General features: G+C 41.8%; 1 pseudogene; it reads left to right on the top strand.

The window, feature by feature from the left end:
* The first annotated feature begins 40,028 nt into the window (after positions 1–40,028).
* Positions 40,029–55,140, top strand: LOC101835515 (annotated as a pseudogene).
* Positions 55,141–72,089: the final 16,949 nt, after the last annotated feature.

Below are 72,089 nucleotides of genomic sequence, written 5' to 3'. Positions count from 1 at the left end.
TTATGGGTGAGTTAAGGCCATTAATGTTGAGGGATATTAATGACCATTGATTGTTCATTCTTCTTTGATTTGGAGTGGTTGTTGTTGTTGGAATTATATGTGGAATTTCACCCCTTTGTTCTTTTGGCTGTTGGTAGAGAGGGATTCTCTAATGCCTATGTTTTTCTGGTTGTAGTTAACTTCCTTGGGTTGGAATTTTTCTTCCAAAACTTTCTGGAGGGCTGGGTTAGTGGATTCGTATTGCTTGAATCTAGTTTTGTCATGGAATATCTTGTTTTCTCCATCTAGAGTGATTGAGAGCTTTGCCAGCTATAGTAGTCTGGGCTGGCATCCATGGTCTCTTAGTGTTGGTAGAATACCTATCCAGGACTGTCTGGCTTTCAGAGTTTCCATGGAGAAGTCAGGTGTAATTCTGATAGGTCTGCCTTTCTATGTTACTTGGCATTTTTCCTGAGCTGCTCTTAATATTCTTTCTTTATTCTATATATTTGGGGTCTTGATTATTATGTGGCAAGGGTACTTTTTTGTGATCCACTCTATTTGGTGTTCTGTAAGCTTCTTGTACCTTCATTGGCATTTTTTTTTGGTTTTACAAGACAGGGTTTCTCTGTATTGTTTTGGAGGCTGTCAGGGCATGTCTTGCTTAAGATTGGGAAAGTTTTCTTCTATGATTTTGTTGAATATGTTTTCTGCCCCTTTGAGTTGGTTTTCTTCTCCTTCTTCTATACCTATTATTCTTAGGTTTGGTCTTTTCATGGTGTACCATATTTCCTGGATGTTTTGTGTTAAGGATTTATTGGACTTAAGCTTTTCTTTGGTTGATGAATCCATTTCTCCTAGTGTATCCTTAACACCTGAGATTGTCTCTTCCATCTCTTGTATTCTGTTGGTAATGCTTGTATCGGTAGTACCTGACCATTTGCCCAGCTCTTCCATTTCCTCCTTTCTTTAAATTGTGTTTTTTATTGTCTCTATTTCAGTTTTCATCCCTTGCACTGTTTGCGTTGTTTCTTGCAATTTTCTGTTTATCTCTTCATCCATTTGTTGCCTTTTATGAATTTTTGGTTTGTTCTTTCTTCCATTTCTTGCAAGGGGAAGAGCAATAGCTTGTATTATTTTGGGGATCTCTTGGATGGACCTGACCAACAACCACAAAGCAAGTTTCTCATGCATGGTCCTGGGTTTTTTGTTAGGTAGTCTGTGGCTCTTGGAGTGAACATTATAACCAAAAAGGCACTGCTTCATTTAAAATATTTATATGTACTTTTAAGTAATCATAAAATAATGATTCCCTATGGTTTTTTAAAAATCCATAGAATTATTTATTCTTTCTTTTTCCTTCTACCTCTATAAGTCTCCCTTCTCCTGCCACATATTACCCACACCCCAGTTTTTCACATTTCCTCTATCGAAGCACCTGTTTGTGACTACCCTCCTCACCCAGTGTTCCTCCTTCATATCCATCCCTGTCATAACCCCTTTTACTTCCCTCGTTCCTGTAGTTATTTTGTGTTATATACTCACATGTAAAGATTCCAAGATAAGAATCAAAAATAAAAAAGATTTGGCTTTTATCTTTCTGGGTCTGAAACACCTCACTCAGCATAATATGTTTTAGTTTCACCTACTTTTCTGAAAGTTTCATAACTTTATTTTTCTTTATAGCTGAATAGAATTCTGTAATATGGACCACAGTCCATTATTCATTATCAGTTGAAAGATAATTAAGTAGTTTCCATTTCCTAGCTTCTGTGAATGGAGTGGCAGTGAACATGACCAAGCAGTTATCTGTGGTGTAGGCTGTTGGGTGATTTGGCCATTTGTGAGGAGTTGAATAGCTGGGACTCATGATTGAGCTGTGCTTAGCTTTCTGTGAATTCACCACACTGATTTTCAGAATGATGGAGTCGGTGGGTAATTCTCCACACATTGAATGGAGGTTCCACTTCTACCACATACTTTCCAGTATTTGTTGTTACTTGTTTTCTTTTTAAAAATTGCTTATGGGAGGATAGTGATGTGTGCCCAGAAACAGTGTCCTGAGAAAGAGATGGAGACTGTGAGTCTCAATCAGAATGTAACTCAGTCACAGCAGCTGCTTCAAAGAAACAGTCCCAGGTTTTGAAGGGAGGTGGCTGAGAAAATATCATGAAGATAGCAGAGGCTTTGTATAATATGTGTCAAAATTCAGGCTATTTTATGTTTTCACCCTTTCCACTTTGTCAGACACTTACCAGTTTTGTCTTTTCTAATCCTTGTTACACTACCTATTTAAAGAGAAAAAATTAAAGAACCAATTCTATAGACACCATTAGAGTTTTGTTTTAGAGTAAAACTATTTGAATAATTAGACTTTTATATTCTGAAAAAAAGGGTAACCATTTTTACCTTATTTTGGTCAGAAGCTCTACGTGGTACACAGTGTGAAATTTAACATTTTACTACTGATATTGTACACTGTTTTACTTAACATTTTGGAGAAGTAACTACCTCTGAAACCAGCTCAAGAAAACTTTTTTCTTGCTAATGTAATGTTTTGTAATTGTAGTCAGAAAACAAAGGAATGCTTTTTAATAAAAATGCTATTTGTCAGTTTGTTTTATGTGTATGGATATTTAGCCTGCATGCATATCCACGTGTCACATGTCTACCTGGTGCCTCTAGAGGTGTGAGGTTGTTGTTCAGTCTCCTAGAATTGGAGTCACAAAGGATTGTGTGCGACCACATGGGTAATGGGAATCAAACTCAGATCCTCTGGAAGAACAGATGGTGTTCTTAACTGCTAAGCCGTTTCTCCAGCCCCATCAATTGTTTTATTAATCTTAGTTATTCTGACTTAAGTAAGGTAAAATATCAAAGTAGTTTCAATTTACACTTTCCTAATTGCTAAGCATTTTAAATGCTTTAAAAATATTTTTATAGTTAAAAATATATTAACTGTTGTGTAACTATTTTAAGCTTCATTTTTCCCTCAATATAGGTTTTTATTTAAATTAGAAACATGAATATTTCACATGTCAATCCCAGCTCCCTCTCCCACCCCTCCTCCCCTGTCCCTCCACCAGCATCCCTCCAGCACCCCACCCAATCCCCACATCATTCCCCAGGGAGGGTGAAGCCCTCCTTGGGGGGATCTCCAGAGTCTGTCATTTCATCTAGGGCAGGAGCTAGACCCTTCCCCATGTGTCCAGGCTGAGAGAGCATCCCTCTTATTTGGAATGGGCTCCCAAAGTACATTCATTCGCCATGGTAAACACTGATCTACTACCCAAGGCCCCAGAGGTTTCTGAGGCCTCCTCACTGTCACTACATTCATGGAGTCTGGATCAGTCCCCTGTTGGCCTCTCAGCCATCAGTCTGGGATTCAAGAGCTGCCCCTTGTCCAGTCAGCTGTCTTTGTGGGTTTCACCAACATGGTCTTGACCCATTTGCTCATCACTCCTCCATCTATGTCATTGGGTTCCAGATGTTCAGTTCAGTGTTTAGCTCTGGATATCTGTCTCTGCTTCCATCAGTCACTGGATGAAGGTTCTAGGATAGCATATAAGGTAGTCATCAACCTTATCATCAAGTAGGGGCTACTAATGTAGTCTCTCCACTATTGCTTGGTGTTTCAGTTGGTGTTATCCTTGTAGATCTCTGGAGATCTCACTAGTGTCAGCTCTCTCCTCAAGCCTATAATGACTCCATCTATTATGATATCTCTCATCCTGCTCTCCTCTATTCTTACCTCGACTCAACCTTCCTGCTCCCTCATGCCTTCTTCTCCCCTCCTCTTCTCCCCCTCTCTTTTTCCTGGTTCCCTTTCCCCTCCCCCCATGTTTCCAATCTGCTCAGGAGATCTTGGCTTATTCCACTTCTCTGGGGTATCATGCCTGTCTCTTGGGAAACTCCCTGTTTCCCAGACTCACTGGCACTGGGATTGTAGGCTGAAACTCCCCTGATCCATATCTAAAATCTATGTATGAGTGAATACACACTATGTTTATCTTTTTGTGACTGAGTTACCTCACTCAGTATGGTTTCCAATAGTGCCATCCATTTGCCTGCAGATTTCAAGATTCCATTGTTTTTTTCCTGCTGATTAGTACTCCATTGTGTAAATATACCACATTTTCTCTATCCACTCTTCGGCTGAGGGACATCTATGTTGCTTCCAAGTTCTGGCTATTACAAATAATGCTGCTATGATCATAGTGGAACAGACATTCTTGTTGTATGAATGGGCATCTTTTGGGTATATGCCTAAGAGTAGAATTGCTGTGTCTTGTGGTAGACTGATTCAATTTTCCTGAGGAATCTCCATACTGATTTCCAAAGTGTGTATCCTATTTGGCACTACCACCAGCAATGGACGAGTGTTCCCCATTCTCCACATCCTCTCCAGCATAAGCTGCCATGGGTGTTTTTGATTTTAGCCATTCTGACAGGAGTAAGACGATATCTCAAAGTTGTTTTGATTTGCATTTCCCTAATGGCTAAGGATGTTGAGCACTTTCTATTTTTTCTAATCATTTTTTATTTTAATTTTAAATAGCTTGTTTTCCATGTCAATCCCAGTTCCCTCTCCCTCCCCTCCTCCCGCACTCCCCTTCCCCCCCACCCTCCCACCCTATTGCCAAATCCTTCCACATAGGGGATATCTAGAGTCTGTCATTTTACTCTGGGTAGGGTCCAGGCACTTCCCTAAGAGTCCAGGCTGAGAGAGCATCCCTCTTTGTGCTATAGGCACACGAAGACTGTTTGTATACCAGGGATAGACACTGATCCACAGCTCAGGGCCCCATAGGTTGCCCAGGCCTTCTCGCTGACACTCACATTTGGGGGGTCCAGATCAGTCCCATGCTGGCCTCCCCACTGTCAGTCTGGGGTCCAAGAGCTCTCCCCTGTTCAGATCAGCTGTCTCTGCTGGTTTTGCCAGCCCATTCTTTGCCAATTTGCTCATCACTCGTCTCTCTCTGTCACTGGGTTCCTTGGGTTCAGTTCAGTGATTAATTGTGTGTTTGCCTCTGCTTCCATCAGTCACAGGATGAAGGCTCCCGGATGGTTATAGACATCAAGTTCATTATCAGGAATGGGCATTCGAAGTGGTCTCTCCACTATTGCTTAGCTTGCCAGTTGGTGTTCTCCCTTTAGATCCCTCGAGGTCGCTCTGGTGCCTGATCTGTATTCGATCCTATGATTCCCTCTTCCCCCTATTCTACCCCCACCCCCTCAACTTCCTGTTCCCCCATGACCTACTCTCTTCCTCTTCACCCCCTTTCTTCTTCCCAGGTCCTACTCCCCCCCACCCCTCGCCGTGTTCCCCATCCATTCAGGGGATCTTGTCTCCATCCTCTTCTCTTGGGTACTATGCATATATGCCTATCTTTTAGGTTCTTTCCTGTTTCCCAGACTGTCTATCAGTGGAAGTGCAGACTGGCACTATCCTGATCCATGTCTAAAATCCATATATGAGTGAGTACATACCATGTTTGTCTTTTTGCGACTGGGTTACCTCACTCAGGATGGTTTCTTCCAGTGCTATCCATTTCCCTGTGAATTTCAAGATTCCCTTGTTTTTTTCTGCTGAGTAATACTCCATTGTGTAGATGTACCACATTTTCTCTATCCACTCTTCAGTTGAGGGGCATCTAGGTTGCTTCCAGGTTCTGGCTATTACAAATAATGCTGCTATGAACATAGTGGAGCAGATGCCCTTGTTGTATGAACTTGCCTCATTTGGATATATGCCTAAGAGTGGAATTGCTGTGTCTAGTGGTATATTAATTCCCATTTTCCTGAGGAATCTCCATACTGATTTCCAAAGAGGCTGTATGAGTCAGCACTCCCACCAGCAGTGGAGGAGTGTTCCTCTCTCTGCACATCCTCTCCAGCATAAATTGTCTTCGGTGTTTTTGATTTTAGCCATTCTGATAGGAGTAAGATGGTATCTCAGAGTTGTTTTGATTTGCATTTCCCTGATGGCTAAGGATGTTGAGCACTTTCTTAAGTGTCTCTTGGCCATTTTAGCCTCCTCTACTGAGAATTCTCTATTTAGCTCTGTACCCCACCTTTTAATTGGATCCTTTGGTGTTTTGGAGACTTGTTTCTTGAGTTCTTTGTAAATTTTGGAGATTAGCCCTCTGTCAGATGTAGGGTTAGTGAATATCTTTTCCCATTCTGTGGACTGCCTTTTTGTCTTTTTGACTGTGTCCTTTGCCTTACAGAAACTTTTTAGTTTCAGAAGGTCCCATTTGTTAATTGTCAATCTCAGTGCCTGTGCCACTGGTGTTATGTTTAGAAAGTGGTCTCCTGTACCAACTCGTTGAAGAGTATCTCCCACTTTCTCTTCTAAAAGTTTCACTTTCTTAAGTGTCTCTCAGCCATTTTATACTCCGCTAATGAGAATTCTCTATGAAGTTCAGTCCCCCACTTTTGAATAGGATCCTTTGGTGTTTTTGGAGGCTTGCTTCTTGAGTTCTTTGTAAATTTTGGAGGTCAGCCCTCTGCCAGATGTGGGGTTAGTGAATATCTTTTCCCAATCTGTGGGGTGCATTTTTGTCTTGCTGACTATGTCCATTGCCTTACAGAAGCTTCTCAGTTTCAGGAGGTCCCATTTATTGTCAATCTCAGTGTTTGTGCTACTGGTGTTATGTTCAGGAAGCTGTCTCCTGTACCAATTTGTTCAAGGGTACCTCCCACTTTGTCTTCTAAGAGACTCAGTGTGGCTGGATCTATGTTGAGGTCTTTGATCCATTTGAATTTTAGTTTTGCTCATGGTGCTAGACATGGATCTATCTGCAGTCTTCTACATGCCAATATCCAGTTATGCCAGCACCATTTGTTGAAGATGCTATCTTTTTTCAATTGCATAAGTTTAGCTTCTTTGTTGAAAATCAGCTGTTCATAGGTTTGTGGATTAATCTCAGAGTGTTTATTGATTCCATTGGTCTACCTGTCTATTTTTGTGCCAATATCAAGCTGTTTTCAGCATGACAGCTCTATAATAGAGTTTGAAGTCAGGGATGGTGATGCCTCCAGATGTTGCTTTATTGAGCAAGGCTGTTTTGGCTATACTGGGTCTGTTGTTTTGCCATATAAAGTTGAGAATTTTTCTTTCAAGGTCTGTGAAGAATTGTGCTGGAATTTTGATGGGGATTGCATTGAGTCTGTAGATTGCTTTTGGCAGGATTGCCATTTTTACTACATTGATCCTACCTATCCATGAGCATGGGAGATCTTTCTATTTTCTGGTGTCTTCTTTAATTTCTTTCTTTAAAGACTCAAAGTTCTTGATATACAAGTCTTTCACTTGTTTGGTTAGCTTTAGTCCAAGGTATTTTATGTTGTGTGTGGCAATTGTAAAGGGTGATGTTTCTCTGATTTCTTTCTCAGCCCTCTTATCATCTGTATATAGTATATAGTAGGGCTACTGATTTTCTTGAGTTGATCTTGTATCCTACCACTTTGTTGAAGATGTTAATCAGCTGTAAGAGTTCCCTGCTAGAGTTCTTTGGGTCACTTATGTAAATAGTGAAAGTTTGGTCTCTTCCTTTCCAATTTGTATACCCTTGATCTCCTTTTGTTGTCTTATTGCTCTAGCTAGAATTTTGAGTACAATATTGAAGAGGTATGGAGAGAGGGGACAGCCTTTTCTTGTTCATGATTGTAGCAGAGTTACCTTGAGTTTTTGTCTATTTAGTCTGATGTTGGATGTTGTTTTGCTATATATTGCTTTTATTATGTTTAGGTATCTTCCTTTTATCCGAGATCTCTCCAAGGCCTTTACCAGGAAGGGGTGTTGGATTTTTTTCACAGGGTTTTTCAGCATCTAGTGAGATGATCTTGTGATTTTTGTGTCTCAGCCTCTTTATATGGTGGATTACATTTGTAGGGTTTTGCATGTTGAACCATCCCTGCATTCCTGGAATGAAGCCTCCTTGACCACAGTGGATGATTTTTCTGATGTGTTCTTGGATCCGATTTGCCAGTTTTTTATTGAGTATTTTTGCATCAATATTCATGAAGGAAATTGATCTGAAGTTCTCTTTCTTAGTTGTGTCTTTGGGATCAAGGTTATTGAAGCCTCGTAAAAAGAGTTTGGCAAAGACCCTTCTGCTTGTGTTACATGGAATACTTTGATGAGAATTGGTATAAGCTGTTTTTTGAATTTCTGATAAAATTCTGCACTGGAGCCATCTAGCCCTGGGCTTTTTTTGGTTGGGAGACTTTTGATGACTGCTTCTATTTCCTTAGGAGTTATAGGTCTATTTAAATTGCTTATCTATTCTTGATTTAATTTTTGCAGGTGATACCTATCCAGAAATTCTTCCATTTCCTTTAAATTTTTGAATTTTGTGGAGTACAGGTTATCAAAGTATGACCTGATGATTCTCTGGATTTCCTCAGAGTCCCTTGTTATGTTCCCCCTTTTATTTCTGATTTTGTTAATTTGCATGTTCACATTCTGCCGTTTGGTGAGTTTGGATAAAGGTTTGTCTATCTTGTTGATTTTCTCAAAGAGCCAACTCTTTGTTACATTGATTCTTTGTATTGTTTTCCTAGTTTCTGCTTTATTGATTTCAGCCCTCAATTTGATTATTTCCTTTTGTCTACTCCTCCTGGGGGAGTTTGCTTCTTTGTGTTCTAGAGCTTTCAGGTGTGCTGTTAATTCTCTAGTATAAATATTCTCCAGTTTCTTCATGTGGGCACTTAGTGCTATGAACTTTACTCTTAGCACTGCTTTCAAAGTGTCCCATAAGTTTGGATATGTTGTGTATTCATTATCATTGAATTCTAGGAAGTCTTTACTTTCTTTTTTTATTTCTTCTTTGACCCAGGCAGGAGTGGTGTAATAGCGCATTATTCAATTTTCATGAGTTTGTATGGTTCCTATAGTTTGTGTTGTTGTTGAACTCTAACTTAAAGCATGGTGGTCTGATAAGATACATGGAGTTATTCGAATGTTTTTGTACCTGTTGAGGTTTGCTATGTTGCCAAGTAAGTGGTCAATTTTTGAAAAGGATCCATGTGGTGCTGAGAAGAATGTATATTCTTTTGTGGTTGGATGGGATATTCTATAGATGTCTGTCAAACCCAATTGGGTCATAACTTCTATTAGCTCCTTTATTTCTTTGTTAAGTTTCTGTCTTGTAGTCCTGTACAGTGGTGACAGTAGGGTATTGAAGTCTCCCATTATAAGTGTGTGAGGTTTTATGTGTGGTTTGAGTTTTAGTAATGTTTCTTTTACAAATGTGTATGCCTTTGTATTTGGGGCATAGATGGTCAGAATCGAGACTTCATCTTGGTGGATTTTTCCTATGATGAATATGAAATGACCTCCTTTATCTCTTTTCAAAGATTTCAGTTTAAAGTCTAGTTTGTTAGATATTAGGATTGCTACCCCTGCTCGTTTATTGGAACCATTTGATTGGAAAATCTTTTCCCAACCCTTAACTCTGAGGTAATGTCTGTCTTTGAGACTGAGGTGTGTTTCTTTTCTTTTTTTATTTTTCAGTTTAAATTTACATTAGAAACAAGGTTGCTTCACAAGTCAGTTCCAGGTCCCTCTCCCTTACCCTCCCCTCTTCCCATACCCTACCCCCAATACCCCCATTATCCCCTCACTTCCCCAGGGAGGGTGAGGCCCTTCATGGGGGTGTCCATAGTCTGTCATTTCATCCAGGGCAGGGCCTAGACCCTCCCCCAAGAGTTCAGGGTGAGAGTGCATCTCACATTGTTGGATGGGAGTCCAAAGTCCATGTGTATAATCGGGATGAGTATTGATCTGCTGCCCAAGGCTCAATAGATTACCTAGGCCTCCTCACTTACACCCACATTCAGGGGGTCTTGATCAGACCTATGCTGGATTCCCAGGCTGATGCCTGGGATTCAAGAGTTAACCTTTGTCAGGTCAGCTGTTTCTGGGGGTTAAACCAGCCCAGTCTTAATCCCTTTGGTCATCAGTCCTCCCTTTCTATTACTGGCTTTCTTGAATTCAGCTCAGTACTTAACCATGGGAGTCTGCCTCTTCTTCCATCAGCCACTAAATGAAGTTTCTGTTTCCCAGACTCTCTGGCCATGGGATTGTAGGTGGCCCTCCCCAGATCTATGTCTGAAATCCATATATGAGAGAGTATATGCCATGTTTCTCTTTTTGTGACTGGGTTACCTCACTCAGGATGGTTTCTTCTAGTGTCATCCATTTGCCTGCGAATCTCAGGATTCCATTGTTTTTTTTCTGCTGAATAGTACTCCATTGTGTAAATGTACCACATTTTCTCTATCCACTCTTCGGTTTAGGGACATCTATGTTGCTTCCAAGTTCTGGCTATTACAAATAATGCTGCTATGAACTTAGTGGAACAGAGGTCCTTGTTGTATGAATGGGCATCTTTTGGATATATGCCTAAGAGTGGAGTTGCTGGGTCTTGTGGTAGGTTTATTCCCATTTTTCTGAGGAATCTCCATACTGATTTCCAAAGTGGCTGAACCAGTTGGCACTCCCACCAGCAATGGAGAAGTGTTCCCCTTTCACCACATCCTCTCCAGCATAAATTGTCCTTGGTGTTTTTATGTGAGGTTTTATGTGTGATTTGAGTTTTAATAATGTTTCTTTTACAAACGTGCATGCCTTTTTATATGGGGCATAGATGTTCAGGATTGAGACTTGATCTTGGTGGATTTCTGCTCTGGTGAATATAAAATGACCTCCTTCATCTCTTTTGATTGATTTTAGTTTAAAGTCTAATTTGTTAGATATTAGGATTGCTATCCCTGCTTGTTTCTTGGGTCCATTTGATTGGAAATGTTTTCCCAACCCTTAACTCTGAGTTACCGTCTGTCTTTGAAGTTGAGGTGTGTTACTTGTGCAACAGAAGGATGGATTCTGTCTTCATGTCCGTTCTGTTAGCCTGTGTCTTTTTATAGGTGAGGTAAGATCATTAATATTGAGGGACATTAATGACCTTTGATTGCTCATTCTTGTTTGTTTTGTATTTGTTGGTGGTGGTGGTATTTTTCTTTTGGCTGCTAGTAAAATGGAATTATCTATTCCCTATGTTTTTTGGTTGTAGTTAACTTCCTAAAAGGTTGGAGTTTTCCTTCCAGAACTTTCTGTAGGGCTGGATTAGTGGTTTTGTCATGGGATATCTTGTTTTCTTTGCTGGTTATAGTAGTCTGGGCTGGCATCTGTGGTCTTTTAGTGTTGGTAGAATATCTATCCAGGACCTGGCTTTCAAGAGTTTCCATGGAGAAGTCAGGTATAATTCTGATAGGTTTGCTTTTATATGTTACTTGGCCTGTTTCCTTAGCTGCTGTTATTATTTTTTCTTTTTCTGTATGTTTGGGATTTTGATTATCATGTGGCAAGGGAACTTTTTTGTGATCCATTCTACTTAGTGTTCTGTAACCTTCTTGTACTTTCATTGGCATGTCTTTCTTTAGGTTGGGAACATTTTCTTCCATGCTTTTGTTGAATATGTTTTCTACCCCTTTGAGGTGGATTTCTTAGGGTTAGTGTTTTCATGGTGTTCCATATTTCCTGGATATTTTGTGTTAGGGATTTGTTGGACTCAAGATTTTATTTGGTTGATGAATCTATTTCTACTAGTGTGTCTTCAATGCCTGATAATATCTCTTTCATGTCTTGTATTCTATTGGTTATGTTTTCATATGTATTTCCTGATCATTTACTCAGCTTTTCTATTTCCAGTATTCCCTCAGTTTGTGTTTTCTTTATTGTCTCTATTTCAGTTTTCAGGTCTTGAATGGTTTCCTTCATCTGTTTGTTTTTTCTTGTGTTTCTTTAAGAGATTTGCTTATTTCTTGGTTTGTTTTTTCTTTAATTTCTTTAAGAGATTTTATCATATCCTCTTTTTTAAAAGTTGTTTTTAAGGTCATTCTCTTCTGCTTCATCTTTGTTGGGATGTTCAGGTCATGCTGGTGTAGAGTCCCTAGACTCTGGTGGTGTCGTATTGGTTTTTCTATTGTTGAATATGTTTTTATATTGTCTTCTTCCCATTCCTTGTTCCAGTGGATGCAGGAGGAGTCTCTTCCTCTCCTGGTAGGTATGGGTCCAACGTTCCCTTCTGGTGGGTGCAAGCAGGTTCGATACTCCAATGATTCTCCTCTTCCCATTGGGTGGAGGTGGGACTAGTACTGGAGCCTTGGCAGTCTCTGGGTGGGTTGGACTGCTGGGATGGTTTCCCCAGTGCACAGTCCCCAGGCCTCAGGGGGCTCAGAGCAGGACACTGGGCAAGATTCCATATCTTAATCCATTCAGTAAATATTTTTCTTTTATTTGGGGAGTTGAGTCCATTGATATTTAAAGTTGTTATTGTAAGGGGTGTCTTGATTTTATTCTCTCTCTCTCTCTCTCTCTCTCTCTCTCCTCTGTGTGTTTATATTCTTAGTACTATTTTATGTTTTAGCAATTTATAGTTTCATTTATTCTCTTTCTTTAGTCTCTTGGATATGTTTATTCCTCTTTTCAGTCAAAAGTATTTCTTATGGTATTCTGTGTAGGACTGGTTTGATTTTAGCTTGTCTATGCCATGGAAAAAATTTCTTTCTCCTTCAACTCTTACAGGTAATTTTACTGGATACAGGAGTCTGGGTTTACAATGTTGACTCTCTTACTCTTGATTCTTCTTACTTTTAAAATTTCCAGTGAGCAATTCAATGACATTCTGGTGTGTTTTATGTGATGTGTGGTTTTGCTTTTGCAGTTTTCAATACTCTTTGTATATTTAGTATTTCAACTATAATATGAGGAGTCTCTCTTCTGCCCATGTCTACTTGATGTTCTGTGTGCTTCTTGTATCTGTGTGGGTATGTTTTTCCTTGATTTAGGGGAAGCTTTCTTATGTCATGGTTTTGAAAATATGTTCTATGCTATCGACCTGTGACTCTACTTCATCTATGTCTGTAATTGAAATATTTTGTCTATTTATGGCATCCCACAGTTCCTTCATGTTCTTTTCAGATATTTAATCTCTTTGCATTCCCTGCTGTGTGATCTAATTCCTGTACTTCAAATATGGATAGTCTACTGCCTTCTACTTAATCCATTCTACTTGTGTGTCTCCCCACACCCCTAAGTTTTCTAATAGAGTTCTTGAGTTTTCAATTACATTTGCAATCCAACTTGAGTTCTTGTCAATATTTCTGTCTTTTACTGAATTAAGACTTCAAATCCTGGATTTTCATCTTCAATTCATTTTTTAAAAGATTTATTTATTTATTATGCATAGTGTTACTCCTGCATGTATCCCTGCATGTCAGAAGGGGTCGCCAGATGGTTGTGAGCCACATGTGGTTGCTGGGAATTAAACTCAGGTCCTTTGGAAGATCAGCAGTGCTCTTAACTTCTGAGCCATCTCTCCGGCCCTCATTATTGTTTTTATGGTTGTTGTTGTGTTCGTTGGCATCATTCAGGTGTTTATTTATGTTATCACTAAATTTATTGAGCTGTTGTCCATGTTTTCCTTAAACTCCTAGAAGTATTTGATGAAGTCTATGATTATTCTTTTAAGTCCTTTGTCCTGAGGCCTATTTAGGTAATTCTCATTGGTGAACATTTTCGTAGGAATAGAGTTTGAAGGAGCTATACCATTTTGGTCTTTCATGTTTTTTATGCTTTTCTGATGAGACATGGGGGATGTGGACTTATTTTATTTGTTGTATGTCTAATGTAAGATTCTAGGTTGCCTCTGTTGAATAGAATTTTTTTAATTGCCCAATCTTGGTTGATTTCAAATCAGGTATGAGTTGGCTGGTCAGTTTTTCAGATACTCAGTGTTGGTTTTGGATTTGAGAAATAGTGATTCCAGTTTAGTGGTGAGCAAGAGAACACATGAATGGGAAAAAGATAGGGGCTGCTTGGACTGGTTTGCAAGCTGAGTGACCTGAACTGTGCCTGAAGTTGTGAGTATGGCATGAGTGGAATGGGATAATGGATACTCACCAGGCTAGACTAGTGTATAGGCTGTGTGGCCAATGCAAGACCCTCTGAGGTTGGGGATGGTGCCAGCAGGTAAACTTCTCATCACCTGCTAGTCTGGATCTGGGTACCAATGTGCATCCTGGGTTAAGCCTGTATAGTGCAGTAAGGCCAGCTCCAAGGAGCTGTATGTGAGCAAAGCTTGGAGGTTGATGTGGCATGGGCAGGGTAGAGCTAGTTTGGTTGACCAGATTGGTCTGGTGCACAGGATGTGCAACTAGGGGTGATCCTGGAGGGGTGAGAATCACAAAGATGGTACTCATCAGATTCAAGAAAAATGTTTTAAAATGTAAGATTCAATTTAAATGTTTCTACTTTTATATTTCAGTACTCTAAATTTCTCCAGTTTATAATCCCATTATCTGTAGAGATCTATAATATTTACTAGAGGACATAGGAGATTTCCCAAAGTTTAAAATACTCAGTGCTTAAAAAAATGAATAAAATGCTCAATGCTGATCTAGGTCTCTGGTGCACACCTGAAACCTGTACAGAAGGGTAACAGAGTGCAAGTCAGGAGCTTGAGTTCAGAGCTTCTGATTTACTCTATGATATTGCAAGTACCATCTGGGGTTTTTTTTTGTTTTGTTTTTTAAACCAGGAAAGGAGACATGGCTCAGCAGTTAAAAGTACATGCTGTTCTTTTGCAAAGGACCTGAATTCAGACTCCAGCTCCTACCTCAGGTGGCTCACAGCCTCTATAATTCTCATTTTATTGAGCTGATGCCTTTGATCTTTGTGGGCATCTTTATTCACTGTCACAACTACACATGTGTGCATAATTAAAATAATTATTTAAATTATAAGATAAAAGGTAAACTAAATTTAATTGGTAGGGCATTAGGTAAATTCACACTCTGTGTTTGAAATGTGTTCCACACCATTTTATGTACCACTTAAACTAGTAGTGTTAGTCGGTCTAGTATCTGATCTGTAACAAGAAAATAGTATGTAATGTTATACAATGGGCAGTAATTTGCTCACCAAACTTACTCACTCATACAAATGTCTTACCTCCTGTTCCATTTTATTTAATCTTTATTATTTTCCTTTTTGGAGCTGGTTTCAAAAGCAGTGTACCTCACATGATAAGCACACACTCTACAAGTAACCTGCTCCTTCCTACTCTCATTTATTTATCTTAGAATAAATGAGAACAAGTGAACAAAACATTTAAATAGCAACACATGCCAAATATCAACACAAGAATGCTATAGTTCCAGTACTGGGGGGTGGAGACAGATAGACTGTGGGGGCTTACTGACTATCAGTTTAGTAATCAGTGACCTCCAATAACATGGTAGATATCAGTGACTGAAGATGTCTATGTCTTGATGTGGCATGTACATGCATTGCTGTTCACAATTCCAGGATGGATTTGATTCCCATTGTATTTTAAAATGTGGTTTAAAATGCATTCCAGAAATTCACCATTTTTTGGGGGTGGATGAATAAATCTTTTAGGTGTTTGCATATCTCAAACATACTGACTTAGGGTCTGCCCAAGTGACATAGTGATATTTTATATAATTAAAAGTTTATCTCAAAAAATAAAAATTATTCTCAAGGTAATTTTACTTAATTGGGTAAAGTTATCTCTGATTTTAAAATTAATTCTATTGGTGGTACTAGAGATAATTGTTTTTTAGGTAGTTGTTTTTCATAGTTCATTGTAATTAGCAGAACCCGGAGCAGCAGTGATCTCACTGAAAAAGGAAATCAGTTGCAATGAGACTATAAACAACTCATAGCAGGTATGTAATTATTTAAAAATAAATTGCCAAAAATACTGTTTTCTTTAAGAATCTAGCATAGGCTAAAAGAAACTAACCAAGCATTCTGCCAGCTAGATAGTTAGAATGCACTTCTCACTTTTATCTAGTTGTTAACACAATGATCTCTAATCTAGTTTGTCTCTTCGGTGTCTGAAGGAACCCTCACAATAATATTGTTGTATCTATAGAGTCTTAAAATTCTACTGATTTTTCAAATTAAGAATAAGCCTATTTGTCTGATTAACAAATTGTTGTGGTGAATTAATATAATTAGATTTAATAATTAGGTAAATGTAATTGAACATAGACTACAATATGTTTATTATGATTAGAATGTCAATTTCTATGTTGTATAATTTAAGTTACCAAAAGTTTTAACTTTTCAGCTGGGTCACCTTAAGCAAGCTAGACCTAACCTTTTTGGTGAACATTAGATCTTTGGGCATAAAAAGATAGTATGTGGAGGATATGAGGCAAACACTAAAATGTGTCACTACTGACATACCCACAAGAAGGGCTAGGGTTTGTTTTGAGAAAGTTCTTCATCTCAGAGAAAAGATCTAGCCAACATGCACCCCTATTTTCATAGCTTCTCTATTATAACTATACTGGCACAACAACATTGCATGTTTTTGGGAGTCTCTTCATATTTTGGATAGGTTGTAGGTTGATTAGAACTAACATAACACATTATCAAATTTCTTTATTTTAACAATGTTGAAAGTTCTAGTTCAAGAAGACTCTATTTTACAAAATCTATCTCAGGGTACAATAGATGCAAGAAATTTATGCTACTGCCTAAATCATTGAGGAAAATGAATAAAGTTGTACTGCAAACCCACTTTTTTGTTTCCCTGTCTTATAATGTTTTAATTATTTTTTCTATTTACTTAGTCAATCAGTTCATTTAAAATGATTAAGTAGCTACTAGGCCCAATTTGGTAACAATAGTAATATTCCCAAAGAAAGGCAGGGCTTAGTAAAGATCCTTTTATGGAGACAGTTTTGTTTTGTAGTGTAGCAAAGGTGACATCATAGACAGGTATGTGATAGGAGTCCAAATGAGGCACCTCTTGTAAGCCCTAGAGAGAATGCAGGAGTCTAACTAGTGAGGCCTGACTTGGGTCTAATAGAACCTAGCTATGTTAAACATGAAATTCATTTGAGACACAAGAAGACTAGTAGAAGATGCTAACAGGAAACCTCACTGTGTGTGAAGGTTTTAGCCTTCGATATATTTCTAATTTGTGTAAGCTAACATACTTTTTGTCTTAAATTTTGTCATATGTTTAGTAAAGATAACATTGAGTTATTGTATTAAATGGGATAAACCATGCAAGTATTTTACCTATGTATCTAACACATGAAATTCTGTTTTGTCATCTCACATTGTACCCAGGACTCGACTATGCACTCTGTGTGACTATTCAAGCCGCCTCACTCCAGACTCTTCTGTTCAACCACTGGACAAATGTTAACTAGAATTTTGTAGTAGTTATATTTTTAGTAAAATGGATGACAATATTGACAGAAATTTCAAAACAAGACACTATATGTAAAGAGCATTCAGCTGTCTACTACTTATATCCTAGCTGATCAATAACACAGAATAAATTAAACAGATTACAAGCAATTCTGGTGGCTGGAAGAAGTTAAATAATGCAAACATTTTGCCATGATAGTAGCATAGAATACTTGTTTGAAAAGTATTCCTATCTATAATCTGGTTAATACAGCCTTGGGCAAAATAGAAAAGTAAGTATGGTAAGTACCCTGTTAAAAACCATTAATAAATTGTTTTTCAATTGCATGGCACTATCAAAAATCCAAAAGTAGTGGTTGTGTCATAGCATTTCTGACAATTTTGTGACTTAGATTTCTATTGCTGTGTCAAAACACCATGACAAAGGCAACTCTATGAGGAAATATTTTATTTTAGCTTAGAGTTGTGCTGTAGTTAATCACTGAGGAAATTCAAGGCAGGATCCCAAAGGAGGAACCTAGAGGCAGAAACTGAAGCAGAGGCCACAGAGGAATTTTGCTTACTGCTTTCCTCTCCATAGCTTGCTCAGCCCGCTTTTATTGTACCACCCAGGTTCACCTGACTAGGAGTGGCCTAGTAGTCACAGTAGTACCCACAGTTGCCTGGACCCACTCACATCAATCATCAATCAAGAAAACATCCCTTGAGTTCAGGAGCTCTGATGGAAGGAATTTCTTGGTAGACATTCTCTTCCCAGATGACCCGAGCCTGTTTCAAATAGAAGAAATTCTAACTAGAACAGTTTCTTCCAATTGTTGTTACTCCGCATAAGACTCATTGTTAATGAAACTATTAAAATGGATCTGCATGGACTCTTTTCTTGTATTCTCTATAGGTTACTAGACTTTAAGTTTCAAATTCTGTTTTATGTGCTTTTTAAAGACTGAAGATGCAGTCTTTTCTACACACTTAAAATTCAACTTTTCTCTCAGTGTTTATTGGTAAAATAGCAATTTCTATAAGACGCTGTCTTCCACTTCTTTAGCTTTTGGATAGTTATTCAGATGATGCACAGCCATTAAGTTTAAGTAGCCCCTGACTCTTAAGTGCCTGTTTTGTCTTTGAGGTTCACTCACCAGTTTGAAAATATTATCAAAAGGGAATAGAATAAATCTTATCAAGTGTGACTATGCTGTAGAACAATCAAGACAGAAATAACTATGAACTTAGGGATGCTCAATGGTGAATGAAACACAAAAGAAAACTAAAGCAGTGTCACAATTAGTTCATTCTGTTCAGAAAGATGTGAATTTCTTTTTGATTAACAGAGCCCAGGACAATTATGTGTACAAATAGATGCTGTCCCTGTAAATTGAAGCCCATAGTTACGACTACTCCTGAAAATATGATGTTGGAAACTGGTGTTGCTTAGTGGCAGACATTAATTCTGGACCTGATCAGAGTACTGGCTGTGGATTTACTGAGTGGTCCATGTACTTCCTTAGTTCCTCAGCCTTACTTTCTATAAAGTAAAAATAAACCCACATAAATCATGAAATGCTTATATAGATTAAAATAATAAAAAATCAAATTACTTTGTGTGCAGTTTTCATTGATAGTTGGTAATATTAAACAGTAATTAAAATTATTTCTACAGGATACTTCAAAAGGACGTCCAATGAACAATTTATTCATTAGGTACAACACAGGTTGATTTACACTATTAGTGTTGAATAAAGTATTGATAGCTCTATGATGGAAAGCAAAAGACTGACCTTACCAAAACTTTCATAAAGATTTGTTGATTAAGTTTGCCCATTTAAAAATATTTAGAACTAGCAGATGTTTTAAGGAAGAACTACAGAGGTTATCACTGTGGAAGTGATGGATTGTTTTGGATTATTTCACTAAAAAACCACATATGCTTTTGTTTTGTGAAAATGAGACTTTTTATTTATATATTCCCTGAAAAGAATCCAGCAGTCCCACATGCATCCATTTATGTATTCTGAGTATGTCTTTTATTTTATATAGTATGTCACTGAAGAGAAAGGAGAAAATCCCAGCTTCTTGTTTCATATTATTTTTGAGGCAGGGCCTCACTATGTAGCCCTGTATAGCCTGGAACTTGCCTTACAGACTAGATTATCCTTGCATCCACAGACATTCATCTGTTCTGCCACCGGAGTGTTGGGACTAAGTGAGTGCACTGTCACAACTGACCAAGATCTCCAACTCTTGTTTTGAAGGAATTCTAGTGCTAAGAATAGATGATATGATAGTTTACATCAATGACCCAAAGAACTCTACCAGGGAACTCTTACAGCTGATTAAGACCTTCAGCAAAGTGTCAGGATACAAGATCAACTCAAGAAAATCAGTAGCCGTACAATATACAGATGATAAAAGGGCTGAAAAAGAAATCAGAGAAACATCACACTTTACAATTGCCACAAACAACATAAAATACGTTGGGGTAACGCTAACCAAACAACTGAAAGACCTGTATCACAAGAACTTTGAATCTTTAAAGAAAGAAATTAAAGAAGTCCTCAGAAAATGGAAAGACCTCCCATGCCTTTGGATAGGTAGGATCAATGTAGTAAAAATGGCAATCCTGCCAAAAGCAATCTACAGATTGAATGCAATCCCCATTAAAATCCCAGCACAATTCTTCACAGACCTTAAAAGAACAATAATCAATTTTGTATGGAAAAACAAAAGACCCAGGATAGCCAAAACAACCCTGTTCAACAAGGAAACATCCGGAGGCATCACCATCCCTGACTTCAAGCTCTAGTATAGAGCTATAGTCCTGAAAACAGCTTGGTATTGGCACAAAAATAGACAGGTAGACCAATGGAATCGAACTGAAAACCCGGATATTAACCCACACACATACGAACATCTGAACTTTGACAAAGAAGCTAAAAATATACAATGGAATAAAGAAAGCATCTTCAACAAATGGTGCTGGCATAACTGGAGGCTGGCATGTAGAAGAATGTGGATCGATCCATGTTTTTCGCCATGCACAAAACTTAAGTCCAAATGGATCAAAGACCTCAACATAAATCCAGCCACACTGAAACTCTTAGAAGAGAAAGTGGGTGGTACCCTTGAATGAATTGGTACAGGAGACAGCTTCCTGAACATAACACCACTAGCACAGACAGTGAGATCAACAATTAATAAATGGGACCTCCTGAAACTGAGAAGCTTCTGTAAGGCAAAGGACACAGTCAGCAAGACAAAAAGGCAGCCCACAGAATGGGAAAAAATATTCACTAATCCCACATCTGAAAGAGGGTTGATCTCCAAAATTTATAAAGAACTCAAGAAGCAAGTCTCCAAAACACCAAAAGACCCAATTAAAAAGTGGGCTGCAGAACTAAATAGAGAATTTTCAATAGAGGAGTCTAAATTGGCTGAGAGGCACTTGAGAAAGTGTTCAACATCCTTAGCCATCTGGGGAATGCAAATCAAAACAACTCTGAGATACCATCTCACTCCTGTCAGAATGGCTAAAATCAAAAACACCAATGACAATTTGTGCTGCAGAGGATGTGGTGAAAGGGGGAAACTCCTCCATTGCTGGTGGGAGTGCTAACTGGTTCAGCCACTTTGGAAATCAGTATGGAGATTGCTCAGATAAATGGGAATAAACCTACCACAAGATCCAGTAACTCCACTCTTAGGCATATATCCAAAATATGCCCATTCATACAACAAAGATGTCTGTTGCACTATGCTGGAGAGGATGTGGTGAAAGGGGAACACTTCTCCATTGCTGGTGGGAGTGCCAACTGGTTCAGCCACTTTGGAAATCAGTATGGAGATTCCTCAGAAAAATGGGAATAAACCTACCACAAGACCCAGCAACTCCACTCTTAGGCATATATCCAAAAGATGCCCATTCATACAACAAGGACCTCTGTTCCACTAAGTTCATAGCAGCATTATTTGTAATAGCCAGAACTTGGAAGCAACATAGATGTCCCTAAACCGAAGGGTGGATAGAGAAAATGTGGTACATTTACACAGTGGAGTACTATTCAGCAGAAAAAAAACAATGGAATCCTGAGATTCGCAGGCAAATGGATGACACTAGAAGAAACCATCCTGAGAGAGGTAACCCAGTCACAAAAAGAGAAATATGGCATATACTCTCTCATATATGGATTTTAGACATAGATCTGGGGAGGGCCACCCTACAATCCCATGGCCAGAGAGTCTGGGAAACAGAAACTTCATTTAGTGGCTGATGGAAGAAGAGGCAGACTCTCTTGGTTAAGTACTGAGCTGAACTCAAGAAATCCAGAAACAGAGAGGGAGGACTGATGACTAAAGGGATTAAGACTGGGCTGGTTTAACCCCCAGAAACAGCTGACCTGACAAAGGTTAACTCTTGAATCCCAGACATCAGCCTGGGAATCCAGCATAGGACTGATCAAGACCCCCTGAATATGAGTGTCAGTGAGGAGGCCTAGGTAATCTATTGAGCCTTGGGCAGCAGATCAATACCCATCCAGAGTATACACATGGACTTTGGACTCCCATCCAACAATGTGAGGTACACTCTCACCCTGAACTCTTGGGGAAGGGTCTAGGCCCTGCCCTATATGAAATGACAGACTATGGACACCCCCATGGAGGGCCTCACCCTCCCTGGGGAAATGAGGGGATAATGGGGGGGAGGGTACGGAAGGAGGGGAGGAAAAGGGAGAGGGACCTGGAACTGACTTATGAAGCAACCTTGTTTCTTATCTAAATTTAAACTGAAAAATAAATTTTAAAAAATTCCACTAGCAATTCTAGTGGGAAGCTCAGAGTGAAAACATGAAAAAAAAGAATAGATGCAGGCAGTTGCAGAGCATGGAGGTTTCACCTGTTAATGTAGAATTTTTTTTACGCCCAAGCATTCTTGGAGAGTCGAGTGCTTGGTCGAGTGCTTGCCTACACGCACAAAGCCTTGGATTTGATACCACCCATGACGTGTGCTTGGTACTCTGTACCTGCAGCCTCAGCACTGGGAGGTAGAGGCAGGAGAATCAAGTTGGAGGCTAAGAGGAGGAAAGAGCTGGTTTCAGAAACAGAGTAGAATAGAGAGCACCTGCCAGACACTGAGGGCACCAATGAGGCCAACAGTCAGAGACGTTCTGAGCTAGTGTCATTTCTTTGACACTGTCTAGTGATGCAATGTGTAGCACCAAACCTGGAGGATCTCACCACTTCAAATGGATGAGGTCAGGGCTAGAGAGATGACTCATGGTTAAGAGCACTAGGTCCTGTTCAGTGGCCCTGAGTTCAGTTCCCAGCAACCACATGGTGGTTCACAACCATCCATAACAAAATCTGGTGCCCTGTTGTGGGGTGCAGGCAGAACACTATATACAGATGGAGGGGGTCTTGAGGACCTGGAGTGTATGGTGAAAAGGGCTGAGGGAAAACACTCTGACCCTGACTAGACTGCAGGACCAACACTTGCCCCAGAGTCTGACTGTAGAATTCCATCAGCCCTGAGGTTTCTGAGCATGAAATCCCACCAAAACCTGAGCCCACAGTCAGGGCATAAAAATCTACAAATCTCAAGCCATTCTGGAAAACCCTGTGACCCCCATATAAGCTTTACCATGATAAGTTCATGCTTGCTTCTTACCCTAGGGGTAGCCACCCTCCTAGGTTCTTCCTTCCCACTAAATCTCTTGAGTGGAGTTTGCTGTGAGGTGTGACACTTTCACCAAGCAGAGCCCAGCTGTAACAATTTTCACCAGAGCCTGAGCTGAGCAGAACTGAAGCAGCGTTTCTGGGAAACTCTCCCTGTGGGACCAGAGTTACTACTTGCATTGGGGAAACCTTTCTCTGGTACTCAATGCTTACATGGAGGATCTGGAGAGGAGGAGGAAGAGGAAGGGGAGGGAGGTGAGACAGGCTGCAGGCCAATTTGGGATAAGGAGGCTCAGCCAGTCATAGGACCATAATTGCTTGGGGGAAAACAGAGTTTATGGGCCCATGATGGATGAAGGAAAAAGACTTGAAATGTCTAGAATAGGATGCCATGTTCCTAACTGTAAATTTCCTTCCAGATTCATAAGGAAAAACTGGAGCAAGTGTGGGAGTTTGAGGCTGGGCCCAAGGCAATGGGAAGAGGCAGGCACTGTGGCTTTGCATTTTATCTGGCAGAGGTGGGCCCCTTTCTTCCTGCCATAAGTCCTGCATGGCATGTGCTTGGTGTCCTGTACCTCTTGTCCTAGCACCAGGAAGGTTGTCATAGGAGGATTAGAAGTTGAAGACCCATTGGAGGCAAAACTGCCAGACATGAGATCCGGTCTCAGAACCAGAATGGATATTTAGTGTCTGTGGAGCATTACATATGGACATGATGCCTCACACATAAGCAGGTTTCATTTCTGACTCGGACACTTGCCTAGAGACAGGAGTGTGGAGTGCTGGTCCTGGAGGATAGTGGGACCAGAGTCAGACCATCTGGATCAGAGCTGGAGGTGAGCAGAGGAAGCAACTTGGGTGAGCTCTGCAGTGGATATGGATCACAAGTGGGAGGGGCCAGGTGAAGGGAGAGTGCAGGCTCTTCAGGAGCAAGAGGAGCAACAGGAGGAAAGAACAAGGATCAGGCAGGGGAGTCACCAGCCGAGGGCAAAGTGTGGGCTTCCTTGACCAGTCCTCAAAGACAAGGATTGGAGAGAGATGGATCTTGAATATAGCAGAGTGGAAGGTAGGAGCCTGTATCGTGTAGTCTTCCTGCCAGCCGCTTGGGTCCTGCTGCTGTCTCAGCCCCCAAATAACACAGGAGACATTATATTAATTATGAAGCTGTTGGCCATTTACTTTGATTTCTTATCAGCTAGCTCTGAGTTAATTACTAACCCATAACTGCTAATCTGAATATTTCCACGTGGTTATGTCTTACCAGAGAAAGGATCCAGACCTCTTCTCCCACATCCTACATTGTGACTGACTGTACCTCTGTTTCCCAGAATCCTCCTCAACTTCTAGTCCCACCTATCCTACTCCACCATTGGCCAACAGTACTTTATTTAATCAACCAGTAGGACAACATATACACAGAAGGACTTCCCCCATCAGGAGCCTTTTGAATTTGGAGTCCAGGTCCTTACTGCTATCCCTGCTCTTGTCTGCCTAGAATCCACCATAAGATCCCCAGTTTTATTCTCCTGCCACACTTGGCTGGCTCAGTCTTGACAGTGTTCTCTTGTATCCCTGGGGTGGCAGTTGCTTTTAGTACATGTGTGTTCGAGGGGGTTGTGTTTTTGGTTATGGGTGTGTACACATCCACAATGGGGAGAGGACTATGGAAAGTATAATCAGAACAGAAGATTAGTGTTCTTTTCACAGGCAAATCGTTGTGGCTTTTAATATAATTCATTTCCTGTGCCTGCGCACACAATCCTGTTTGCATTTAAGAATGTTTGCAGCAGCCATGTTCCCAGATGTTCAAAGGACACACAGCCAAGACACACCCACCAGCATGTATCTTTGTGTTGTGCTGGCAAAGTGTAAACCTCAGACTTTAGAAATTGAGAGTGATGTCTTTACTTTTTTAACCAGTGTCAGTAGCAGGTCTGGGTCGGCACTTTTTCATTAGAATTGCCATGTCTGTGCCCCTTGTGGGTGGTCATAATTTCAAATGTAATAGATAAGATGTAAGAAAAGCCATAGTGAGTTTCTTTATTTTTTCTTTACTTGATACGGACTTAACTATTTTACTTTGCATGTGTACACATTTTTTCCACTAAATGAGGTTTTTTATATTTTTTCCTTAGATTTTTATTTAAATTAGAAAAATCTTATTTTACATATCAATCCCAGTTCCCTCTTCCTCCCATCCTTCCATTCCCCTCAACAACCCACCATCCCATCCCCTTTCTGCTCCACAGGGAGAGTGAGGTCTTCCATGGGGGATCATCAAAGTCTGTCACATCATTTGGGACAGGGCCTAGGCCTTCCCGCTGTGTGTCTAGACAGAGAGAGTATCCCTCTATTGGGAATGGGCTCCCAAAATCCATTTGTATACTAGGGATAAATGCTGATCCACTGCCAGAGGTCCTCATAGACTGCCCAGGCCTCCTAACTGACACTCATGATCAGGGGGTCTGGAACAGTCCTATGCTGTTTTCCCAGCTATCAGTCTGGGTTCCATGAGCTCCCCTTGTTTAGGTCAGCTGTTTCTGTGGTTTTCCTCAGCCTGGGTTTGACCCCATTGCTCAACAACTCCTCTCTACAACTGGATTCCAGGTATTTGGCCCAGTGCTTAGCTGTAGGTGTCTGCTTTTGCTTCCATCAGCTACTGGATGAAGGCTCTAGGATGGCATGTAAGGTGGTCATCAATCTCATTATTGGAGAAGGGCATTTAAGGTAGCCTCTCAACTATTGCTTAGATTGTTAGTTGGGGGTCAACCTTGTAGATCTCTGGACATTTCCTTAGTGTTCTATAAGAAAGCAGGCTGAACAAGCCATGAGGAGTAAGCGTAGTAAGCAGCATGCCTCAGTGGCCTCTGCATTAGCTCCTGCCTCCAAGCTCCTGCCCTGTTTGAGTTTCAACCCACACTTCCATAATAAACAGTGATATGGAAATGTAAGCCAAATAAACTCACGGCTCTCCAACTTGCTTTTTGGTCATGGAGTTTCATCACAGCAATAAAAACCCTGTCTAAGAAAGAAACATTTTCATTTCTATTTGCTTCTGTTTGTAATAGTCTTTTCCTATGGGTATTTTACTGTTCTGTTTTTTATTACTCTATTTCAGCAGTTTCATTTTGTGTGCATTCTTATGTGATGTTTTACATTTATTTTGCTTTGTGTTAAGATTTTTAGATATGAATGTCTAGAATTTTCATCAGATTTGGAAAATATTACTTCAAATCTGATTGTACCTAGTTTTCTGCAGGGTACAGAAGGAACGTATACAATTAGCTGATCAAGTAAAAACAGAAATGATTCTTTTTGTAAGCAAATAAGAGATGATCTGACTTCTTAAAACAAACACTAACAACAAAACTGAATCTCTGAGACTCACATTCCCAGAACAGCATTCTCTCATTCTGAAATTTAAATAGGAAAAAGTCACGACCTGTCTCCCAAGATGCCTAAAGCCCCAACCCAGAACTGTTTCCATAGTTATTTCATTCTCACCCCAAAATAATGTTTCTAGGACTTGGATGAAAACAATTATAGAAATTGTACATTGCCATTGTATTAACAATAAAGGTATATTTGATTGGTAAATTTAATTCTTGGTGAAAATTAATGTTTGTATAAATGAATAAAAGTTGCAAAGGAAAATTGTCTACATAATTAGAAGAATGGATAATATGCTACTGAAGCTTCTTTATAGTTGCATCCAGTTTTGGAGTTTTAAAGATGATACCCAGTCCAAGTTAGGAGAAATACATTTTTACAAGGGAAAAGAGGAAGTAAATATCTCTCTTGGATCCTGGCCACTTTGGAGACCATAGAACTCTTCCAAGTAAGTGATTTCTATATTTATTCAAGCATTGAAAATGATATAATAAATGGTGGATTCATTCAATAAAGCCCAGAGACCCAGTGAATCTGCTCCTAAAAATGAGCTGACCAGACCCACAGAGCCAGAGAGGCCATTTCTTAAGAATATGCTGACCTCACTCATAGATCCATCAGAGTGGTTCTCTTTTTTAATAAATTTTTATGTAAATTAAAAACAGTCTTATTTTACATACCAATCCCAGTTCCCTCTCCCTCCTGTCCTCCCATGCTCCCCACCAGTCTCCCATCCCAACCCCATCCACTCCCCAAGGGGGGTAAGACCTGCCATGGGGGATCATCAAAGTCTGTCACATCATTTGTGGCAGGACCTAGTCACCCCTGTGTATCTAGGCTGAGAGCTCCCAAAGCCCATTCATGTACTAGGGATAAATACTGGTTCCACTGCCAAAGGCCCCATAGACTTCTCAGACCTGCTAACTGGTACCCAAGTTCAGGGGGCCTAGTTCAGCCCTATGCTCCTTCCTCAGCTGTTAGACTGGGGTCCATGAGCTCCCTCTTGCTGAGGTCAGCTGTTTCTGTGGGTTTCCCAGCATGGTCTTGAATATTTTGCTCATCAGTCCTCCTTCTCTACAACTGGATTCCAGGAGTTTGGCCCAGTGTTTGGCTGTGAATCTCAACTTCTGCTTCCATCAGCTACAGGATGAAAGCTCTAGGATGGCATTTAATCTCATCAATCTCATTATAGGGGAAGGGCATTTAAGGTGTCCTCTCCACTATTGCTTAGATTCTTAGTTGGGGTCATCCTTGTGGATCCCTGAATATTTCCCTAGTGCCAGATTTCTCTTTAAACCTATAATGGCTCCCTCTATTAAGGTATCTCTTTTCTTGCTCTCCTCTTTTCTTCCCCTGATCCCTAATGTTCTCCTCCCCCTCCCCTTATCCCCTCCTCTTTTTCCTACCTCACTCCCTACTCTGCTCCCCCACATGCTTCCAATTTTCTCAGGAGATCTTGTATCTTTCCCCTTCTCTAGGGGACCATGTATGCTTCTCTTAGGGTCCTCCTTGTTTTCTAACTTCCATGAGAGTGATTCTTAATGATGCTGTAAAATGACCCACAGGTCAGAGAGGTGGCTTCTTCAACATGGTAAAGCTAACATCATAGAAACATTCACTTAAGCATAGACATGACCTTACTCACCAGCACAGATAGGCAACTCAATAAACAAGAAGTGGCATGACCCACAGGTCCTAAGAGATGGATTTTTAAACACTGAGCTGTCCAATCATGGATCCAGAGAGGAAACTTTTTAAACATGTGCTGAGGATGGAACCTCTGAGTTTTAACTTAGCATGAAGAAGGAGCAGTTTATGTCTTCAACAAAAGGCCAACACCGTCAGTAAAAAAGGAGCTGTAGTTACTATTACTGATAACTGTGCAGACACTTAAACCATCCCCCTTCACTAACTTTTGTGGCTTTCAGAGTCTGCATTTCTTTCTTCTTTCTTTCTTTCTTTCTTTCTTTCTTTCTTTCTTCCTTCCTTCCTTCCTTCGTTGATTCCTTCCTTTCTTTCTCCTTCCTTCATTCTTTCTTTCTTTCTTTCTGTTTTCTTTGAGACAGGCTTTCTCTCTTGAGATTTGTAGACAAGGCTGGCTTTGATCAAACTTACAGAGATCTACATACCTCTGCCTCCCTTGTACTGGGATTAATGGCACATGCCTCTACTGCCGGGCCAGAGCCTACATTTCTGTGGGCTTCAGTTATTCAGCTGAGAAGTTGAGCTAGTGATAAATAGCCACTCTTCTACCTTCTAGGTGGTTCAATATGAAAATAAACACGTATATTATAGCCAACTCTCCACTTCTGTCTATGTGTCATCATCTCCCTCCGCCCCAACTGGCTTAGGGTCCTGTTGAATCTATCAGAGATATGTCTACATGAAGAAAAATGAGCAACCATGGCTGAGGACTGCAACACCTACTCCAGTTATGTATACTGTATATGCTCCAGTTTGCAAGAGAATCTTCTTCTTCTTCTTCTTCTTCTTCTTCTTCTTCTTCTTCTTCTTCTTCTTCTTCTTCTTCTTCTTCTTCTTCTTCTTCTTCTTCCTCTTCTTCTTCTTCTGTTTCTGGAGACAGGGTTTCTCTGTGTGGCTTTGTAGACCCAGGTGTCCTCAAACTCACACAGATCCACCTGTCTCTGCCTCCCGAGTTCTGGGATTAAAGGCATGCGCCACTACCACCATTTACCAAAGCATTTACCAAAGAAACCTACCTCCAGGCACAAGATATATATAGCCTCATATACATACACAATTAAAAATGCAACAATTTGTTGGTGTTTCTGAAACAGGATCTCTCTATGTAGTCCTGACTGTCCTGGAACTCACTATATAGACCAGGCTGGCCTCCAACTTCCCTTTAACTCCCAAGTGCTGGGAACAATGAATTATATGCCAAAAATTACTTGCAAACTAAATTTAAGATGATATAAAAATATCATGGGTCATATCAAGTTGGCTTCACTCCAAAAATGAAGTAATAGTTCAACATACATGGGTAGACAAGTGTAATTCTTCACATAATGGACTCAGAGACAGATATAATAGGATGCTTTCACTAGGTACAGAAAAGGCCTTCAACAAATCTAAATCCTCCCATTATGAAATTTGTGGTGGGAATAAAGATGGGAGAACCTGATCTCAAAATAATAAAGGACATATATTAGAAATCTATAACCACCATTAAGCCAAATAGAGAAACTAAAAGCTTTCTCCCTAAGAAAAACAAGACAAGGAGTCCACTCTCTCTACTCCCATTCAGTATAGTGTTTAAAGTTTGGGCTAAAGAGATAAGACAAGAAAAGTAAATAAAGAGGGATACAAATAACACAGGATGATGTAAAAGCATCCCTGTTTGCAGGATATGATCTACACATTGGAGACCCTATATACTTTCAGCAAAGTAGTATTATGAACACCTACAAATCAGTAGCCTTAATGAGAAGGAGGTCAGGAAAAGAATTCCACTCACCATAGCCATACACACAAGTATAAAACTGAGAATAAACCTAACCATGAAAGTGAAAGTCCCCTAGAATGAAAAAGAACCTGAAAAAGAACCAAGAAAGACCCTAGAAGATGGAGGAGAGTCCCTTGCTTATGAATCAAAATAACCACTGTAAAAATGGCCCTCCAATCAAAAGCACTTAAATTCAGTGTGACCTGAGTAAAATTCCCAGCTACACTCCTTGCACAGAACAAACAATCCCAAATGTGTATGGAAGGAACTTAAAATTTGAAGATATTTAAGTACAGATAATATTAACTCCCTGTCTGAAGAGAACTGGCAAAGACAGTCTCCCATTCTACAGGCTGTCTCTTCATTTTCCTTCCCTGCAATCCCATTTGTCTGTCCTTGGGGTTATTTCCTGCGCTGTTAGATTCCTTTCAGAAAGTTCTTGCTAGTGCCTGCATCTTGAAGTGTTTTTCCCAGACAGTTCCAGTATTTCAGGTTTTATATTAAAGCCTTTGCTTTATTTTTGAGTTGATTTCTTTTTTTCTCTTCTGGGTGAGCAATAGGAATCTGCTTTCACCCTTCGAGGTGTGGAGCACCCTTTTCCCCGCCCTGCTTGGTGAGGATGCTCTTCTTTTCCATCCCATATCTTGATGCCTTTGTCAAAATCAGGGAGCTGTAACTGTGTTGTGTTTTGTCTGTGTCCTCCATTGGTCCACATGCCTGTTGTCTTAATTTACTACTTGATTCATGTGTATATGATACAATACTCACGTGGACAACATTCAGAAATCCGTAGATATCTGTGAAATCCAATGATGTAATTTAGATCTTGTTTTCTTGTCCTGATATTTTGACCTGAATGAACTATCTAAAGATGAGAGTGGAATATTGTAATTAGCCACTGTAATTGTATTGAGACCTGTCTGGCATTTTCTCCCTTTTATTATTTGTTTTATGATATGGGGCCCCTAACATTAAGTACATTTTCATCTGTAGTTGTTATTCCTCTAAATAAACTTCCTCTTAATTACTATGCAGTGGCTTTTGTTGTCTCTTTGTTTGCTTTGGTTTGAAGTTTGTTCTATCAGTTCTGTGAATACCAGCTGGAGAATACCAGCTCCTTCTTGTCTTTGTTTGGTAGGTTTATTTACACCCTTGGACTCTTTGTTTTGGGATAGCTTACCAGTGAGGTGTTCTTTGTTTTTGTTTTTATTTTCCTTGAAAACAATAAATAGCTGGATCCCTTTTTTTAAAAAAAATTCAGTTAGCCTATATCTCTTCATAGGTGAGCAAAGTCCATTTACATTTAAGGTTATTATTGAGAGGTATTTTCTATTCTCTGGTTTCCTTGTCCATTGTTCTAGATGGTTTTATTGTTGACAGTTCTTTTATTCATCTGCTGTTAATATTAGGGATTTACTAATTTTCTGTGTAAGACCTAATGGATTCCTTCTCATCTCTTTATTCTATCCTATGGTTGGTTTTATGTTTGGTCTCTAGAATGTATTCAAAATTCTTGAAATTTTTGCTCATGCTCATCAATTTTCTAAATATATGCCTGAATGTATTGTTGTCTCAAATTTGTCTTCACCCCTGAAATTCATTTTTCTGTTTCATATTGTCTGTTAATGATGCTTTCTTTTCAGAATCTCAATATCCATTTGGAAATTCTCCTCCATGTTTTTGGATTTCCCTTCCAAGTTACTGACAGTTTCTTCCATTGTAGTATGGTATAAGTACTGAGTTGATTGCTTACTCATTTTATCAGCTTTTGTTTTTTGTTTTATCTCCCAAACTTTTGTGTTTTGTGTTTTGTGTTTGTGTGTGTGTGTGTGTGTGTGTGTGTGTGTGTGTGTGTGTGTGTGTGTGTGAGACAGTGGAGGCCAGAAGATGGTGTTAGATCCCCTGAAACCAGAGGTACAGGCAGTTGCTAGCTTCCCAGTGTGCATGCTGGGAACCAAGCTCTGGTCCTCTGTTAGACCAGAACAAACTACCATTTGCTGAGCCAGCTCTCCATCTCCAATTCATCTGCTTTTTTGAGGCATCACTGATGCTTTTTAAGAGTAAGACTTTGAAATAATGTTTCTTGCATTTCAACTATCTCACTGTCTTTGGTTTCTTATGTTGAGAATTATGAGTTAGTGGAAAGGAAAGTAATGGGTTTTAGTCTCATACTTTTTGTGTCATCTGTTGGGATGATGTGTTCTCCATTTTGGTCCTTCTCCCACTTTTCCTACTCTGTTTTACAGAGCCACTCAATATAGTCATGGATTCTCAGTATGCAGAGAGAGTTGTCTTGTACATTGAGACTGCAGAATTTGTTTCTGATAGTACAGAATTAACCTCATTGTTTTTACAATTACAGGAAACCATCAGAAACAGGACTCATCCTATATACATAATACACATCAGATCCCATATAGGCCTGCCAGGTCCTCTGGCACAAGGCAATGATGAAATTGATCATTTATTAACAGGAAATGTGTTGGACGCTTCAGAATTTCATAAGAAACACCATGTTAACAGCAAAGGTTTAAAGAAGGACTTTTCTATCACCTGGCAACAAGCCAAAGAAATAGTAAGAAATTTCCCCAGTTGCTCATTCTACAATCAAACTCCATTACCAGCAGGTTGTAATCCTAAAGGTATTCACAGAAATGAACTTTTGCAAATGGATGTATTTCACTTCCCAGAATTTGGCAGTTTGAAATATGTACACCATACCATAGACACGATCTCAGGCTTCCAATGGGCTACGGCCCTCAGCTCTGAAAAAGCTGACTATGTTATTACACACCTCTTAGAGGTGATGGCTGTTATGGGTATACCTAAAACAATAAAAACTGACAATGCTCCAGCATATGTCTCCAGTAAATTGGAACAATTTTTCAAATATTATAATATAAAACATGTAACTGGTATACCTTACAATTACACAGGACAAGCAGTGATTGAAAGATCTAACCGAACCTTAAAAGAGATGCTTCATAAACAGCCAGGGGGAATAAAGACACCAAAACACAGGTTACATAATGCTTTACTAAGGTTGAATTTTCTTAATGCTGATGAAAAAGGACAAACTACAGCAGAAAGACACTGGACTACAGAGAAGACTTCTGAACTGAACCAGCCGGTGTATTTTAAGGATGTTATGACCTCAGTCTGAAAACCAGGATATGTGTTATGTTGGGGAAGGGGTTTTGCTTTTGTTTCCACAGGAAAAGAAAAGCTTTCGGTTCCATCAAAATTAACTAAGACTTGATCAGAGCAAAAGACATCTCAGGAGGAGGAAAGATAACAGCTCATCTACAAAATCATATTCTACCATGGGTAAAGTGACCTCCTTACAGGAAAGAGAAGTGGTTTGTTTTTTGTCTTCACAGGTAAACTCAGCAAAGGATACTGGACATATAGATTCCTGAAGAAGAATGAATAGCTACCCTGAGGACCATCAAACAAACAGTAACTCACTGTGTGGTATCAAAGTCTAAATCTCTCTACATTGTTTTTTATAGTACCCTTTTATCTTTGTTTCTTCATATACTTCAGTCCCCATTCATTTAACTGAAGCTGGCTTTGGAGTTGGATTGGCTCTCCTACTCTAAATTCAAGCATATTATTTAAGTAAAATTCAGAATTTCTGTATTATATCAAAGAGCCATTGATATAAGACAAAAGAAAATAAAATTAGGGACTTTTTCTGAAAACTCTAATTTCCTTCATGTTTACCATCTTCCCTATTGTCACCTCTTCCAGTATGCATACATATAAAAGTTAAAATATTTCTTTGTTAACATTAATGTTTGAGTTTTCCAGAGAACAAGGGATTTCCTGACAGCAATCTTCAACTGCTTCAGAAAGAGAATGAGGATCCACTTCCTTGATTCCACCTGATTCGACTGGAGGCATCTGAACTGCCCCACATCATCGACTCCAGCTGACAAGCACTATATTGGCTTGAAACTACATCACTCGACACAACTCCAGACCAAGGAACTGAAACAGTACATCTTCTACAATCTGGCCAGAGCTTCAGATGAGAGCTTCAATCAGCACTAGAACCCCAGTCAGAACTTCAATCAAGCATCTCCTGCCATACAGAGACTGGCTGATCTATTGAGATTTTGTTACACTAACATTTTTCTTCTCACAGGTCCCCATGAGATTGTTATCGTCCCATCTCAGCAGGAAGTAGTTTTGAGAATTCCACACCCTCTCTCCCTACTATTGATATTATAGGATAGTTTACACCTGTTAGTGTTAGTTTTCAATTATTTTAGAGTTGGGATTGGAAAGAGGTGTTCAGACTTGGGTGTTTCTTTCAGATAAATTTAGATTTAGATGGGATAGATGTTTGATACATTTTGTTCATTGACACAAGTTAGTTGTTTTAAGCTTAAATATCCTTTTTAGACTAAAAGGGGAATTGTAGGAGGAAAACAGAACTCCGCCATTAGCCCATGTGACTTATTAGAGGTGCATACAGATGAGGTAATAAAAGGGTGGTTTACCACACCGCTAACCACACCCACTTTAGGCATGACTAAAGACTTAGACAGATGTAGGCAGTGAACTATGTCACTAGCCAGGCCCACTTTTGGGCATGGCTAGGGGCATTATAGAGGAAGGTATAAAAGACTGAACAGTGGAAGTCTAGCTCTCTTTTTCCGGCTTTCCAGCTTCCAGTTCGGCGGCGGAAAACTACTCGGCTCATCTGGGTTACTTGTTTGTATCTTGTGAGTAATTTCTACAATAAATACTTACTTTTACTTTCAGTAAGTGTGCTGTTTATTGTTGCAGCATCAATCCACGCTCCCAGTGACTGTAATGTGTACAGCAGAAGCAACTTTTTCAGTGTTATTGATGACTGCAGACTCATAGTTGAGAAAAAGGGACACAGAAGGCTTCTGTGACAACCTATAACCCCAGCCCATTCCCCTAAAGACAAAAGTAATAGCCTAGATGTCCCGACCCGCAGGACACTCACCGTGGGTCTGGTGGACACCTAGGAAAAAGATGGGGGGCAGGGGATACAAGAATGGACGCCAAGACAAGAGTCTGATCAAGGCGACAACTTTATTCATCCCAAAGGGATTTATATAGGGGAAGGGTGGAGGGGAAGGAATGGGGGATGTGCTGTAGATGAGATGAACCTGGCGGAGCGGAAGGTCAGTGGGATGGGTAGGGCATCCTGTGTCCTCCGGTAACCTAACTGCAGACTTTAACTTTATCTTTCACATTCCACCTTCTATTAAGCCTATGCCCTAGATAAGCTGAAGATCTGTTTCTGGAATTTGGAAGGTAGCAGGGTGGTCCCGAGTCACGTACTTTCTATGAGGGTCTTTTCTTATGAGTACGTGAGAGGGAGGAGTGATGAGCAAAGGGGTCAAGACTGGGCTGGTGAAACCCAGAGAAAAAGCTGACCTGAACAAGGGAGAGATCTTGGACCCCAGACTGAAGGCTGAGAGGCCAGAATGGAACTGATCCAGACCCCCTGAAAGTAGATATCAATGAGGAGGCCTAGGCAACCTAGGGGGCTTTGGGTAGTAGATCAGTATTTATTCCTGGCACATAAATGGACTTTGCATGTCCATTCCACAATGAGGGATGCTCTCTCAGCCTGGACACTTGGGGGAGGGCCTAGGCCCTGCCCTGAACAAAAGGACAGACTCTGGAGATCCCCCATGGAGAGCCTCAATCTCCCTGGGGAATGAATTGGGGATTGGGTGGGGGGCTGGGGGAACAGGGGAGGAGGGGAGGGAGAGGGAGCTGGGATTGACATGTGAAGCAAGCTTGTTTCTAATTTAAATAAAAATGTAAAAAATTGTGATAAGAATGCTGAAGTATAACTCTCCACAATTTATGGCTTCTGGCAGATGTGTTGGTAGGGAGGGATTCAGTATCCTTTAAGGGGCAGGCCACTGGGAATTGGCCATGCTCAGTGGGAATATGGGCAACACAAGTTGGACTTGTTTAAGAAGGATTTTTGTTTTTTTCTTTTTTCTTCTTTTTTTGGGTGGGAGAGTCACAAGGTTGGGCAGGCAGACCTTGGAGGATTAAAGACATGCACCTGGCCTACACAGTGGATTTTTATTCAGCTGTAAGAAAACTGCAATTATGAGATTTGCAGAAAGATAGGTTTAACCGGAAAAAAAATTATACTGACTGAGGCATCCCAGACTCAGAAAGACAAACATCATATTTCTCTCTGATATGTCAGTTCTAGCTTTGACTCCTGTTTATTATGGAATAAACCTGGAAGCCAGAAAAACCAGGAGGGGACATGGATGAGGGTCTTAAGGGGATGATGGAGCAACTTAGGTAAAAGGAAAGAGGAGGTTTTGTAGGTCATAAGGTTAGATCAGGGAAGGGGTGGGAGGGAAGGAGGGAGGAATAGCTGGGATAAAGGGAATGCAAAGCAGCTGTATGGAAGCCACTGCCCTGAACTTAAAACACAAAAGAGGGATTGGAGGGCATTACCCTTTGTGACTAGAGTGTTACTCCCACAAACAGTGGATTACAACACACATTTCCCAGTCCCAAGTATGAGACTCCTCTACAGAGGTGGACCAGAGCAGTCCCAGAAGCCCTCCAAAAAGACAGGCCACAGTGTGCTCCACCTTCCTGTCCCTACCATGACAGGGCTTTGCATTTTTCAAAATGTCTTCACTATGTCAGAGAGAGTGAAGAAGGTGCCTCCAGGTTAAGTTACAAGCTGCAATGGGTAAAGGTAGAATGGGCAAGGAGAGCCTGGATCCTAGAAAATGGCTTTAGGTGGAACCAGAGCAGGGCCCAAGAGTCAGATTACAGCTTTGGGATGGTGAATGTGGAACATGAGTGGGGAGTGGCATGGGGTGACTGGGACATAGACCCTTGTTTCACTTCTGTTTATTGTTGACCTCACTGAGGAAGAGGAACTTCTGAGCAGGAAAGTAATGAAGTAGTGTGTCAACTATGCGTGACAAGAAAGAACAGACATGATTCCCTCAACTTTCCCATGACTTGCTGGTCTGGGGTAGCCTCATATGCATAGATCCTTAGTCACATTAAACCATATTCCCCAATCCCAGATCACTTCAGACAGAGGTTATTCTGGGGTGTCAATCACTAGTCATCTTCTAGTGCCTATAGGTGAGGTGGCCAAAGTGTAAAAACCCACATGGGTTGTGTGTATGTGAGCCTGTCACTGAGAGAATGGGAAACACGATCCAGATAGTCCTGCCCCATACTAGCAGATACTAGTGGGGTTTCCTTGCCTGCACAGATCAGGACACCAGACCTATTTGTATCCAACACCTGGGCTTCTTCACCTATCATATTGACCTAAAGCAGGAATTAGGCCTGGGCACGACAGGCTTCAGAGTGTCTTTCACCCTAGGAGTGAGGACAAGGCTTTGGGTAATTCAACCCAAAGAATCCCAAGAAGGGCCAGGCCCTCTTCTCCATGTAGATCAGGATTAACAATACCTGGATTTAATCATCCAATCTGCAAATGACAATGTCCTGAAGGCTGGAAGGCTGCAACACTGGACCAAGTGTGCCACAGAAAATACATGAGCTTGACTGAGCTGAGGACAGACAAGCAGGACTGTAACATGTTACGTAAGGTTGCAAGGTGTCATGAGTGCAAATGGATTTTGCATGGCTTACCTACACTTTGAAAACACAGAGCCAACTGTATCTTTCATGTATCCATGTAACTACTCTTCATTTATCTGTTTAGACAACACTTATGCATGTCACTTGTTACCAAGACTGCCTGGGTCCTGTATTTTTTTTTTTTTGGTTTTTATGAGACAGGGTTTCTCTGTATTGTTTTGGAGGCTGTCGGTCCAGCCCGGCCTCGAACTCACAGAGAGCCACCTGCCTCTGCCTCCCGAGTGCTGGGATTAAAGGCGTGTGCCACCATCGCCCGGCCTGGGTCCTGTCTTTTTTAAATGAAATTCCTCATGACAATGATTTGTGTGAGCACCAATGGATAACAAGCTTCCTTCGTACCCCACTGTACCCGCATCTCTTCCTCCCTTCTGTATCTCACCTCCTCCCCATCCTCCTTCTCCTTCTCTCCAATCCCAGACCTCTTCATATGAATCAGAAGCTTTAAAGAATATTGACTGAGGTGGGCAGGTGCCAGTATCCACCTCTCAGCAAGTCCCCTATTTATGGTATCTACATGTGACTTATGGAACAGCCCCTCATTAGTCATAGCCCCATTGTCTAATAAACTCCAAATACCATAACTAAGTTAACATTACCTGAAATGTCAGTGCTGTGGTGGATATAGTCCCAAACAATAGGGAGACTGAGGCAGGAAGTTTTCATGAGCTCAAGAGTAAATCTGCTCCATAATGACATTGTAACTAGATACATATGAATACAGTACATACACATGTCAGTGTGAACCAACCATAAGATATGTGGCTTATAAATAGAAAATCTCCCCCAAGGTTTGTGACCATGAAGCTCAGGTTTATGATGCCAGCATACTTAATGTGTGGTAAGGATTAACTCCCTGGCTCAAACATTACTGCTGTGTGGTCCCAAGTCAGAAGAGACAATTGTGATTTGCCTGAAGATTCTAAATCATAATATTGTAACAAAGGATGCTGGGCTTCAATATATAAATATGACACTTTCAGAATAAGTGCCTTAAAGGTCCTGAATTGGCTGATAAAGTTGCCACCAACTGAAAATGATTCCAATGACTTAACATTCAAAAGTCACTTCATGTATTTCTGTTCCAAAGTCATTTCTCAAAATGGGAAACAGGTCTGGGCATGTGCATTAGCTTTTCAAGTGGTGAGGTGGGGTGGGGCTGCAGAATAACTATTTTCTGGTAGTTGTTGTTGTCTGCTGGGTGTCTATGTATATGGAAATTGCCACAACAACTCCATACACACAGACATGCACCAAGGAACAGTTTATCTGGGAAACCATCAATGCAATCCTTTGAATAATGTTCTGTAAGTGGCAGAAGAAACATCCCCTCAACATGATGCCAGAGTCCAGCTTTGAAAAAAAAGGCCCCAGTGTATCCAGAAAATGGAGGATCTGAAATTGGAACATCTCTCATTGTAGCTCTCAGCCTCACAGCCCACCAATTCTCTGCATCAGAAAATTCAGAGTAGAGAAAACATCTGCCAGCAAGGCCTAGGCCCACAAATTGGAGGGGCTGCAGTCAAACGACAACAACCTTGCTGATTGGAGGAGGCAAGAGAAGCCCTGGCTGTGCCGTGCTAGAAGAAAGGAGGAAGTTCTGCAGTGCCAGGCTGTGGGTGCCCAATACTGGGGGACTGGAAAAAACGGAGGCAAGACCAATCCTCAGATGGCACCCCATGCTGTATGACACTGATGCCCACACCCTCCAGAGAGTCAGCCTGGGCTAGGAGGGAGCTGCTCCTGATCCTCCACTCTTGGATGTAACCTGCCAGGGCTCTTTGGGATTCTGAAGCTCCTACAGAGAGACCTGTGTTATAGGTTCTGAAAGCATAGCTAGTCCCAGACACTGGAACCAGAGTGTCCCCATTGAACATTTGCTGAGTAGGTAAAGGACTGTGAACTTGATCTCTGTAGGATCTGGCTATGGTAAGTAAGGCAGTATGGAGATGAGGTGGTGGGGGATAGATACTTCAGAGACGAAGGCTTGCAGTGTGTTTCAATAAATAGCTGTGTTTGAGCAGGAGGGTGATGTGTAGACTTAAATCATGACTGCAATGGATGAGGGACCCTGAATGTGGACTCAGGAAACTAAGTCCCGTAAGTGGGGAGCAGTTTTCAGGGTGGTGGACTTGCTCATGCAATTCTCTTTTATCTATGTCATCTTTCTCAGAGCTGCATCCATTCTCCTGTGACATCCTCAGCACGCATCTCCTAGAGAAGCCCTCCTGATGTTTACAGTTACATATTTCTGCAGCCTCCTCTCCACCCCAACACCTCCCTGGGCTTGATACTGAAGAACTGTGAACTTGGTGACTCCAGGTTAAGGGAGGGTTGCAAGTATCCTAAAAGGACCTTGGGAGGAGTGCTGTGCCTTCCACAGAGGCTAAAGGTGAGGCAGGAATGGTGGACCTGGGTTGGCCCTACCTGCTGCCCACTGGCTCTTGTAACCACTGCTTTGTCAGTTCAGTTCAATGACCTTGTCCTGAAACTCTCCACCTACTCCACTTTGGATCCAAATTCCCATCTGACCAAGATCCCTATATTCTGTTTCACCCCTCTGTAGCACACAATTGGGACTGGGAGCCCATGAATTCATCAGACTAACTTCCCAACTGGCTAAATGCTGTGCCCTATGGCCCTCTTCTTCCTCTTCTCCTCATGCAGGGCAAGATGTTTTTCCTCCAAATTCATTTTATTATTAGCATCACTATTTTTTAGGAATTAAAAAAATATTTATTTTACATTCAGACCTCAGTTTCCTATCCCTCCTCTCTTCCCAATCCCTCCACCATATCTCCCCTCTCCTCCCCACAATCCATTCCTCTTCTGTGTTCCCATTCATAAAAGGTCAGGTTTCCTATGGATATCAACAAAAGATGTCATAACAAGTTGCAATAAGACTAAGCACTTCTTTTGTATTAAGGCTGGGCCAGGCAACCTAGTATGGGGAGTAGGATCCCAAAAATCTACAAATGAGCCAGAGACACTGTTAGGAGTCCCACAAGAAGACCAAGCTACAGAATTGTCACATATACACAGAGGCCTATGTCAGTCCAATACAGACTCCCTAGTTCTTGGTTCACTCTCTATGGGCTCCCATGAGCCCAGGTTAGTTGATTGCGTGGGTTTTCTTCTGGTGTCCTTGACCCCTCTGCTCCTACAATCCTTAATCTCCCTCTGCTGCTGGATTCTCAGGAGAGACTCTTAAGGGGACAGAGAGAGTCTTGGATTAAACTGGTAAATTCTGCAGAGTGAGAAACTGAGACTACAGAGATGAATTAACTCATAGACACACCAGAAGAAATTGTAGGAAGTGTGTCTTCAAATTCCCTTACTAGTACTGGTGAAATGACTCAGCAGATAAAGGTGTCTGCCTCCAAGCTGGTGGCCAGAGTTCAATCCCTGAACCCACATTGAGAAAGGAGAGAATTGACTCCAAGTACCCCACCAAAGCCCACAGAATATTCTTCTCCCAAGCAAACCACCATTGATACAGGAGGAGGTGACCCATACTGAGGAGTCAGCCTAGTAGCAGGTGATCTGAGCTGTGCTGAACCTACAGGTCAGGTGATAAATGAGCAGATGGATCTTTTCAGTGATTTTGTAGCTGTAGCTGCTCCTGGACTTTTGTATAATAATAATATGAAACATTCATATTGCCAAATATCTCTGAGTGTGTCACCTACTAAAACAGAACAGTGACGTGGAAGCCTTCAAAGGGTACAGAGTTATTAGGCATACCGTAGTTCCTGGTGTCCCACATGCCTCAGTTGAACTTAATTGTCCCTGGGTTCCCTTCACCACGCACCTAACCTGGGTCAACGACAGTTTGGATTCCTGAGCAAAGGGCATATGTGCTCTGGGCCTATCAGCAGCTTCAAGGTTCTTATCTGAAGTTGAGCCAAAATGGCTTCATGCCCAGGGTGTATGTGCAGCACTTACACTTTCCTAGTGTGAACCCCTTGTCCTCCTCCCGAGGCTCTGTAATCTGATACTGTAAACTTTGTTGACCTCTTCCTGAGTTTCCTGTCATGTCCACTGAACTCACATCACCTGTGATCCCTGCTGTGGGTCACCAGGCTCTGAGAAGTCACCAGAATTCTCCATGTGGGAAGATATGTCTAACTCACTCATGACTACTGTTTGGAGTATTCTTTGTTTGGATTCCTGGGCTCACAGTCAGTGACAATTGTAAGAGGGATGGAGTTTATCCTGTCTTCTTCTGTCTCATCCTGACCTGTATTGTCCATAGAACATCAAAGTGGCAGGGGCTTAAAGATGATGCCCTGGATTACTTAGAAGGAATATATTAGCTTCATGTTTTGTGACACACCTGTAAACCCAGAACCTGAGAAGTTGAGATAGCAGTATTATACTGCATACAATATTCTGTCTCAAAACCAGCACGAAAATGAAAGGCAGAAAGAGAAGAAATTTGTTCACCTAACTTGATTTTCACCAATGACTCCTGTTCTGGAGTATGGCTCTTTAGCTTCCAGCCAGAAGGCATTTTTATCCATTACAAAGTGTTTCATGAAGATGTTTTCTTTGAAGATAAAACATTGTAGGTGTGGTCAGGCTCTATTTGGACCATTTCTGCAGGTTTTGTCTGTTGTAATAACTGTCAGTCATCACAGGCAGTTTCTCTTAGTGAGATACATGGACAAAGATGTTGCCTGCAAGGCCATTGTGTGTAGGCAGCAAATCACAGGACAGGAAGAGCACATAGACTCAGAAAGATGTTGAAAAGTCAGTTGGTGGCTGTGAGTAGCTGCTGCCCTGTCCTCATCCACAAAGATGGCACCAAAAATGCTGATTCCTGTGGGTCAGAATGAGGAGGGCTACAACAGAAGATTCGTGGGCTGATTTGGGGCTTTTAACTTTTCTTGTTGGACTCATCAGGTCTGACAAATTCTGCAATGTCATAACGTGGTGGTGTGGGAGGGGAGGTGTCAGGAAGGTGGGAGCTGGTAGAGATGACACACAGAAGGAGGGTCTCACTGGACACCTCCCTGCACTCCAGGCAGAGAGGACCAGGACTGCCTAAGACTGCACAGCATCCAAAGCAGGGCATTTTCCGAGTAAAAGAAGAGTTAACAAACCCACAGTGTTGAAGCACTTATTTCATCCTGGGTCAAGACTTAGAGCATGCAGGTTTTTAAGGTTCTTAGGTGACTTTCTCTCGTCTCCTCATTTCATGATCCCACAACAAGCAGTCATTTTGTGTGCAGGTCACAGCTGTGCTTCTCTCAGCCGCTCTCATGGCAGTCTGCTGCTGTGTGCATGAAAGTGTGACTGTGTGTCTGTGTATCTGTCTGTGTGTCTCTGTGTATGGTTGTGTGTGTATATTTGTGTGTGTATATTTGTGTGTGGTGTGTATGATTGTGTTTGTATATTTGTGTATGACTACGTGTGATTCTCTGTGTATGACAGTGTATGTGTGTGAGTGTGTGTGTGAGTGTGTGAGTGTGTGTGTGTGTTTGTTTGAGTCTGTTGAAGTTTCTCCCCACCTCCACTCCCCCAGGGCCTGGAGATACTATGAGGTTCGTATTCACGTGCTCTAGACATCTGAGAATATGCTTGACTGTGTGGTGAATGATGGGAGCATCATAAGGTCCAGAAAAGTCCCGGAGAAGAACATCCTATTCCTGCTTCCCTGAGTACCTGCCCATTTAAGTGAGGCTAGTTCTAACCTGCGCAGATTGCCAAGAACTCTGTGGTTCGTTGTGACAAAATCATTCTCCTTTATCTTCCACATTATTTATTCATATTCTGACTTCATTGTTTGTTCCTAAACTTTGTGTAGGCCCTCTATTAAAAATTCTCTCATCCTCCTAATATGGGCGTCAGTGAGGAGGCCTAGGCAATCTATTGGGCCTTGGGTTGTAGATCAGTATTTATCCCTGGCATACAAATGGACTTTGGGTGCCCATCCCACAATGAGAGATGCACTCTCACCCAGGACTCTTGGGGGAGGGTCTAGTCCTTGCCCTGGATGAAATGACAGACTATGGACACTCCATAAAGGGCCTCACCATCCCTGGGAAATGACAGGGTATGGGGGGGTTGGTAGGAGGGCGTGGGAGGAGGGGAGGGAAAGAGAGAGGGACCTGGGATTGACATATGAAGCAACCTTGTTTCTAATTTAAATTTAAATTTAAAAATAAAAAAATAAAAATGTCTCATCTTTATTCCATTAAAGTGGAAATGGTGACAAATGGTGCTCAATGTGCCTCTGTGTTCCCATAAAGAAGTCTATCTATGCTATTAAAGAGTTCTATCACCCTTTCTCTAAATTTTGATGCTCCCAAGCCCCCTGAATACTAAAAACCCATGCCATCCCAGGATACTAGATTTCATTCATTGCCTAGGTGGCCAACCATAGGAAGTTACCAAAATGATGACCCTTGCAATGTCAATCAGGAAGCATAGAGAGATGAGGATGAGCTTCATCTGTGCTCATGAGCTGGGCAGAGAGAAAGCCCTTCCTTTGAGTGCAAGAGGGCTGATGCCTGGGATATCCAGAGGGCAGTGTGTCTCAATCTGTGGGTCATGACCTCTTAGGTATCAAATGACCTTTTCACAGGGGTCACATATCAGATATTTACACTGTAATTCATAACAGTAAAACGATTACAGTTATGAAGTAGCCTCAAAATAATTTTATGATTCAGGGTCACCACACCAAGAGGAACTATGCTAAAGTCAAGCATTAGGGATACTGAGAACCACTGCACTAGGGTCCGAAGGCATTATTGAACTGCTGCACACACAGGCAGAAGTGCCAGAATTTGGGTCTTTCAATGAAACTAGCATGAGCTAACAGGAAGTGTACCTGCAGATACGAAGATCAGCATAAGTGACAAGTGACTGAGAGTGGACTCTCTACTCTGAGTCTTGACAGCACAGAGGAGTCTTTTTTTTTTTTTTTTTTTTGGTTCTTCAAGACAGGGTTTCTCTGTGTAGCTTTGGGGCCTGTCATTTAACTTGCTCTGTAGACCAGAATGGCCTCAAACTCACAGAGATCTGCCTGCCTCTGCCTCCCAAGTGCTGGGATTAAAGGTCAAACCACCACCACCTGGCCAGGGGAGTGTTGAGGATGAGTTCACACTTAGAGCTCCTGCCCCTTCATTTCTTGAATGTGTCTCTACTCACAGAAGCTCTTCCTGCTACAGCTTTCTGCTCCCCGATCTTCACTTCCACACCCACAGTGCGTTGGTGAGTAAAAGGGCCAGCGATCACGGCGGCTCCATGTTCAAGGATAGGGAACCTGGTGCTCCAGAAGGATTTCTCATGCTAGGTAGTGTCCATTGCAGAGGCCAGAGAAGGAGCAGGAACTACAGAGTGGCTGCCTTGTCTGCTGACTATTGGCTCCCTGTGGCTTCTGCCTTATCAGTTCCCCTGCAATAAGAACTTTGCCCAGATCTAATTTCCACACCTATACCCTGAAAGGTATAAATTCCTGCCTGGGCCAGGCCTATCTGTACTGTTTCCTGCAGAGAGACTGTCATCTTGCAGCAGCACAGACTTAGGCCCGGGATTCAGCCACGCCACTCAGTAGTTTTCCTGGATGGCTGTATGCTGTGGCCTGTGGATGATATTGTCTAAGTGAGCAGAGGGGATCAGGATTAGTGCTGTCCCAGTTGTGCAGAGTTGGAGGCTAAGCTTGTGGGAAGGAAGCACCAGGAAGGGAGGAGCAGGAGGACATGACAGATGAAAGTGTGGATGTGTGCACCCCCTATCGCCTCCATAAATGTCCACAGGGTAGGCCCTGTGGCACATGGTGATTCAGATTAGTGTGAAATTACTATGTACTGAGGAGCCAGCAGGAACAGAAGAGCAGCAGGGACATGTCCCTCCTCTGTGTGTGGTTGTAGCTAGAACACCTAACTGACCTTGGATAATGACAATAATTCATTTATAATGCCAAGTGGCTCAGACCCTGTCACCTTGATGACCGGCGAAGTGCCCTATCAATTTATAGAGGAACAACATCAAGGTTTCCACTATTAGATAATCCAGTAGGCCTCATCTTTACATCCCATAGTTGAACTGAGAGAGCCCAGGTTACCTTCCCAATGTACTAAGGGGACAATGAGGTAGGAATTCCTAAGTGTGGTGACAGTTGATGTCATCTCTCCACTACAGGACAGGATTCAGCCAGCCCCATTAGGAACACACACACTGGGCAGGTGAGAGGAAGCCTTGTCCATGTGAAAGACAGTGATGTTGCTTTCCACACCTTCCTGGGAATTCCCTTTGCCAAGCCACATGTAGGACCACTGCGATTTGTACCTCCTGAACCCCTTGAGCCGTGGAGTGGTGTGAGAGATGGGACCTCCTACCCAGCCATATAACTTCTGGGGTTCAGGGGACCTCGGGCTTGATCTCTAGGCCACAGTGCAGTGTTTCCTCCATCTCAGCTCTATAGCAGCTTTCTCTGAGTAATAAGGGCAGTCTCCAGTGCATTTCCTGATGGATGTGCTATTTACTTAAAATAACTGTACCAGGCTCCTGACAGAGAGCTGTTGTTAAGTGAAGCTTTTTCTTTGCTAGCCGCTTTGGTTTATCCCCCGCCAGCCGCCTGGGCTCTGCCGCATTGTAGTTCCCAAATAAACACACAGGAGGCTATATTAATTATGAAGCTGTTGGCCTTTGCTTGTTTCTTACTGGCTAGCTCTGACTTAAGTAATTACCCCATAGTTGTTAATCTAAGCATGTCTCTTACCGGAGAAGTTTCTGGGCTCCTACCCCATGGCGTTACATGTTGATTCTCTCTGTGTTTCTCCTTCCCAGAGTCCTCCTGGACTCCTAGTCCCACCTATCTAGATTCCTATTGGCCAGACAGTCTTTATTCACAAATGCACAGGACTTCCCCCAACATCTCCTCTTTTCTGTTTAAACAAAAAGGAAAGTCTTAACTTTAACATAGTCAAATTGTGTATAACAGAATAGTTATCAAGTAAGAACATAGTTACAATATTTTAGCAAGATTTAAAGAAAATATCATCCATCCCATCCTTGTGAGTTCAAAGTTCTATATGTAGCTTATCTTTTATCATAACTAAAGAAAACTATAATTATAACTATCTGTCTTCAACTCCATCAAAGACCACAGAAGGATAATATATAAACACTAGGATTGACAGAGACATCTTACTGCCTGGGCAGTCACCCAAAGTTCCTCTGTAACATTGGGGCATCCATCTTCAGCCCATAGGCCACAATGTGTCTGGAATACTTCTCAGCAAAGCAGGAAATTTCAAACTGTCCATCTGCATTGGCAGTCTGTCAGTCATTTTTCTATGTCCTACAGAAAGTCCCGTAGACTCTTCCATGAAGCAGGAACCCTGTAAGACTGAGTTCAGCAATCACTTTCCTGTGGGTCTTGCATGTCCAGTTTATACAACAACAGTCAAACAGTCTAGGCAAGAGCAGTTTCTTGCCCAAATGGCTAATCTTGCCATGTTGAAAGCAAACTCCATAACGAGTTTCTTCGATGCCCATCTTTCTCTCAGACATAATTGGTGCTGCCAGGAGCAGACATTTCTCATTGTCAAGAAAAACCCTAAACCATTTTAAATGCCATTTTCTGAAGGTCTTTGAAAGGTTTGAAGACTGCCTATCTATCTCAATTATATTTCTGTATATCTAGAAAACCTAACTTACCTAACTATAAGTTCTGACTATTATAATTAAGTATCTATAATCTGTATTTAATTACACATTACATTTTAAAAGATCAGTATAGGCACAATACTTAATCAAGAGGAGAAATATACACATCACAAAATTGACCTTCAATTTGTATCAATAAATGAAAAACAATACCCATACCATTATTCCCCTTTTTACCATTAAAAGAGATTGGTTGTGATCATTAACCAATTATAAACAATCCCATTTAAATGAAAAGAAAGATTTATAAACAAGATGGGAATTAGGACGTCGCTCATTCCAAACTGCTTCATGCTGGAAGGGGGCGCTGTTTATACCATGGGGATCATGAAAAAACTCAGAAACCTGTATAAGTCCATATTTTCAAGGTCTGTAAGACTGTATCATCTTAGCTGTTTCAATTGTTGGAACATCTGATCCACTGCTTCCGGGGGTCTTGGTTCATCAAACCACAGAAGCCTGGAAGGAATCCTCAGCTTTTCATTTTCTGTAGAAATATAAGCAAAAACTCCTTCTCCGAGTAACATATCCTTATACTTAAATTTTGAAGTCAAGGCATTTTCAAAAGATAGCAGTTGGATTAATTCAGCAGCATTTATAATCAAGTGTATTTTAGTAGCTGTTCCTTCCTTAGCAATCAAAAAACGGAAAAACACAATAGCATACAGTATCCACACTCTCTGTGTATTTTCCATCTTTGCGTGGCTTATTTATTTATCTATTATTACTTTATTTATTTTACTTTTACTTATTTTTCTCTGAGACAGGGTTTCTCTTTGGAAATCTGCCTGCCTCTGCCTCTGGAGTAAATCCTACCGGTGTGCACCACCACAACGCCGGCTTTTTTATTTATTTACCACTTTGTCGTTTCATTTTCTCTCTCAATCTCACGTATATTTTTAAACACATTGTAAACCTTTAGAGGCTTTCCTTTATCCAAGTCTGACTTTACAGTAAATCTTTGTTTTTCTGGCCACGTGCCTTATCTGTTAAAACTGCGGCTGTGGCTGTTTAAACTGCCGTTTTTTTTTTTTTTTAAGATGGCGGGCATAAGCATGACTCCAGCTTACTGCTTCAGTCCATGCTGACCTCCAGCAAAAGCTGCCACTTCCAGCTGTACGTACAACTTTTAAATCGTTAGCAAAGCCTCTTAAAACAACCTTGCTGTTTTTTCTTTTTATGCCATGTCAGGAAGACTCCTGTAAGCGAGCCACGTGAATCTCAGCTTGTCCCTAGCAGAACAGAGCACACCTGAGAAAATTGCTGCTACAAAAATCTGTGCTTCTCTCTGTTCTTCTGTTTCTAAAGTTCCTTTAAAGCTTTTGTTGTTTTGCGTGGAAATTCAATCCCACTCCTGACAACCATTATGTTAAGTGAAGCTTTTTCTTTGCTAGCCGCTTTGGTTTATCCCCCGCCAGCCGCCTGGGCTCTGCCGCATTGTAGTTCCCAAATAAACACACAGGAGGCTATATTAATTATGAAGCTGTTGGCCTTTGCTTGTTTCTTACTGGCTAGCTCTGACTTAAGTAATTACCCCATAGTTGTTAATCTAAGCATGTCTCTTACCGGAGAAGTTTCCAGGCTCCTACCCCATGGTGTTACATGTTGATTCTCTCTGTGTTTCTCCTTCCCAGAGTCCTCCTGGACTCCTAGTCCCACCTATCTAGATTCCTATTGGCCAGACAGTCTTTATTCACAAATGCACAGGACTTCCCCCAACAAGCTGTACTGCAGTGAGGAGCAGAGACTAAGGCCATTCTTCACAGTCACTGTGGCCATCCATTGCCCAGGTGCCACCGACTAGGAAACTGGTTCATATGCTTTCTACTGGGGACAATGTGGAAGAAGGAGGTACCTCGAGAGTCTGGAGTGAGATGAAGAATGCATCACTGCCCCATTCATTCTTGTAGTTCTCATGTGAGCACAGCATCCCAATACTCATATACCTTCACTTGTTTTCTGTTGTTGTGTTAGAGGACCCTGGCAAAAGAAACATGGTGAAGAAATAGTTTTACCATAGGTCACAATTCCTGGTTATAACCAACCATAGGTGGAAACCACAAGGGCAGAAGTTTAAGGGAGCTGATCACATCTCATCTGTAACGAGGAAGAGAGCCTTAGGTCACATGCATGCCTGCTAATGCTTCACTTACTCTCTCCATTCTTACACACTTCAGAAGTTCTTCCTAGGGAATGGTGCCTCCTACTCTAAGCAGGTGTTCCTAATCAATGAACATAATCAAGATAATGTTTTCCACAGGCATGCCCAGAGGCCAAGAGGATCTAGACCAGTGATTCTCAACATGTGAGTTCCTATCCCCACAGGAGTTAATATCAGATATCTTGCATGTCATATATTTATATTACTATTCATAACAGCAGCAAAATTATACTCATGAAGTTGCAACAAGATAATATCATGGTGGGGTCGTCACAAGATGACAAACTGTATTAAAGTGTCACAGAATTAGTAAGGTTGAGAACCGCTGATCTAGACAAACCCTCATTAAGATTTTCTTTCCAGGTGATTCCACATCCTGTCAGTCAAAAATCAAAACTAACCACCGCACTTGGATTTACAGGAGTGATGAATGTCAGTACAGGAAGACAATCATTTTCATAGAGGATGCCAGAAGTCTCTCTATACTATTTAGCCTGACTCGGGTTATTACTTTTCAGCCAGAGACCTCCCTAAAAGTATTGCCCAATTCCCATTTCTACAGAGCTGGCAGACTCTACATTGGTAGAAAAGGAATTTAGAGAGGGGTCAGATGTTGGCAGGGCATCGTGGAAAGTAGTCGCTGAAGGTGGCTGAGAGAAAACTCAGAATAAGATTTAGATTTGATATCACATATCTGGGACTAACTGTCTTCCATTTTCACCAGGTGTCTGCAGACTGATATAATGGCTATAAGGGGAGCAAAGGAAATGAATCTGTTAATGCATCCCATCTCTATGTCTGAGGACTGCCTGTATCTCAACATCTACACACCAGCTCATGCCCATGAGGGCTCTAACTTACCTGTGAGTGTCAGATTGTAGTCATCTGGGGAAGAGTATGTTTATTCTTTTGGAAGATTGGAAGACACAAAGTAATTCTGAGCTCCATTGTAGTTTACACCCTGGTTAGTAGTCTTAATTTATTGGGTTCAAGAAGGTCATCTCAGTCTTGGTGAGCTGCTTAAACCTGAGTGTGTAGCTCAGCACACTGGGACTCTGAGATGTAAAAGGCTTTAAGTATTTGTTTTAATCAGGAATTCTTCTATCAACTTGAACCTGGCAGGGTGCTAACGGGCTGCATATTGACATAACCAAAATTTCTAGTTACAGGTTATCTGTTGTGCTAATGGGATCTGATGACTCTTCTGGTTAGCAATGATGAAAGACACTAATGGAGACACTCCTATTTGCTACACTTTGATGGGTCAGAGAGTTATGATAACATTACTTTAGATATAGAGCCATTAATTCATGCTGAGATGGGGAAATGGGAATGGAAATATGCTTATAGATCTAGAATATCCCATCTGTGGACCATGTCCTGAAATCCTGAGGAAATTTGTGTATATGTTGACCTAAATAGAGGCAAAGCAGTAGATAATCTAATAGGCAGTCCTGTTGACCTTTGAGTGGCTATGGGCCTCCTAAGATCTGTGTTGATATCTCCAGGTGATGGTGTGGATACATGGTGGTGGGCTGGTTGTAGGAATGGCTTCTATGACTGATGTATCCATACTGACAGTTACTGAGAATATAGTAATGGTTGCTATCCAGTATCGTTTGGGTATCCTTGGCTTCTTCAGGTGACTCTGGGATTGGGGTGTATAATGGATTTCTGAGTTAAACATGGACAACCTGTGATTCATGTCCCTTCCATTTCTCAGCACTGGAGATGAGCACGCCAGAGGCAACTGGGGCTACCTGGATGAAGTGGCTGCCTTACGCTGGGTCCAACAGAATATTGCCTACTTTGGAGGCAACCCTAGTCGAGTCACTATATTTGGTGGGTCAGCAGGTGGCACAAGTGTTTCCTCACTTGTCGTGTCCCCAATGACCAAAGGACTCTTCCATGGTGCCATTATGCAGAATGGAGTGGCCCTGCTCCCTGACCTTATCTCTGAGATGGTCTACACAGTGAGTGCCCTCAACAATACTAGCCCATACTTTGCTGCTTCAGTCCTTGTCTGTCTCTGGTTCTCTATTATTCTGCTAAGTAAGGAAAACAAGGATCATGGGAAAGAGCCTCTTTCCATTATTTCTGAGGCATAAAATTTAGAATCTACCCCCTTTGCTTCATGTCTGCTAAATATGTTATATGAAATCAAGGCTGTGTCCAGTGGCTTCCATCACTGGCAAAACCATGTATGCATGGTTTTCTTGTTTGCTTATTATTGCTGTGATAAAGACCGATGACCAAAAGTTACTTAGGTAAAAAAGGTTTATTTCAGCTTCCAATTCATATTTCATCTTGAGAAGAAGGTAGAGTAGGAACTCTGATGGGTACAGGTGGCCAAAACTGAAGCAGAGATCAGGGAGGAACACTGCTCACCAGCTTGATACCCAATGCTTCCTCGGTTTGCTTTCCTATACACCACAGGACACCTGCATATGAGTGGCACTGCTCACAGTGTAATGGGGCCTTCTACATCAGTAATTTACCAGAAAAAGGCCCAGAATTTTCTACTGGCCAATCTGATAGGGCATTTTCTCAATCGCGGTTCCTTTTTCCAGATGACCGTTGCTTTTGTCAAGTTGAAAAAAAAATCTAACTGGGACATATGGATTGAGGAAAAGGGTCAGCTGGTAAAAATACTTGTTGTGCAAGTATGAGGTTCCAAGTTCAAATCCCCAGAGCTCACATAAGGCTATTGGTAGTAAAATGTGTCAGCAAACCCAGTGCTCCTAGGCAGAGATGGGAAGCAGAGACAGAAGAATCCCTGGAAGGCCATAGTCCAGCTAAGCTGGTGTAGACAAATGCAAAGAGTGGGTAAGGTGACAAGTGACACCTGAGGGTGTTCTCTGAACTTCACATGCAAAATATGACACATGATACCTATTGTCTCACATGAATACCACACCAAAACAAAGAAAAACTATGCAGGTAGAAGAATCCCTCTCGCAGCTGTCAGCTCTGAGCCACAGAAAATGTGAACAATTTCACTTAAGTGCTTCCATACACAACAAACAGCAAGATGTGGTATTTATGGGCAATGACATCTACTTGGAACAAGGAAACTCTGCTCCCTGGTGTGTGTGGGGGGATGAGCTAACCATTACCTGTTACATTTACAGACGGTAGCCAACCTATCAGGATGTAAGGCCAAGGACACAGAGGCCTTGGTACACTGTCTATGAGACAAGAGTAAAGCAGAGATTCTGGCTATCAACCAGGTTGGAAGAATTGTGTGACTTAGTGGGGCTGATCCCCAGGATGTGGGATTGCCAGTACTCATTACTGGAACCAGTTAACTGGTCTGCATGGTTTGTTGTGCTTTTAGTACTGTGTGCAAAATGGAAAATAGGTTAATTTTGATGTCCAGTTTCTTCTGGAGTGAAAATTGCATTCTGAGATGAAATAGTAAATGGGAAATACTGTGTGTATTCAGTGGGCATCAGAATACTTATGTGATTTAACTTCAGCACTGATCCTTAATGTCCCATAGGTCTTCACTATGACTCCTGGTGTGGTGGATAGGGTGTTCCTACCTAGGCACCCTCGGGAGCTGTTGGGTGTTCCTACCTAGGCACCCTCGGGAGCTGTTGGCCTCTGTGGATTTTCACCCTGTATCCAGCATTGCTGGTATCGACAGTGACGAGTTTGGCTGGGGAGTCCCCTTGGTGAGACCTTGTTCTAAGCCCCTGGGAACTTAGGCTAAAATGGTGGGTAATGGGAACTCAGAAAAATGCTAATCTAGGTTCAACCCATCCTATACTTAAGACTATCCTCTTATCTGCCAGTTCATGGGCCTTGATCATGTTATAAAGAATATAACCAGAGAGACACTGCCAGATGTTCTGAAGAGCACAGCAGCACAGATGGTGACAGACCTTGGTTCCTGTCCTGAGAGCAAAGGTTACCATATATTCTTCTCAGATACCGTGTCCAGAAATAAAGGCTAGTGTCTGAGTATGATTCCGTGTGGGCTCTCTCAAGCTTGTCCCTTTCCACCTATACCCTCTCTCATCTCTGGCCACAGAAGCTTCTTCCTACCAATCCACGGGCCTGTCTAACACCAACCACTCTTCCTGTCTTCCTGGTGTGGATGCTGCCTCCTGAATGTAGTGACCTGCTAATGCAAGAGTACATGGGGGATGTTGAGGACCCCCAGACCCTCCAAGCACAGTTCAGAAATATGATGGGGACTTCATGTTTGTGATCCCTGCACTAGAAGTAGCACATTTTCAGCGTGAGTATATCTTTAATAAGATCTAGTATGTTGGGGAGCTCAGAGCTGTGGGTTCCAGATGAGTTCTGTAGTGTCCAGGCCTGACCCATGTCATCATCAAACCTCAGACACCAGGCAACTGAAGACACTTACCTCAGTAAATCCTTATATATACAGCAAATGAATTAGAATCTTATCCAGGTTAGAGGAAGAAACATGTTAGTTACACTTGGTGTCTTGCCAAAATTGCTCATCTGAGAATGCCAGGGTCATTGTTTAACAAAAGGTTTCCCATAATTAATAATCCAACATGAAGCTCACCACTCAACTGTAATTCCAGATAAATTTAGAGCAAGGTTTCTTGTCACCTAAGGTTAGGCAGAAAGACTGCATGTGAGAAATCACTATGTCAACATGTCCTCACTCCCAGGTTCCCATGCTCCTGTCTACTTCTATGAGTTCCAGCACCAGCCAAGCTATGTCAAGCATGTCGGGCCATTCATGTGAGGGCTGACTATGGTGATCATGCTGCCTTTGTCTTTGGCTCCAACCTCTGGGGCATGGAACGTGAGTCTTCCTTCTTTTTAGTGAGCTCAATGGAGTCCCTGATAAGTTCCTAAGTTATTACTTAGTTCTCAGTGCAGTTGAGGAACCTGAGGCTGTGGGAGAGAACAGATCAAGACAAAATGAAAAACAAGCACACAAACCAGCCAAAACCCTACCAGGGTTAGAGTATGAACATTTCCTAGTCTAGCTTGTGCTAAAAAGTATGACAGCACACTTGGATAGGAGTGAACCAGACAGAATCCAAGTAGAGGCTTCCATGGATACTGGGTTGAGTGCCGAGGGAAGAGAGAAAACACCAGGACCAGCATTCAGGTTTGGGCTGTGGTTGCAATAGTAGAACATGAATTGCACTTGCTTGAGGTAGCTAGGACTTGGACCCTTGTCTCCTTCTGTCTGCAGTTGACTTCACTGAGGAGGAGAAGCTGCTTAACAAGAGGATGATGAAGTACTAGACCAACTTTGCAAAACATGGGTGAGAACATGCCCCCCCCTCACTTGTCTCCATCAAGGACTTCCATGTGCATGTGCTCCATTGGCATGCAGGGTCCTTAATTACACCACAGTCTTCTCCAACCCAGGGCACTCTTAGACAGATACTGTAGAGCTTTACATTACTGTTCATCTCACAGAGACCTGGTAGGTTACTCACAATAGTGTGGTACCCTTCTTTAGATTTTCCCCCTGAGGAGACACAAAACCAGACAGCTTCCCTTGCTTCATATGGAGCAGACACTAGTAGATGACACTTGTATGCTATATCAGTACACTAGTCCTTCTGTATCCTCAGGACCTTGGCCTACTCATCCACTGCTCTGACCAAAATCAAGGGATCAGATCTTTGATGAGACTGACCTCACCCTTCTGTGTTGGTGGCATATCCACAGGAACCCTAACAGCGAGGGTCTACGCTACTGGCCCGAATTGGTCCATGATGACCAGTATCTAAAGTTGGACATTCAGCCTGCTGTGAGCCGAGCCCTGAAGGCCACCAAGCTGTATTTCTGGACAAAGACTCTTCCCCAGAAGATTCAGGAGCTAACAGGGGCCAAGGAAAAGCACACAGAGCTTTAGTGCCCTGTGACAGGAAAGGTGTGTGGGGATGAGAACAGATGGGGTCATCATGAGGTTACAAAGTGTATTTATCTTTATTTTTTCCAACACTCACATAAGCATTTCTAACAAGATTTACTCTTTCAGTAATGTATGACAAACCCTCTGTGTGTTACTCCTTATCCTTCTGGACACATCTTATTTAAATAGATACTTTCATAACCAAATGTAAGTGTGAGACCCAAAGTTCCTCCATGTAAATACTTCACTACACTTTGGCTCTTCCTTCCTTCATTCATTCCTTCATTCATTCCTTCTTCCCTCCCTCCAGTCATTTTCTCCACATCCACTCTCTCTTCTTTTCCAAGTCTCAGACCCTCTTCAAATGAAGCAGAAGCTTCAGGCACTGTTGACTACAGGAAATCCCATGTCCTCTCTCAGAAAGTTTGTGTTTTCTCCTATTTATCAGATGCCAATAGAAAACCTGATTTCCCCAAGCCCTGAAGCCTTGCTAAGTTCACAGTGCTGTTCCCAACAGATAATGAGCTACAAACGAGACTCTTGTTGTCTGTGGCCTCAGATGTCTTCAGATGGATACATAAGAATTACCTAAACCCATGGCAAGACCAACTTGACTCTCTCTCTCTCTCTCTCTCTCTCTCTCTCTCTCTCTGTCTGTCTCACTCTCTCTCTCTTACAAATGAAAGTTTTCACAACTGTCCCATACACACAGATTTCAGAGTCTTTTTCATTCTACATGTTCTCTGTTATCTTCACCATCATCAACAAAAGTCCTCTGAATGATGGTGCAGATGATGGCAGAGCACATGGGGAACTCAAGTTCTGCTACACAGCACACAACAGTCCAGGATTAAGAGGATACACCAGGCAGTCCAGGTAACATAAAAAACTACATCCATAGGACACAATATATTCTGGAACACAAAGAATATAGGATGGAGTTGCTGACTCTACAGTATTCTTCACTGATTGGAGGAGGCAAGTGAAACCATGGCTGCACTATGCCAATAAGAACACTGCAAACCACTAAGGAGAAAATCTGCTCTTCTGGACTATGATTGTATTAGACTTGGGACCTAGACAGAAGGAATCAAGGTAAGGCAGTCCTTACGTGTCCCTAAAGACTAAGATTGCTTAACACCTCATCCAGAAATGTATACCAAACTGTTTCAGAATATTTACGCTACATTCTTTGTGTATCCTGGCAGGGTTTCTGGGACTCTGAAACTCCTGTTCATGACCCAGTATCTCAGCTTCATCATAGGCTCTGAGAGCCCAGAGAGTCCCAGTATTGGAAACAACAGGGCCTGAAAATGTTTGTCACATGGATATAAATGTCTCTAAGTTTGATATCAGTGGGACTCTGCCACTAGTGTGCATACAGAACAGAAGAGGGATGAATAGGAGATGGGCAGTTAAGAAAACCACACAAAAGTAAACAGAGAAATTCGATTTAAATGATATCATAGAATGAACGGACTTAACAGTTATCTACATAGAATTCCATCCAAACACTACAGAATATACATTCTTTTAAACAACTCCTAAGACTTTCTATAAAATAACTCATATATGGCTGGGTCTTGTGTTAGGCTGATTCCCATTCTCCTGAGGAATCTCCATACTGATTTCCAAAGTGGCTGTATGAGTTGGCAGTGCAGGAGTGTTCCCCTTTCTCCATGTCCCCTCCAGAATAAACTGTCATTGGAGTTTTTTAATTTTAGCCATTCTGACAGGAGTAAGATGATATCTCGGACTTGTTTTGATTTGCATTTCCCTGATGGCTAGAGATATTGAGCACTTTCTCAAGTGCCTCTCAACCATTTTATACTCCTCTATTGAGAATTCTCTATTTAGTTCTGTAGCCCACATTTTAATTGGATCCTTTGGTGTTTTTGAGACTTGCTTCTTGAGTTCCTTGTAAATTTTAGAGATCAGCCATCTGTCAGATGCAGGTTTAGTGAATATCTTTTCCCATTCTGTGAACTGCCCTGGATGAAATGACAGACTATGGATACCCCCCCAAGGAGGGCCTCACCCTCCCAGGAGAAAGGAGTGGGGATTGGGGGAAGGGAGAGCAGGGCTGGTGTGAGGACTTGGGAGGAGAGGAGGGAGAGGGAACTTGGATTGACATGTGAAGCAACCTTGTTTCTAATTTAAATTTAAGAATAAAAAGACAAAATAAAAGAAATATAAAAATACGTCATATATTAGGATACAAAGCATGCTTAATAATATAGAAAAATTGAAATAAATTTATCCTATTTTATTACAATGAAATAAAACTCCCTACCCACAGCAAGAGAAACTATAGAATACACACAGTCTCTTGGAGATTAACCAATACACTTTTGAATGATGACTGTGTCACGGAAGAAGTTAAAGTGGAAGTTAAAATCCCAAGAATTAAATAAAATGGAAAGAAAAAAAGGGAAAAGCCAGACTGTAGTGGCATCTTTTTTTTCCATTGAACTTTTGGTGGTGGCCTCTCCCTATGGGTGTGGCTTCAGGTGTGCAGACCTGACACCTTATAAGGTAGAAGAGAGGCTAGCTCCCTCTCTTGGGTTGCAGTGAGAGGATCAGAAGAACAGAGACTGCATCTTCTGGAACAGGAAGACCATGGCATCTTATTTACTATTATTTGTATAAGTGCTTCCCTAATAAATAACTATTGATCATTTATATTGGGTCTGGTGGTTTCATTTAAACCCTGCCTTCAAAAGACAACATAAAAAAATACCATGACAGATAAGCAGTCCACGGAGTGGGCATTTGCAGGCCTCCATCCCTGGGTATAAATTTCAAATGTCCACACCCTTCTACATCTGTGGTTTCTCCATCTGTTGGATTCTCTGCACACGGCTGCCTAGAGATCCAGAATCTCCAATGCAGCCTTCTGCTTCCTGGTCCCCACTCCTTAACCCATGCTAGGTCTGTGACAAGGAAATAACTATGATTTGGGGCAAGGTTTGGGGTAAGGCAAACAGATATTCAAAATGACTTCAGGGTATATGCTATGCCTTCCAAAGGGAAGAGCAATAACAAAACAAAATAAATGAGCTGACTTTTTCAGTATGATAAACACAGGCTATCCTCACCTGTGCCTGGTCAGTGCAGGTCTCCTCTGATATTAATTTGCACTGCCCCATAGAGCTCCCTCCTGTATAAATTCCTACATGGTGAGGCCCACAGCTGCTTCCTGTTAGGAAATACAATGCTTCCCATAGCAGCACGAACTCAGGTCCAGGAGCTAGCTCGGTGGTTCTCAACCTGTCAGTAGCAACCTCTTTGGTGGAACAAACGACTCTTTCATATGCGTGGCATACCCTATATCCTACATACAATATATTTATAGTATGATTCATAACAGTGGTCAAATTACAGTTATGAAGTAGCAACACAATGATTTTATGTTTGAGAGTCACTACAACATGAGGAACTGTCTTAAAAGGTAGCAGCATTTGGAAGAATGAGAACCACTGAGATAGCTGATCATGCCACTGGGTCAAATTCCTGGCTTTCCTGAGGACTATGGCCTGTGGGCTTCTGCTACCCCTACTGTGTATTCAGTGTAAGACTCTGAAAAGGGAAGGTGGGAACAGAGTCAGAGCTGCCAACCTCTGCAGTCAGAGACTGATTGTGTAGGAGGCAATGGATCAGGGAGGGAGGAGCTTATGGAGAATGACAGACAGCAGTAAGGGCAATACCTCCACTAAAGCCCACAGAGGTCCTGTAGCACACACAGAGTCAGTGATGCCTGAAGACACTCAGCACTGGGGAGAAGAACAGTGTGAGGGGCTCTGATGAGTGCTGAGTCTGGAGGTAGAAGAACCAGGCAGATGGTCAGGAAGGGAGGGACAGATGGGACATTTCCTGTCTCTGTGTGTGACTGTGCTTAAATTGTGGCTGTTGATGCTGAGGACCGTTGACCAATACAACTATTAACACCCTTATAATGTCATTTGTGTCTTATGACTCTTCACTTTGTTCAGAGAATTATCTAGGTGCCCCCCAAAAGACTCTGGAGAATATCCTGGTCAAAAACAGAACCAGAACTCTCTAGCCTCACACTACAGTGCTGAAATGAGAGGCTCAGATTCCCTTCTGGGTGTGTCTGACCATGGGAAAAAGCACAACTTAGATTATAGGGCAAAGAACATTTGTTTTGGCCCGCAACATTGTCTTCGGGCTCTGATCAGAAGCTAAACCAAGAGAGTATGTGAAAACCTTGATGCCTCTTATCCCCAGACACTCTACAATGAACTCAGGAATTCAAGCCACTCCCCCCAGTCAGAGCCATTCTAAGGAAGCCACACTTCCATCAACCTGAGACCCTTGTCTGCACTTTCTTGGGCTCTAATGGTCACTCAACATCATAGTCAAGAAGGTCTAACATGCTCATGCATGGCTGCTCTTGAGAACAGGCTTGGTTCAGGTACCTGCTTCTGAACCACAAACAACTCTAAGAAGGAACAGAGTTGTATCCCATCGTCTTCTATCACACCCAGAGCTGCCTCTTCCATAGGAACAGCGAGGTGACAGTGTGTTACACAAATCCCCAGGATTACTTAAAAAGATAGGTGTGAGCCAGATATGTTGACACATTCCCGATGATACAGGAAACTTGTTGAAGGAAATAGGAGACTCTGCAACTGAAATCCAGAAATCTGGCAAGAATCTGTTCATATAACAAAATTCTGAGTATGTTCAGGCAGTGTAGGGTTGCTGGGGCACAGAGGTGCAGGAGGCCCCATTCCTTCCTCAGCATCTCTGGGTGAGTGATGAACACTGGGGAGGAAAGAAACAGTTCTTTCACTAACATTGCTAGCAGTAAACCACTCATGCTCCTGTAAATAAACACTCACTTAATTAGTTACTCTAATTGAATTTACTGGATGATCAACAATGTTTAAAAGACAATAAAAAACCGGGTGTTGGTGGTGCAGGCCTTTAATCCCAGAACTTGGTAGGCAGAGGCAGGTAGATCTCTGTGAATTCAAGGCCAGCCTGGTCTACAGAGCAAGTTTCAGGGCAGCCTCCAAAACAATACAGAGAAACCCTGTCTCAAAAAATCAACAAAAAAGACAATAAAACAGAAGAGGGAATAGTTGACAACTGAAAGGAGAAGGGGACAATTGAGAGTAATAGGGGAATGAAAAGGAACAAATACCTCATTCACATGGGTGAAAATATCATAATGAAACCTATTATTAGTATATAATAAGAAAAAACGCAGTAAGAACTCCAACACAATAGTGTTGTTATGCAGATTATCTACATTGAGGCAACATTCCTTCTATAGAGATATGTTTTCAAAACTGAATATTGTAAGAGCTTTCATCATGCCACAGCATCATGCTGCAGGCCTAAGCATGCTCAGCTTCACTCCTCTGCCAGGTGTAATGCTACAAGGCTCTGGGAACCTCACAGGGAAGACAGGGAACCTTGTTTACAGTACTGAATCCCTGGTGGGCTTCTATCCAGGGCACATCAGCAACCACACAGGATCCCACTCAACACAGAGAAGAGGTCTCTTAGCATGTAATTCCAGAAGCCTCCAGAATCAGAAGTATGGCTACTGCAAAGAGAAGACTCCATGCTTGAGTGTGCCCTGTCCTCCCCTGGATGCATCTCTTCAACCCTGTGCTGCAAACATGCACACATCTGTTCTTTCAAATGCCAGCTCTGAAAGAAGTGGACTGCTAAGGAGAGGAGATTCTCGGATCTGTTGAGCTGTGGGAAAACCACCAGAGATCTCTAGGGATGCAGCTCTCCTGAGACATCAGTCAGCCTTGGGTGGCCCTTGAGGTCTCTATGCTCCTGTATGCAACCTCTCACTCAGACACTACACCCCGATAAGCTCATTGGTCACTCAAGAAATGAAAAAGAAGGCCAGGTCTGCTTTATAGAAATAAACAAAAGCAAAAGTGAATAAATGTATGCAAGTATTTTTGGTTTTCACATATTGGTCACAATCTGACCCCTTCTTGGGCTGGGCTTGTCCATCCTCAGACAGAAAGGAAACAATTCTACTAAATTCCATTTCAGGGAAAGCTGCTCTTGGAGAATGAAGTATCATGGTTGTGTCAGGCTCCAAATAGGACTAATTCTCCAAGTTTTATCTAATGCTATACTAGTGCCAGGCATCACTGGTGGATTCAGTGAGTTCCATAGTCAGAGAACCCATGTGGAAAGTCATTCCATGTAGGCAGCAAGTCACTGGGAGCAGGAGGTGAAATTTTCACCTTAGAAAGACGTAGGGAAAATCCTCTGATGCCTAGATATGTTGCTGCTCTGGTCCCCTCCATGTCAGTTGGCAAAAATGATGTTGATCCATGTGAATCCGATAGGGGAGATCTTAGAAACACCAGACTGATCTGAAGCTGTGTCTGCCAAATTCTAGTGTCAAATGAGTGCTCTATGAGGTGAGGGGCCAGGGAGGTGAGAGCTTGTGGAGGTGACAAACCCAGAAAAGGAAGAAGGGCATCGCTAGACACCTCCCTCCACCTTTGAGCATGGAAAGGATCAGGGTTACCTAAGGAATGCATAGCATCCAATGCAACCCCAGTCTGAGACAGAGAAGAGTCAGCACTCTCCTGATGTCCATCATCAACATCACTCAAATCAGAACTTGCACAGCCTAGGTTTATTAGGATCAATAGATGGAAATGGTGATTCTTCAGGGGTGGGACTAGACCCTGCCCCAAATGACTTGACAGATTTTGATGATCCCTCATGGAATGCCTCACTTCCCTGGGGAGTGGATGGGGGATGGGATGGGAGGGTCGGTGGGAGGTATGGGAGGGTAGGAGGGAGAGAGACTGTGATTGATATGTAAAATAAGATTGTTTCTAATTAAAATAAAATTCATAAAAAAAGAAAAGGGTGATTATTGCATGTTCTACCCTGGACACCAAAGAATAGACAAGGATACAGCACAGCCTGCCTCAGGTGCTGGGGGAGGGAAGAGCAACTCCTCTGAGTGCAGGAAGGTGGCTGCCTGATGTTTCCACTGCAATCCTAAGGCATTATGGAGCTCCTCCTACAAATACCCCTCTGTGTGCTTAGGAGGCTCACAGGACACTTTAGAATTTCAATAGCCATATCATTTTTAAGAGCTTCATTATTAAATGATCCATATTTGAGAAATCCATCCATTTATCTGCATACCTTTCTTATTTTGAGCAAAAAAATGAATCATTGTAACCATGTGCACTTCAAAATTCAGAAATTTTAAATCTCTGTGTATACTATCGCTGAGATGGAATTATTTGCCTATGACGCACGTGTCACCTGTGCCCCAAGGGCTCTTCCAATATGCTATCAGGTGGAGTAGGAAACTCTTGTGTACATTCTCATCTCTATTTTCCCTGAGATTGACTACAGTGAGTGCCATCTCACCCTGTCCTGACCCACTGTCTGTCTGTTCATCTGTGAGCTCCTGGATCTGTCTGCAGCGTGAGGATATGAAGGACCATAGGAATGCTTGGGGAAGTGCCATGTACCAGGAAACTGCTGAACATCTCAAAGGACACATTAATACCCCTCTGACTCTCACAGGTTTAGTGTTCTCTTTGGCCAACAAATTGTACATAATAATCCCCATTTCTTTATAATCATGCCAGGTGGTGGGATGGTTCCTATGACTGCCACTTTTTAGCATAGGGAAGCTTCATATTTGCCACAAGCACACAGTGTACACTGTGATTTGCAGGGCACACATACTCAGTTAGGGATGTTGAAAATTTTCTTCTCCCTTACTGGAAGAGAGAGTCCCTCTCTCCCTGACTAAGTCTTGTGCAGTTGCTATTTAACATATCTGGGTGTTGCAGCCTAAAAGCTACTGTGGGATAGAAAGCAAGCTCCTCCCACCCCAGAATGTGCTCCCTCCTCTTGTGTGCACCCGATGTGCAGGCAGAAGGACATGCTCTATATTGCATATTTATTTTGAGAAAGGGTCACACTATATTATATTGATTGTCCTAAAGTCCACTTCACAGCCAGCATGACCTGAAATCCAGCACAGTCCTTCTACCTTGGCAACTGAGATTAAAGGGGTATATGGCTACCCCCTCTGACATGGGAAAACAGGCACCCAGTCCTTTCATTGCTGGTTTAAACCAATAAAACATGATCAGTGATGATTCTTACAGTTCCTTCTCCAGACACCAGGGGGCAGGAAAGAAATGAGACTATTACCCAGGTTCTATAGCTTGGAAAAGAGCCCTTCCATTAAGAAAAGATGAATTGTGACTGGTACTTCCAGGGGTGCCAGGGGACATTACTGAGCTCCTTTGGTAAACACACCCCTGTGGGGTATGCATTTCTGAGAATGTACAGGAGAGTTCACTGAGGGGTTTTTAGATACTAAGTAGCTCTTTGGAAAGCTTTGTTGTCAAATGATTTCTTCGCAATCAAATTTACTTCTTAGCAGCATAACTTGGTGAATTTGCATATGAGTATGAGATTTTGTAGACAGACTTTTTCTGTGTCCTGGCAGTTGCTCCCAAATAACCACAAAGAAGCTTAATATTTATTATAAATGCTTGACTGATAGCTCAGGCTAGTTAATAGTAAATCTTATATTTTAAATTAATCCATATTTCCTATCTATCTTCCTCCATGTGGAACTACCTTCTTTTAACATGGCTCTGATGATATTTTGTTTGTGATCTAACAATAAAGCTTGCCTGAAGATCAGAGTGAGGAGCCTGCCACACTAGTTAGCTATAGATACCAGGCTCACACCTTTAATACCAGCACTGGGGAGGCAGAGGCATGTAGATCTCTGTGAGTCCAAGGCCACCTTGGACTATACGAGATTGACCCAGTATAAAAAAGAAACAGAGTCAGACAATGGTGGCTCACACCTTTAATCCCAGCACAGGGAGGCAGAGACAGGAGTGATATGGCTCAGCAGAGAGAGGAATGCAAGGCAGAGGGAGACAGGAACTCATAGCATTCAGTCTAAAGATTCATGGGGATAGGATGGCCCCTTTGATCTGAGGATTCAGTAGAGGAAGAGGTCTCTCTTAGAGTGGCTCCTTTACTTCTCTGACTTTTAAGCATTTAATCAAATATCTGACTCCAGGTTTTTATTATTAAGACCTATTAGTACTCGAGTTACACATGTCACGTTCATCTTTCTTCCCTCTTCATCTGCCCAGCAACTCTTCTCACTCTGCCCTCCTTCCTCCCAGGATTCTCTCTACCCATACCCATCAGCAAATCAACATTTTATTAACAATAAGATCAGTAAATAGTTACAGTGTACAAAGATTGTACCACAGCACAAGACACTTCACCAAGGGGTTTTACAAGCTTAGTAAATCTTACCAATGGAAAGTTTTATTGTTAATAAAATTTACCTTGTGCCAGCATAACTTGGTAAATTTCCAAAAGAGTAGGAGATAAGCAACAACACACACACTTCAAGTATGAAAATAATTCTTCTATTGAAAAATTTAGCTCATGATCCCTTGTCTTAGGCCTCTGCTCCCAGCAATCACTTGACTGCTTTTTTGAAGGAGCACTTTGGAAACTCTATGGCATTTAAAAATATCAGGGCCCTGGCCATCCCATCACAGAAAAGTAATTGTTTGTGACTGGTACTGCTACTAGGTGTAAGTTTTTCAAGTGTGTTGTCCTGTGGTTAACAGTGTCATTCCACATATGCAGACAATACATTTTATCCACTACCCAGTTCATGCACACCTAAGTGATCTCACTTTGGCTACTTTTAATCAAGTTCTTAATGAACATCTCAGACATAGGGGTTTGAGATCACTATTTTCTTTTTATTGGGCTAAAGATCTCAAGGCAGAACTGCTGAATAAATTAACACATGTACTTAACTTTTAATGAAGGTGCCAAACTGTCTTCTATGATTGTATCATTTTGTATCTCTTCCAGACATGTATGAGGATGCCAGTGACTCCATCTTATTGTGACCACTTGGCCTTATGGCTCCTAACCCTGATTGTATTGAATGGGTGTGAAGGAGTGTCTCATTGCAGATGTTTCCATGAAAATTCTGCTTCTCCCCTCACTTGCTCCTGCACCCACTTCCTGCTTCCTTTGTAGAAATGAACCTCAGCATCTTCATTCCACGCATCGGGTATGGCCCTGGCAATTACTGATGTGGGGCCTCTGAATGAAGAGCAGTGAACAACAAAGCACATGGGTTCCACCCCTCCCCCCCAAGCTGTCATAGCCACTGTTCTGTTGCTGTGAAGAGAGAGACATCAGGATCAAGGCAACTTGTAACAGAAAGCATTTAATTGGTTTCAGAGGGTAAGTCCATGACCACCTTTCTGGTGGCCAGCGTGTCAGCAGGTAGACAGTGCTGGATCAGTAGCTGAGAGCTTACATCCTGATCCACCAAGAGTTAGAGACAAACTGGACCTTGTGTAGAAACAGTGTGGTGGCAGATGGCTGGGCAGAACTAACCCAGATGGCATCTCTCCACACACAGGTCATGACTCAGCCAGCCCCATCAGGAACACACACTCAGGGCAGGTGAGATGAAGCCTCCTCCATGGGAAGGGGGCTACGACTGGTGCCCCCACTTTCTGGGAATTCCCTTTGCCTGGTCACCTATAGGTTCACTGTGCTGTGCACCCCCTGAGGCCTCTGAGCCTTGCAGTGGTGTGATATATAGGAACTCCTATTTGCTAACTTATTAGGATTTCTATTGATATGTAGACACCATGACCAAGGCAACTGTTACAAAGAAAACATTTAATAGTTGTGGCTTCAGAGGTTTAGTCTAGTGTCATCACGGTGGGGTACGTGTTGGCTGGGAGTATGGCAGCATGCAGGCAGACATGGTGCTGAAGAATTCTACATCTTGTTCTCACTGGGAATGGCTTGAGAATATATGAGACCTCAAAGCCTGCGTCCACAGTCAAACACTTCCTCAAGCATGACCACAACTACTCCAACAAGGCCATACCTCTCATTAGTCTCCCCATCTTTGGAGCCCATTTTCTTTTCACTGGCCAATGTACATTCTGGTTCTCAGAGGAGAGGATGTGCTCTGAGCTCTGGGTCAGAATGAGGTGCTTCCTGCAGCCCATCCCCATGGAAGTTTTCTGTCTGTGATATGAAATCTGCCATGCATTTTCAGATACATGGCTAAGGCTTCTTAACAGAACAACTTTGCCAGTCTTCCAGGTCAGAGTTCAGTACCCGTAGGGAGTGTGAAGCTCATTTGCTGTGGTAGGCATCAAGGGTATGATGTGGGGGGAGGTAGGAAGGCACAGACTTGCCTACCAGAAGACATCCCTATCCCCGGCAGCCTGAATGGTGATTTCTCTGTGTATGAAAGTATCTTCCTATTTTCCACAAATCCTCCTGAATAAGAGTGACTCATCTCTATGTTCCATGTAATTAATTTTCATTTAATTTCAACATTGAACCTCTCTTCTCTTCGTTATTGTTGTACTTAAACTTCTCAAGCCCACCAATTCAACATGTCTTATATTTATATTTTGTCATTCTCAATGATGCCAAATTGTCTTTTGTTTCACCAAAACATTTTCTCTGTTATTTAAAGGAGTGTGTCCTGTGTTCTTGAACCTCCTTCTTCCTATATCTCTGCCAAGGTGTCCTCTTTGTTCACCATTTTACCGAGGCAAAGTCCCCTTTTTCCAATCACTAGACTGAATAACAGCCATAAAGCACCATGACCTTTGTGTAAAAGTGAAGATTCCTGTGTTGTCTGTCCTGAACACCAGGGCACAGATAAGAGGAATGCCAAGCAACGGCTCAGCAGCTGAGCTCAGGGATACCATGCCCCTATCTCAAGAATCCCTCCATGCACTCATGCATTGCTTTCTGCTGCTGTAGTTTGCACCTCCATATGATTTAGGAACACTGTAGCTCTTCCTGCCATGTCTTGTAAGAGGAACCACTGGAGACTAGCTGCCATCCAGCATAATGTCCTTGAGACTCCTTCCTGTCATTGCAGTCCCAGCTCCAATTATGCTCTCAGCAGCTATAGCCTGAGTCGCTTCCATGTTAAGACTCTTCTTTGATGGGAAGAGGTCGTGGTTTTGACTTACTATGTAGCCCAGGAAACTATCCTTACCCTTTTCCTATATAAGCAGACAGCCACCCAATGCAACCCTACTGAGGGGTTGTAAAGCTCCATTTCAGGTGAGGATGTGAAGCAGCTGGCACTGCACACAAGGTTAAAGGGGATGAGAAATAATGCAGTCATTTTGGAAAACAGATTTGCACAGACTTTGCAAGTTAAACAACCACAGGCTTGTTACTCACTTCACAGTTCCTTGCTTACAATTTCATTCAGAGGAATCAGAAGCATGTGGGCACATAAAGTTATGCTTGAGGTTAGTAAAAAGAGTTTCATTAAAAAGTTTAGTGAGGGCTGGAGAGATGGCTCAGAGGTTAAGAGCACTGATTGCTCTTCCAGAGGTCTTGAGTTCAATTCCCACAACCACATGGTGGCTCACAACCATCCATAATGAGATCTGGTGCCCTCTTCTGGCGTGCAGACATACATAGAGCCAGGATGTTGTATTCATAATAAATAAATAAATCATTAAAAGTGAGCATGTCTTTCAACCCAGCATCCCAAGACTTTAAAACGAGTGTTAGAGTCCTAGGCCAGCATGACTACATTTCTAGACATTGTCTCAAAATAAATACAGAAACCTACCCACTTAGACTTTGAGCTCAACTTGAAATATTTTGTGAGAAGCAAGATTTTTAACACTTATGGGACTCTGTTCTCTGGGCCAGTTAATAGGTGTGGCATATGAAATGTTTTTTAAACGACTAAATGAATGTGATGAGTTTAGGTTGATTATATTGTGAGAGAGAGAGAGAGACAGAGAGACAGAGAGAGAGAGAGAGAGAGAGAGAGAGAGGAGGCATGAATTGGATGGGGATTTGGGAAGAGGTGTTATAGGTAGGGGAAAAACATGATATAAAAATAAAAAGTATCTAAAAAATTTTAAAAAAGAATACATTGTATATGTGTGTAAAATTATCAAAGATTTACAGGCAGGTCCCGGATATGGAGCTGAGGGATAGAGCACTTGTCTCATGTGTGTAAGATCCTGGATCTATATGCTGTCTCTTCTTCAGTTGTTTGGTAAAACCGACACACCAGATGTGATTAAAAGTCAAAATCTCAGGTCCATCTATTAACAAGCCCTAAGCATCCTCATCTATATAAGTAGCTTATAAAATGTGTGATTTTTCACACCCCTGGAATCTTAGAAAATTTATGCGACCATCACAAAATCATCATTAGCTGCAAGCTCAGGTTTATGGCAGGCATGTGGCCCAGCTACTTGGAAGACCAAGGCAGGTGGTTTTATGAGTTCAAGAGTTAAAGGTAGGCCTGTAACATATACACACACCTGCAACTCAACTGCATATATGCAAAGAGTGATACATATAACATACAAACATGAGTTTGTATATATGATAACCTATTTGACTTATAACAAAAATGAATTTTTTCACAATTTTGGAGACCATGATTCTAAGGTCAAGGTACCATAAGGTGTCCTATATGTTGAGGATATATTTCTTATCCAAACATCATTCTTTTTGGTTACACTGGGCTGATGGGATAATAATAATACCTATGACCTGAGCCCGATTCTTAATATCCTCACTGTAGTGTGCAGGTCTGAGTTGACCTGATTATAGATGCCAAAGAGGCAAAGGACAAGGTCAGATAAAGAATGGAAAAGTCTACTGGTAATTCAAGTAGGCTATACAACAGGAATATATTTACTGAGCCCCAGGGCAAGTGTGTGTTTAACTCTTGCTCACCTGTCTTTCAACATGACTTCACCATTTTGCATCTCTTCTAGCCATGTGTTTGCAAGAATGCCAGTGGGTTCACATCTTTGCCAACACCGAGTATGTGTATAAGCAGTAGTATCTCCATAAAGAGGATTCTGTAGACTTTACTCCCACTCCCCTTCTTGCCTACAGAAGAAAGGGTCCAGATCCACCCCTTCACCTTACACAAAGAATTTGAGGGTCTTCCTCATTCTACATGTTTACTGTAGTCATCACCATCATCCAAAAAAGGACTCTGAATTGTGATGACAGAGTACATGGGCTCCTTCCCTCAAGTCATGTTAAATAGCAGTCCTGGGTCAAGAGGATACACAAGGCTATCCAGGTAACATAAAGAAGCTATTTCCATGTCTTTGACCTTGGAAGAACTAGAAGAGGGTTGGTAGACCTCTCAGATCCCACATCCCAAATGTTCACCAGAAAGGGAGTTGAGCAGAGAGAGAATATCTGCCTAGACAAGGCTTGGAAGTACAGAGTGTGGAGGAGAGACACTATAGATTATAGAAGACTATATTTTAGCCTTGGCTCAGCAGCTTTGGAGAGAAGATCCCTTCCTTTAAGTGCAAAAGGACTGATGCCTGATACTTTTACTGGAGCTTCCCGGTGTTATTTAGCTCCTGTTGCACACATGCATCTGTGAAGTCTTCAATTCTGCTGACATGCAGGACACTTCATCAAATGGTCTTTAGACTTTCAGTAACTATGTCATATATACATATATATGTATATACATATTAAATTTAAATTAGAAACAAGGTTGCTTCACATGTCAATTCCAGGTCCCTCTCCATTTCACTCCCCTCCTCCTGCGCCCTCTCACCAATCCTGCCAATTTCCCCTCATTTCCCAGGGAGGGTGATGCCCTCCATGGGGTTGTCCATAGTCTGTCATTTCATCCAGAGCAGGGCCTAGACCCTCCCCCAAAAGATCATGGTGAGAGTACATCTCTCACTGTTGGATGGGTGCACAAAGTCCATTTGTATACCCAGGATAAATACTGATCTACTACATAAGGCCCATGCTGGATTCCCAGGCATCAGTCTGGGATTCAAGAACTAACCCTTGTCAGGTCAGCTGTTTGGGGGTTAAACCAGCCCAGTCTTAATCCCTTTGGTCATCAGTCCTCCCTGTCTGTCACTGGATTTCTTGATTTCAGCTCAGTGCTTAGCCGTGGGAGTCTGCCTCTGCTTCCATCAGCCACTGAAAAAAGGTTCTCTTTCCCTGACTCTCTGGCCATGGGACTGTAGCCTGGCACTCCCCAGATCTATGTCTAAAATCCATATATGAGAGAGCACATGCCATGTTTCTCTTTTTGTAACTGGGTTACCACGCTCAGGATGGTTTCTTCTATTACCATCCATTTGCCTGCAAATTTCAGGATTCCATTTTTTTTTCTGCTGAATAGTACTCCATTGTGTAAATGTACCACATTTTCTCTATCCACTTTTTGGTTGAGGGGCATCTAGATTGCTTCCAAGTTCTGGCTATTACAAATAGTGCTGCTATGAACATAGTGGAACAGACATCCTTGTTATATGAATAGGCATCTTTTGGATATATGACTTCAAGCTCTATTATAGAGCTATAATCCTGAAAAAAAACTTGGTATTGGCACAAAAATAGACAGGTAGACCAATGGAATTAAATGAAAACCCTGATATTAACCCACACAAGTATGAACATCTGATCTTTGACAAAGAAGCTAAAAATATACAATGAAAAAAGAAAGCTTCTTCAACAAATGGTGCTGGCATAACTGGATGCTGGCACGTAGAAGAATACAGATTGATCCAGGTCTATCGACATGCACAAAACTTAAGTCCAAATGGATCAAAGACCTCAACATAAATCCAGTCACTATGAACCTCTTAGAAGAGAAAATGGGAGGTACCCTTGAATGAATGGGTACAGGAGGCAGCTTCCTGAACATAACAATTGAGAAAATGTTCAACATCTTTAGCTATCCGGGAAATGCAAATCAGACCAGCTCTGAGATACCATTCACTCCTGTCAGAAGAGCTAAAATCAAAAACACCAACAATTTATGCTGGAGAGGATGTGGTGAAAGAGGAACACTCCTCCACCGCTGGTGGAAATGCCAACTTGTACAGCCACTTTAGAAATCAGTATGGAGATTCCTCAGAAAAATGGGAGTAAACCTACCACAACACCCGGCAACTCCACTCTTAGGCTATGTCATTTTTTTAAATGTCTGATGTCAAATGATTTCTGTGCAATCAAATTTGCCCACTTACCAGCATAGATGGGTAAATTTTGCATAAAACCATGAGCTATGCAGTCACTTTCAGGTAAGTGTGAGTCTCCTTCTTTCACTGGAAGAAGTTACCTTGACTCCAATCTGTCAATCATTGCCTAGTCTCTGCTCCAGGGCAACCACTTGCTGATGCTACAGGTAAGAAACTGCATACATTTAGAAACATCAGAGTCCTGCCTATGCTATCTCAGAAAAGGACTCCTATGTGACTGATACTGTTACTAAGTAAAACAGCACTGTGCTGAGCTCAAGTAGTCTTGCTGAAGAAAAGGAGAAAGGATTATACAAGCCATGGGGTCATGGCAGGGGAAGTCACAGAGACAGCTGACCTGAGCTCATAGCAAATGGACTCTGGACCAACAGATAGGGAGCTTCTGTGGGACCAACCTAGCCCCTCTGCATGTGTGTGACAGTTGTGTAGCTTGGACTCTTTGTCAGGCTCCCAGCAATGAGATCAGGACCTGTCCCTGGCACTTAGCTGACTTTTAGGAACCTGTTCCCCATGCTGGATTACCTTGCCCAACCTTTGACTCAAGAGTGGGTGCTTGGTCCTGTCTCAACTTGCTGTGCCATGCTTTGTTCAAACCCATGGGAGACCTGCCCCTTTCTGAATGGAAACATAGGAGGTGTGGAAGGGGGGATGGGAAACAGGGCCAGGGGAGGGGCTGCCAGGAGGAGAGGAAGGAAGGGAAATATGGTCAGTACTTACAATAAATGAAAGATGTTATTTCAACTAAACAAAATTTAAAAAACAAAAGAAAATTGAAAAAGAAAAAATAGATTCAAGTGTGCTATATTTGGTTAACATTGTGATTCCATATATGTAGACAACAGTTTACCCAATCC

This window comes from Mesocricetus auratus, unplaced genomic scaffold (genome assembly GCF_017639785.1).
Source record: "Mesocricetus auratus isolate SY011 unplaced genomic scaffold, BCM_Maur_2.0 Super-Scaffold_100062, whole genome shotgun sequence".
Taxonomy (NCBI): domain Eukaryota; kingdom Metazoa; phylum Chordata; class Mammalia; order Rodentia; family Cricetidae; genus Mesocricetus; species Mesocricetus auratus.
Note: the sequence above shows the minus strand (reverse complement) of the source record. Positions and strands in the feature narration are given on the sequence as shown.